This window comes from Heteronotia binoei, chromosome 2, assembly GCF_032191835.1.
Source record: "Heteronotia binoei isolate CCM8104 ecotype False Entrance Well chromosome 2, APGP_CSIRO_Hbin_v1, whole genome shotgun sequence".
Lineage (NCBI taxonomy): Eukaryota > Metazoa > Chordata > Lepidosauria > Squamata > Gekkonidae > Heteronotia > Heteronotia binoei.
In genome coordinates this window covers 145,361,493-145,433,323 of record NC_083224.1, presented here as the reverse complement: position 1 = coordinate 145,433,323, position 71,831 = coordinate 145,361,493, and the positions used below count along the sequence as shown (strand labels likewise).

General features: G+C 46.4%; 1 protein-coding gene across 1 annotated transcript; it reads left to right on the top strand.

Moving 5' to 3' along the window:
* The first annotated feature begins 40,404 nt into the window (after nt 1-40,404).
* Nucleotides 40,405-45,577, top strand: BARHL2 (BarH like homeobox 2). Its single transcript, XM_060233342.1, has 3 exons — nt 40,405-41,044; nt 42,759-42,984; nt 45,246-45,577. Exons 1-3 carry the CDS (start codon nt 40,435-40,437, stop codon nt 45,556-45,558), a joined length of 1,149 nt encoding a protein of 382 aa, XP_060089325.1. The 5' UTR covers nt 40,405-40,434; the 3' UTR covers nt 45,559-45,577.
* Nucleotides 45,578-71,831: the final 26,254 nt, after the last annotated feature.

Below are 71,831 nucleotides of genomic sequence, written 5' to 3'. Positions count from 1 at the left end.
AAGTAGGAATATTTCCCTTCACAACTGATGTTTTTCTTTATGTTCCCTACATTGTAAATCTTTTAAATACCTACACAAGGTGTAGGTCAGCTGAGATTTGGATCTAGAACTTGATGTTTGATCATTTATTTCCTCTCATGTTCATGCTCCCCTTTCTCAGCACTTAATTTGGTTTCCTGGGGACACCTACAGGTAATAGGAGAGTTGGAGAGAGAGAGAGAGAGAGAGAGAGAGAGAGAGAGAGAGAGAGAGAGAGAGAGAGAGAGAGAGAGAGACCATAGCAGGAAACTTGAATGAGGCAATTTTCCTCCTAATATAATCTGTGATGACTCCAGTACCATAATATATTCCAGCCATGCTCAAACACTCCTGCATTGCTCCAGGGAAACAATGCTCAAAGTAACCTCCTACTGTTTCTGTCAGGTGCTAGGAATATGCTTTCCTCCTGTAGTGACAGACTGTAGTTTGACCAGGATCAAACTTTTTGGTGTGTTGTCTTTGTGTTTCTTATAAACATGCTGTTTGAAATTGTCTCTGATTTTTGTATGGGTTTTGTCAGAGCTTTCAAAAGACTTTTTACAATTTAAAACTATCACCCTGTTGCAATATCATTATCCTTAGAAGTTTAATAAGAAAACACAGAGTGTCAAAATCACTGCCCAGTGTATGTATCAGAGCTTGCTGACTGTTTTAGATAGGCATCATTTTTTCATTGAGTGTTACTGGTCCTGACTGGGCCCAGTGGTCTCAGTTACAACTCAAGCAGTCTTCTTGGCCTTGGGGAGGGAATTAACTTTGCTTTCCAAACTACAAGTTATTTCATGAATTTCTGTGTGGGGAGGGTACAACTATTTTGTCTTCAAGGGGATCAGAGGTGGGATGAAGGTGGAATTTTGTTCTCCAAGTTCTTGGAGTTTCCCACTTTTTTGGTCCATTCCATACCAAGTTCATGGGGTTAAATCTCACCCAGTCCATTGTCACCCTGGATAGAAGGTTCCCTGACCATGGAACCCTCTTCCTCCTTGGCCCTTCAGAAGCATTTAAAGAGAGGTGTCTCTACACCCTTCCCTGGGACCTGACTGGGGCCCATTCTGGCTCCTTGTTCCCACCTTTCTTTCTCCCTTGCTGATATCTGCAACTTGTGCACCAGTTATAGGACGAGTGGGACCTTTCCCATAGGCCTCATCCCCTGCTCATCCGTGCTTACCCTACCACAAAGTGCCCACCCAGTCTCTGGGCACTCCTCTCTACCAGGAGCTGTCTCCAGTGCACAGAACCAACATTTTCTCTTCCTTGTTGGTACCCTCTCTTCCCAGCTGCCTTGCCACCTGGCTGCTGGGCTGCTGGCCAGGCTTTTGCTGCGGAAAGGTATGTGTGTTGGGGGGGGGGCTCTTCTCAGGCCTCTCTGATGGCATTTGCCCTTGTGGGGTCCAGCTGCTTAAAGGTTCTTCCTCTGTGGTGGTCAGGTGATTTACCACATATTTTCCTTCCCTGCAGCTTCTGGCCTTTGTGGCTTCTTCAGTGATGAGAGAAGATTGTGGCTGCCTGGGAAGGTCTGGGGCATCAGGCAGCCCAACAGTAGGATAGGTGATTGAAGAGTCATCTTTGAACACCTTGGAAATATCTGCATTGGTGTGATGATGCAGGGCAATGCTGGATGGTGAAGCTAAAAGGGAGAAGAGGTAAATACCATCTTGGAACTTGGGCATTTTGACCTTTCATCCATTGCAGGAGTTGTGATTGGTGACTTAAGTAAAGGAGTTATTGACCAGGTAATGCTGTAAAGCCCCCACTGTCCACTTTACTGCCAAGGTCTCTTTTTCCACTGTGGAGTATTTTATCTCTGCTGACCATAGTTTTTGCCTAATTAAGAGTATTGGGTGTTCCTTGCCATCTGTTTCCTGAGAACACTGCCATGACCCCAGAGTTTGATGCATCAGTGAACGCCTGGTCAAAGTCCAGGGGTCCTGACCAGTGTAGTCTAAAGGCTGATGAATGTGGGCTGGCATCCACTTTATGGTATTGGGTTGTCCCTTGCATGAGCAGGTGGTCAAGGGGCTGGCTCAACTTGCAAAATGAGGAATTAACTTGCTGTAGTATCTTATTGGGCCCAGGAACCATTGCATCAGTTTCTTGGTTTTAGGGGTTGGACATTTTTTAGTAAGGGCTTCAGTTGACTCTGACCAACTAGGAACCACAGGTAGTTCAGCTTTCAAAAGCCTACCTGATTTTTGCAAAGTTAGCTTTCAGCTTGGCCATCTTCAGCACTTATAGCATGGCCCATAGAAGTTGAAGGTGTGCAGGCTTATCAAAACTGAAAGACAATAATGTTATCAATATAAGCTAGAGCAAAGCCCCTGGCACTAGTCCAGGATCTTTCCCCATCCATTAGCCACTGTAAGGTGGCTGTGACCTTGTGGAGCCCTAATAGTATGAGTGGAATTCTAGCAGGAGCTCCATTGCACATTGGGCCACACAACCCTGATGTAGCCAGTCCTCCAAGAGCTTACAAGATGCTTTTTTGTAAGCTCTTGGAGGATTGGCTACATCAGGGGGTGATACCTAATATGCAAAGGAGCTCCTGCTAGAATTCCACCCCTGTCTAACAGTATCACCTTGAATTGGAAGAAGCCCTGGGGACTTGCCAAAGCTGTTTTCTCCCTGTCTTCCAGGTTCATTGGCACACATCAATGCTCTTTATTAAAATCAAGTGTGAACAGGTATTGGGTGGTCCTTAACTGATCAGTAAGCAGGTCAGCCCAATGCACTGAATATGCATAGAACTGGGCCAGCATATTCACTTCCCTGTAATTCACACAGAACTGGATGTTCCTGTCTTGTTTAGGCATCAATACAATTGGGCTGCACCAGGCATCTAGGGGAAGGCTCAGTGATGTCCAGTCGTGGCATCTTTTGAGCCTTTTAAACCACAGACTCCCACTGCTTGTGTGGAACAAGCCTCCAGACCATCTGAGGCACTTTTCCAGGAGGGGTCAGTGTGGTGTGGGACATGGGGTCATCTGGGTGGGCTTCTATGAAAAAGTTTGGGGTAATTCTGCCAACAGGGCTTTTACTTGCTATTGTTGTCCCTGTGTTAAGAAAGACTTGCAGCTTCATCCAACCTTCCCCAGGACAGCCCCACCACCACCATTGAGTTCTAAGGGGTCTTCTGCCAGGTGGCAGCCTTCTCTTTCCTGCTCAAGCCACCTCATGGAGCTGTGCTGAAGTCTTCTCTTCCCCACTGGCACTTGCTGTCCCAGCTGCCCTGGGCAGCTGACTAGGCTTTTGCTGTGGTGGTGGGACTAATTCTTGGCCCCCACAGCAGTGTTTGCTCTTGCAGGGCCCAGCTGATTGGCAGCTCTTCCTGCTTGGTAGTCAGGTGAGTCACCTCTTCTTTTCTTTTACCACAGCTTCTGGCTGTCTCTAAGGCATATTTGGGGGTGAGAGAGGATTGTGGCTTTCTGGGAAGGTCCAGGGGGCTTGCTAGCCCTGGGCAATACTTTCAAAGACATTATTTCTGGATTTAACAGGAACCTCCTAAGCTGCTGTAAGAATCTAGGAAAAAAACATTTCCCATTGATGCAACAGAAGAAAATTAAAACATGTGTACCTTGCAAAACTAGCACAGAGCTGATCTCTGTTTCTGAAAGTGCATCATCTGGACAAGTGGGAGGCCTGCATCTCTGCTGCTTCTCTTCCCACTCCTGATGCAGGCTACCTGGTTTCTTTCTCTCTTGTTTCATCCCATTATTTTGAGATCACAGGTCTTGCACTCATACAGTTGTGCTCTATTTTGCAGAACTATATTCTTTTCAGTTCACTATATATATTTTTAGAAAGAAAGATTCATTATAAGTCCTAAAGGATGAGTAATGCATGTTTTGAAAGCTTCCAGCTAAAATGAGGTGTAACCCTGCATTTATGTAAAGGTTAATTGTGATTCTAATTACCATTATGTAAACTAGCTGGTGTTTGAACTGGGCAATTACAAGGCTCATGCAAAGGTTTATGGCTTGTTCTGAGCTTCTTTATAAATGAGAGCAGGATGTTCATTGGACCTGTGCTAAAATATGTAAGTGATTTGATGCAAACTGTGGCATGCCTCATTTCGGTTTTTGTCAACAGTTTTCACATTATGTATCAAATACACTGTTTTTCAACAAAGTCACTTTGGCACAAAACTGGGAAAGGTGAAAGAGAACATGTAAATATATTGCTAAGACTTGTAACAGTCTTTGACCATATACAATAAATATATACAATAAATATAACCTGTCAACTTACCTACTTTTAAGAGAGATGTCCAGTGACTCCATAAGGAGTAACATTTATTTCAACACTAGGAATAAGGCCTGTTGTGATGGAAAATACAATGGACTTTAGAAAGAGGCTCTGCGAGTGCCCCCCCATTTCTGTCTTTCTACCCACTCACTCAAGTGAAGGCATTTATCCCCCCACCCTTGGTGTCTTCCCACCCACCCAAGGCAGCCATTTTCTGCAGGGGGATTGATCTAACTTCAGCTTTCCATCTCCTCCCCCTCCCAACAGCCTCTACCTAGGAAAAGTACAGTACTTCTCCACAGTGTGGATAAAAACAGCTTACATAATCTCCTCTTTCCTTTTTGATATGCACAACAACCCTGTGAGGCAGGTTGGCTTAAAGTCTGTGATTGATCTGACACCACAGTGTGGACCAAAGCAGGAGGGAAGTGACCTCAGCATGGTATAATGACAGGGTCCACCCTGCAAAGCAGCTATTTTCTCCAGGGGAGTTTATCTCTACCATTTGGAGAGCAGTTTTAATTTTGAGTGAACTCTGTCCTCACTTGGAGATTGGCAGAAATGGTTCCTCAGGAGAAAATGGCTGGTTTGGAGGGTGAAGTCTATGGCATTGTCTGAATTCCCACACCTCCTCAAACCCCACTCTCTCTAGGATCCACCCCTCACATCTCCAGGAATTTCCTAACCTCGAGTTGGCAACCCTGTCTCCTTCCCAGCAGCAGTAGCAAGCAGTCAACTTCCAGGTGGAGCCTGAAGATCTGGGATCACAACTGAGCTCCAGACAACAGATCTCTCTCCCAATCATGGAGAAAATAGCCACTCTGTAACATTATATTCAGCTGAGGCCTCTCCCCTCCCCAAACTCTGGCTTCCATAAACTCCACCACAAAATTGCCAGGAATTTTCCACCAACCTGAAACTGGCAGCCCTAGTCAGGCCCCAATGAGTTCTCCCTCAAAAGCCAAAAGACACAGAGTGTTAGAATGGATGGGCCATGGAGGTGGTAGAACAGCCCCTCATGAGTTAGAGATGCCAAACTTACCAGGAGTCTCCAGCATGCTTTCCTCCACCTGCCTTCCAAGTTTGGCAATGGGGTGTCTGAGTTATAGCGCCCCCCCCCCAAACAGATCCCCCCAGGTAAGCTCAGTTTCATCTCTAGCTTCAGTCTCTGAAACTACAGCAAGGAACACCTTTCCAGCTGGGTGAGGTGTTTAAAAAATTGTCCCACTGTGTGTGGGGGGGAAAGGAATGTCTCAAAGCCTCACCTAACAATTCTTCTTCTGTTCTCATGACAGCTAACTCTTCTCTCTTCATGCCACAAAGTGAAAGCAGCTGAGTCAGGGTGTGGTATTATATCTGCTCTCATAGAGCAGAATGGGAGCTCTGTGGTTGGCTCCCAGAGTTGCCAATCAAACTATGGACAACTGCTTTGCATGTTTCTAGAGCTCTTCACAAGTCCACCCCCAGTGTTGTCTAGGAATTGATTGAATCGATGCCAGGTTGTCTGGAGAATGAACTACAAAAACGAATCACCTGAACTTCCATGGAAAAAAGGGCAGTTTGGTTTTGGATTTGGAAATGACACAATCAAATGAACTGGTTCGAAATAAATCTATGTGTTCTAACCATAGTTTATTTTTCAGATGTCTCCGTCCCTAATTCAGTCCATTTCAAATGTTCAAACAGCTTTGTAGTTCAGAGAGCCTTACAATAATCCCACTGGGCTGGTTGGTGTTACTGTCATTTCCAAATTTCCACTAAGAGCTGAGGCAACAGTTAATGGCCTAATATCACCTAGTATGTTCATGGCTGAGATGTGATTTGAACTGCATACTCCACTGAGCCACACTAGTAGTTTCAAACAGCAGTCTTAAAAAATAAAATTAAATTCATTCCAAGGTCTGCCTCTCTGCAAATGGCCACCAGCCACATGGTTCACTGTAATATTTGTGTAATCCAAGCCTAAAGGAGGGCAAGCTCAAACTGGCTCTTGACATGACTTCGATAACCGAGGAGAGGTTGGTGGATTGCTGTAATTTGGTCACACATTGGCTTATGTGTGAGAAAGCAGGCTACAACTAGCTCTGGCTGCAACCTGAAATCTGCTATGTCGGAGTCTGTATTCAACAGAATGCTATCTAGGGACAGAGGATACTGGTTGCCAGCAGTATCAAATCATACAGCTGCCTTTCATAAACAATGAGATCCATTTTACACTTGCAGGGTTTTTTTACATATGTGATTGTGTATGTGAGAACATGACCATATACAAAGAAATGCTAATGAGAAATGGACAACATTATTCCAGTCACTTTTCTGCAGCTATACATTTCTAGCTATACAAAGAAATCATTGTGGTTGCCTCTGAGTACTTCCAGCTCATGCTCCCATTTCTTCATTCATATATGATAGTGCGGAGAAAACATGAAATTTGGTTGGATGGCATGATCCTTTAAGTGTATCCAGGTGGCAGCCTTCTGGACCTTTCATAAGGTTCTGCCAGTTATTGACCCAAACAACCCATTCTCATTATAAAAGAGTAAAGAGTTTATTGTAATCATATTCAGAGGATTGCCTTGTGCTGTGGACATAATAGAAGAAATGTCAAAGTGAAACTATAAACACTATTCCACCAAAACATTTATTACAAGAAAATAATAGAGCTATGAGAAAAACTGTGGCCTCTACTTCTAAGTAGCCTCTACTTTAAAGCAGTCTATAATGAGAAATATAAGGGTGTGTACAGGTGCTTTAACATTCCAAAGCCTCTACCTTTAAACAGACTGCAATAAAATACACAAGAGTGCACGCAGGCACTTTAACATAACCTCTTTTTCCAAACAGTCTGCACTTAAATGAATCCAAACAATCTGCAGTAGGATAAATCAGAGGGCACACTGGCACTTTTAGTGCATGCAGGCACTTTTTAAAGGTGAAGAGTCTGCATGTGACTCATAAACCAAAACATAACAAAACAGTCTGTAATTAATTCTTTCACCAAGAGTGCACACAGGCACTTTTTAATGGGTTCCACACAATCAAACAAATTATTCCACTTCATAGTCATGCACACTCAGTCCACTATTGTTTTATTGAGGTGTTAGGATAAAGAATAAGTTCATCCTAAAAAAAAAAAAAGCCCAGCAAGAACTTATTTGCATATTACACCCCACTCCCTGCACCAAGCCAGCCAAACTGTGTTCCTGTGCGTTCCTGCTCAAAAAAAGCCCTGCCTAAAACACAATCAGCTACAAGGCATACTTTCTGCCACTCTCCCCTGCACATGTCTTGGACAGATGTGTCTTCAAGCAGTTATAGGAAACAAAAGTTACAGAGTTCAAAGCTCAGAATAAGCAATGTTCATGTCTGTTAGAAAACATATAGAAAGCATGGCAGGTTCATCCTGACACCCTTGGCTGATGCAGCGCAAGATGCAGAAGATCAAAACTGTGGGGAACATCCCAAGGAAAGGCAAGCATCATTTTTCCTGGGATATACCTGGCTATGAATATAAGAGTTGGATCCAGCAATTCATGAGCACAAGGATCATTTCGCCCAGCTCTTTGCAGATCTAATATCTGACACTGCCAACATCCAAGTAGGGCTTGAAGAACTGCTGGAATTTAAACTGATCTCCTGATTACAGAGATCAGTTTCCATGGGGAAAATGGCTGCTTTGGAGGGTGGATTCCATGGCATTATACCCTGCTGAGGTCCCTCCCCTTCCCATAGCCACTTTCCCTAGCTTCTCCCCAAAATCTCCAGGAATTTTTCCGTCAGAGTTGACAACTCTACTCATACATGTTCCAACTTGGACTCTACACTAGCAGTGACAGGGTAAGATGATGCCAGGATTACTTGTTAAGTTGTTTGGGATACTTTCAGTTTATTCAGACCGAGGACGTAGGTTGAGATTCTTGGAGGTTTGAAACCTTTCATCTGCTTGGACGAACCTTGCACTTCCTGGCTACTTAAATCTGACTGGGCAGGCTGGCTGGCTGGCTGGGTCCAAGAGGAAGCTAATTTCTCCTTGAGACAGGGTGGTACCCCAGCCTCAAAACAGGCTGTTGTGTGTCCACTTGTAAAGAAGCCTACACAGAAAATCTCAAAGATCATCAACCAATCTTAAATGCTCTATTCTTGAGCAAGGTGACTGAATGGGCAGTGGCTGGATAACTTGAAGATTTTTTAGATGAGATTAATTCTTTAGATCCTTTCTGATCTGGGTTTAGTCCTGTTTATGGGACTGAAACAGCCTTCATCACCCTGGTGAATTATTTATGCTAGGAGATAGACAGACCATGACTGTTGATTTTCCTGGACCTCTCAGCAGCTTTTGATAACATCAGTCATGGTATCCTTCTGGGCTGGGATTGGGAGGGTGTTGTAGGAACCACATCACTCCAGTCTTTGCCAGTGTTCACTGGCTCCCGATCAGTTTCTGGATAATTCAAGGTGCTGGTGTTAACCTTCAAATCCCTATATAGTTTGGGGCCAAGTTACTTGAAGGATTGACTACTGAACCTACCAGGTCACTCACCATGTTCCTCTTTGGAGGCCCTGCTTTGGATGCTCCAGTCTTCTAAGATTAGGAAACCCAGGAGAGGGCCTCCTCAGTCATGGTGCCAAAACTCTCAAACTCTGTTGCCATCTTCCACCAGTGTGTAAAGGTTTGTTTGTTTGTTTCATTGACCTTCCTTCAGTGATCCCTGCTGCCTATCCTGTGTTTTAGTTGTTATTTTTATGTTTGTGTATTTTATTTCACTGTATGCATATTTTAGATTGGTTATAAGTGTTTTAATTAATTAATTTATTTTTATTTACATCCCACCCTTCCTTGCATGTGGGCTCAGGGCGGGTCACAACATAAATATAACAATAAAACAACATTCCAATATCATAGCTGCAAAAATCCAGATTAGAAACAGATGGCAAGCCAATAATAATCCACTGTGCTGCTTGTATTGAAGGCCAGGCAGGTGGAGGTATAGTAGCAGTCCAGTTACAATTGATAGTGATGACTGCTGTCTACACAATAAGGCGGTTTAAGGGCAGTTTGGGCAGGAGGAGTCAAAATAAATGGATGTCTGCCAGTTAGCCAAAAGCCTCCCATCCAAATTATCTGTTTCCACTCGTATGACTTCTAGACATGCAGTTCAATCCTACCAGCTTTTCCATCAGTACTTTGTGCACCCCAAAGAATCATGAGATATTGCCTATCCTCCCTCTTACAGTATTAGAAAAGCTGGTAGGAGCGTACCCATTATCGATAAAATTCCATGAATATCATTTTCCATATGTGCTGCATAGCATATGCACAACTTTGCCCATGTATATATGTATACATGTTAGCACATGGATGATCATCTGTACATATATACATTTCACATGTGTGCATGTGATGGCTCTTTATGCCTTGGGTTGTTTATGCAAGATATAAAATATTATCTTGTGCCTATCAATTTTTATGAAGATAAACGACAGCATAGTGATGTGCCATAGTGCTCTATTGAAAAGGAAGATAGATGGATGCTAGACATAGTCATGTTTTTACAGCATTACTTTACAGTGCAATGCCAGGGGTGGTGATGAAGCACTGTATCTTTTTACAGAGGCAATAACTAATGGCAAGTTCTAGAATCAGTCAGAACTAGGCTTATGCATTGTTATAAAGACGACTGTGCATGAAGTATCTTTCACTTCCCAAATGAGTAGCTCTTTTTCCCAACATCACAAATATTTTTTTTCTTGTGAATACTGGCAAATGCCTAAGGATCCCTGGCCAGAGAGCAAATTCTAGAAAAGCTCGGCTTAAAAATACTCAGGCAGGAAATTGTGGTTACCATATGTGGTCAGACACACATGTAACATGTTCTCCAGACATGTGCCAAGTGAATATATAGAGCCCATATTCACAAAATAGTCTTGGGAAACTAATAATATAATAATAATAATAATTTTTTATTTCTATCCCGCCCTCCCCGCCGAAGCAGGCTCAGGGCGGCTCACAGCATAAAACACATATTACAACAGTTGCAATTATAAAACACGGTTAAAACAATTACAAAATATTAAAATTCACATAATAATATGGCGTTATAACAGATTTCAATAAATTTCAGCAGTAAAAAACATTTCAAGAGTAAAAGCATTTCTAGCAGCATATCTAGTTTTGTCACAGTTTTCCACTAATTTTCGCTAGTTGAAGGCCATCCTGAAAAGGTGGGTCTTACAGGCCCTACGGAATCCCTCTAAACATCGTATGGCCCTCACCTCCTCAGGAAGGAACTAACATAAGGAAATGTCCTCCTTTCTACAGGCTCTCATTGTTTTAATTGTAGAGTAACTGGATCAGAACTTAACACTGGTTTGTTTGAATCCAGACCTCCTAGGATATGATACACTTCTTTAATGCTTCCCAAGAACTGATGGTTCCATAAATATTGGTTCCATAAATATCAGCTCAGAGCAAAAATTAATGTTAGAGGATCAAGGGTTCTTGGACAGGGTGATGAGCTGCTACTGCAAGCAGGGCTGGTGCTATGGTTTCTGGTGCCCTAGGCCCTGCCCCCACCCCATGTCAAGCAGACCTAAGAAGGCGAGAGCCAATTTGGTGTAGTGGTTAAGTGCGCTGACTCTTATCTGGGAGAATCAGGTTTGATTCCCCACTCCTCCACTTGCAGCTGCTAGAATGGCCTTGAGTCAGCCATAACTCTCGCATAAGTTGTCCTTGAAAGGGCAGCTTCTGTGAGAGCTCTCTCAGCCCCACCCACCTCACAGGGTGTTTGTTGTGGGGAAGGAAGATAAAGAAGATTGTGAGCTGCTCTGAGACTCTGAGATTCAGAGTGGAGGGTGAAATATAAATCCACTTGAGGGGGCACTAGGATAGCCCAGCTTTACTTGAAATTGCAGTAGTTTAAAGTCCATCATTACCTTAGAACTCCTGGTTGGGACTTCTCTCCATTGTCTCTTTCAGGCAGCCTTAGTGCCCTCCAAAGGGCTGTCCCCAAACAGAAGCTTCTTCCTCATGTCCTGAGAATTTATAATCTACCTTTGGGAAATTAATCCTATCTAAGGGTTGTTTTGATCTTCCATTCCTAATATGAAGTATCAGAAAAAGAGAGTGAAACACTTGTGCCGTTAGCCACTGTATGTTCACGGAAGAACTTCATTGCATACATGGAGCTTCTGTCCTTTTAATGGCTACTTCTTTAATGGACACAGATCCACATGTGGTACAAATCTGTTCCTTCTCCTGAAATGAATGCAGGGGTTTCAGGCACATTTCATATCACATCTAGAGCTATCCATAAAAATAAATGCCTAGAGAATTTATGTTTTGTTCCAGCCATTTGACACACCAGTCAATGGGTTAGATATGATCTGGGCCACAGAGTCATGCATACCTGCCCTGCCACAATGTGTAGGAAGTCACAGAAGACAGAGGCATGTATGATGTACACAGGATTCAACCAATGTACATAAGACTCACACAATCTCTCCCCCCCCCCCCCCCCGTAACATCAGTAGAAGGAAAATAGAGACCAGGTACATAATTTCTGTCTCCAGATATGCATATGCCCAGGGCAAACATGACTTCCTGTGCATATGGGCAGCCATGTGTGATCTTGAAACTGGGACCCCCAGGCCATCACTTAGTTGCCAAGGATCAGAACCAGTTCTATGAAAATAATTGCATTGGTTGAAACCACACACACAAGTGTGGTTTATTTGTGATTTCTGTTAGGGATATTTGATAGGTTTCTCTGGTAAAAATAACCTAACACAAAGTGAATGTTTATATTAAGATTCTGGCACCAAGTCAAGTCTATGTGTGTATTAACAGAGGCATTTGGACTCCAGTTTCATTTAACATCTAAGTTGTTCACATTAAAAGATGCCCTTGGCCTGACAAGGCATTATTAACTTGCATTTTAATAAAAATAAAACAATGTGCACGAGGGTTTTTTCCCCCCTCTCTAAATTGAAAGCTGACAAATTTGATTTAAATGGATACTGAACTCCAGGCAAAAGTGTTGTTTGAACTCTGCCAGCCGCACTTGAGCTGACAGGAGACATTAAAATAATACTGAGTGGTCAATATGTGATTAAATATCACATGTCAAGTTTAGCACGCTTGTGCCTTCCAAAGAAAATTATATTGTTAAAAATAAGTGACAAATCCTGAGCAGTCCCTCCAAATCCATAAAGGGATGTGAAAGGATGGAAGCCTGCTTGTAATAAAACAGGGTATGTGCAAGACAGGAGGATATAGTGCCTCGTCTGCAGTCATATGCATGGCACCTGCAAGTAATTGAATAGGAAAAATGGCATGACTTTTAAAACAATGAATCTCCTTTGAGTCTCCCATAAGGACACAAAGAAAGGCAACAAAAACCTTCCACACCTTGTTTGCATCCATGAGCTTTTGCTTGACTTTTGGATCAAAGTCCATTTGTGCATGCACAGGTAGTTAATTCCAGAACAAAACAATTAGGATCTCCATTGTGAAGACTTTATTTAGATCCATAGTACTTAAGTGCTAGTGGTTAAATCATTTACACCCAGTGAGGTGTAATGGGTAGAGTCTCAGACTGGGATCTGGGGGACACAGCATCTTGATCCCTACTCTGCTGTGAAAGCCTACTGGGTGATCTTAGGCCAGCCACTCTTTCAGCCTAACATGACTTACTGACTGCCGTTGTGAGGATAAAATGGAGCAGGGGAGAATAGTGTTGTAATCAACTCTGGGGTCTCCAATGGGGGGAAAAGGGTGTGTAGAAATGTCTAAATACGTAAATTTGCAGTGCCACCCTAAGTACAGCTACACCAAGTCCATTGTTGAATTTGCTGCCCTGCACAATTCAGCCAGGGCCATAGCCAAGATTTTACAAGTCAGGGTTTTTTTAAGAAAAAAAAGTCAGGGGGCACCCTTTCCCATCCACCGAGGGGCTTGCCACTTCTCAGAAACTTTCAGAAGAGTCAGTTTGGTGTGAGAGCCAGTTTGGTGTAGTAGTTAAGTGTGCGGACTTTTATCTGGGAGAGCCGGGTTTGATTCCCCACTCCTCCACTTGCACCTGCTGGCATGGCCTTGGGTCAGCCATAGCTCTGGCAGAGGTTGTCCTTGAAAGGGCAGCTGCTGTGAGAGCCCTCTCAGCCCCACCCACTTCACAGGAGTCTGTTGTGGGGGAAGAAGATACAGGAGATTGTAAACTGCTCTGAGTCTCTGATTCAGGGAGAAGGGCAGGGTATAAATCTGCAATTCTTCTTCTTTCTGAGATAGTGGCAAAAGCTGGAGGCTCGGCCAAATTGAGGCAGACAACCCTAAAGCTTTGGAGTGAAGAAGGGACTGCACATTGCATGCTAGCAGGGGGATTTCCTTCCACCTCCCTCTCCCGCACCCAGGCACTTTGCAGCCAGGAACTCCATCCATCCTCCCTCCCAAAATGAAAAAAGCAGACTGTGCGCCAGAGGCCCCCTGGAAGTCAGCGGGCAGTCCCCCCACAGGCACCCCCATGGCTACAGGCCTGAATCCAGCATAGTGTAGTAGTTAAGAGTGCTAGATTAGAATCTGCGAAATCCAGGTTCAAATCCCCATTTGTGCCATGGAAGCTTGCTGGATGACCTTGGGCTAGTCACATGTTCTCAATCTAACCTACCTTGCAGGGTTGTTGTGAGGATAAAATAGAGGATTATGTAAGTGTCACAACTCTACATGAATACAGACAAATGTCAAATGTGGTGCTGGTTGTATAGAATATGGTTCTGGTTGTAGGATTTAAGTTTCTTTCAGCTTCTATTTAAAGATAAGTTTCTAGCCTTCATGCCCATGAAGACAGATCTTTCACATTGATATCTCCAAAGCCAGAGAAGCTCGTTGATAAGATTTATGGTCACTGGGGTGGGATTTCAGTAGTCTGCACAAGTCCTTGCTGATTTCTATAAGCACCAACTTACTTTGCATAAATAGCAACATCATATTAAATTATCCATAATAACAGAAGTTATCCAAAAAAGGCATTATTTATATAATCCATACTTCAGCTTTTTGGGGAACAGAATTTGGGATGCCTAGATGCAGCATGTAATTAAAAATAATTGATATAGTGTTATTTTACATAGTAACTGACTTTGTACTCTGATAAATGAGAACAACCTTTTTTTCCACCAGTAGGCTGATAAAGTGAAAAGAGGTATACTTCTCTCTCTTTTGGGGGGAGGAGTGGGGGGGGGGTCCAGATTCACCAGTTAGTATTGACTGTCACCATACCAAATGAACATACTTCTTCAACAAAAATAAATGCTAACTGATCTGGAAGATCCAAGTTTGAATCCCACTATACCATGAAATGTACTGGATGGCCATGAATGAATCACTTACCATGAAATGTACTGGATGGCCATGAATGAATCACTTTCCCCTAGTCTAATCTACCTCACAAGATGCTGTTGTTACAATGGAGAAGAATTACATAGCCCGCCCCAAGCTCCTTGAAGGAAGAGTGGGATAAAAATGCTTCAAATTAATAAACTTCTGTAGCCATTGGTAAAACTCGTATGTTAGCACTTTTATTTATAACTAGAAGTTTGTTATACTATGTGTTCTTGATTTTAAAAACAGACAAATTGATGATACAATTGTCCATAAAAACTGTATCCATCAATGATTAAAACAGCAATGAACACAACAACACAGGTTTACTTCTGCATTATAGCATACCTTGAATGATTTCTGTGCTTCTGCTGGAGTGCACTAACATAATACAGCAACAGCAACCTGAAATCTAAAACAGAGATAGAAAAATAATAATAATAATAATAATAATAATAATAATAATAATAATAATAATAATAATAATAATAATTCCTGAGATACATTTACCACATTCTGTTACCTGTGAAGAATATACTTTTAGAATGCAAATCACAAAACAAAACCCATTCCTTGATAAAAGCCAATTTTAACTGAGGCTGGGGAACCATACTGCTTCTGCTGTTGAAATAATTCTATTGCATTCAAGTTTCTTTCCCAGTTGTTCCCTCAATGACATCAACCTGCCTGGGCCTCATGAATTCCCCAACAGTTTGAAATGAATACTGGGGAAAGATAGCCAATCATCAGGGATCCTGAGCTTGTGTCAACTGCAAGTATGTAGGAGAAAATTGTTGCATGCTTTATATATTTATCAGAGATGCCAACAAATAGGGCTGCGGTCTAGAGGGCAAACCAACTCATTCTAGGCTATACTACACCACACTGGTCTTCTAAAGTGACACTCGTGTCCTGTAAAATCAGTTTTGAAATTAGCACTGCCAGAACAGCTTAACATGTATCTTGATAACTTATAATGCATCTCTCTTGCCTTGCAACAATGGTGGGCTCCAAGGAATATCATCCCAAATTCATTGTGATAGTGGGAGTCAGGTGTGCAAGTCTAGCACAATGGGATCATGGTTAATTTCCTCCAAAGCAGACTTTCCATATTGCTACTTGTAAGTCTAGTTTAGTTACAGCTACTATAAAGGAAGAAAAAGGATTTCTTCTCCATACAGTTACCCAAAGAAGCAGTCTCCAATTTAATTGGGGGAATCTTAACTTTAAAAGAAAGTGAGAGGGGGTAACTGGGATTCTCCACTTATACATTCAGGGATCTTTCCCTTAGAGAACTCTCGAAACAAACCATTCAGATGTTCAGATATGATGGATTTTATTGAAATATGAATAAAAAGGGCAAAAATACACACATAAAACACATGGAAGAAACACAAGCTAGCTAAGAGAAAATCAGGGAAGAGATGGGAGAAAGTAGTTCGGGGAAGTGCTACATTTACCAGTCTCGAATAACAAGGTCCATAGAGAAAGCAGTGAAATCACCAGCATTTCATGGAGAAGAGGAGAAGGTCCACATGTTACTGGGATTGTGAAGTATGGAACTGAGAACAGACAGACACACACTGCCATAGTGCAGCATGCTACAATTACAGGGGGAAATGCTCCCTGGGGCACTGGCATGTTTGCCCCCCAAACACTAACATGATTGGTTTTTCAACAAAGGTGAACAATGATTTTGGGGGAAGCTTGATGAGTTTACCTGAGGTGAACTATAGGTGTTAATGGTGCTTGATGATCCTCTAAGTACCCGTCAGGAAAATTACCAGGTTTTTTTTAGTAGTGTTAAGTGTTGCATAATTAAGATAAATGGGTGATGGATGGAAAGGGAGGCTGGGTGTGGATGAGGTTAGTCCAGGGTGAGGAGTTCTATCTTGGGAGACCCATTGTCTTAAATTATGCATCTCTTTAGGGTGAGGAAGAGGTCGTTAGTCAACCAGCTGCTCCTTCCCACACTTCCAAACTATACAAGACTTGTCCTGGGCTGGCATCCATTTTGTGTCATTTTAGGCCTGACAGTCCATTGCAGCTTATGATATTTTAGTTGCTATATATATATATATATATATATATATATATATATATATATATATATATTAGGTAGGGTGTTTATGGGTTTTCTGTGTATAAACTGCTCCTCAGCAAGAGGAAGGTTCTGACTGCAAACAATACCTGTAGCCTGAGAGGATGCACTCCTAAAAGCATTGAGAGAGCCCTGTGACAATAAAACAAGCCATTTAGTCTAGCATCCTGTTTCCAACGGTGACTAGCCAGATGCCTCCAGCAAGCCCATAAGCAAGACATGAAAGCCATAGACCTCCCCCATTATTAGACCTTAGCAGCTGATGTTCAGGAATATAACGCTTCTGAACACATAATAGCATATATGTACCTGAAGAGGTATTCTGTCTCTCCTGACCATCTGTGTGGTCAAAGAATCTCCCCAATAACCAGATCCTCTGGATAAAGTGGGCCATATTTTCACCAAGCAAATTGCTAAGCCTGTGAGCAGAAAGATTGCAAAATGTCTGCTGGTTTCTTGCCTTATTATTTTTGGCAGGGTTGCATATGTTCTCTGTGCTCATTCCATGAATCCAGCTGATTATTATTCCAATCACCAGAGGAAGAGAGAGAGAGAGAGAGAGAGAGAGAGAGAGAGAGAGTCACATTAATTTGTAGTAATTAATAGCACTGATGCATTTGACAGCGCATGTTAACAAGCCTCTTTGATTGTTTGGATCTCTAACTGCGGCCCTTCTTGTTTGCATCACCTCCAAGGAATTCATAATATCAAAGCTTAACGGTATCTGATACTTGTCAAAATGCAATTTATAAAAGTTTAATTCTTTTATTGATTTAGTTTGGTTTTGATGCCTGCAGAGTCAGCTCCCTTGACAGAACTTAGCGGATTCAAATGCTTGTCACCAGCTCGGCCTCCTTTTTGCAGGGAACAATTGCCATAGGCCAAGCCAACAGGCATGGTTTAATTGCCATTAATTAAAAGCATAAATCTCTTTTTTCTTCAGTGGCTCTGCTCTTAAAGGAGGCTGCTTCTCCCTTGCTTTTCCTGTGTTTGTCAGAACACCTTCTGGCAAGCCAAGTTAACCCATTCCATCTTCCTGGAAAAAAAAAATCTGGAAGAGTCTTTTGAAGCATTGCTCCTATGATCTGATGTGAAATGCATGCAGTTTGGTGATATTTAACAAACTGGATTTCTTCTTTATTGCAGTATAATGAGGTCAAATGAATCCCTCCATGGGTTGTATACATGCTTAAATGGTTTCTGCATCAAATCCTTTTTGACAGCAGATAAAACAGCAGCCAAACAAAACATCAGTTATTTAAAACTGGCCAGAATGGTTTGGGAAAAAAAAAAATCAGAAACAGTGTGTGATTTTTGTTAAGAGGGGAGGAAAAAGAAAACCCACATGAGTTCTGACTGGGAGAGCTGCTAAGCAAATAGCTTTGCATGACCATTTTCATTAAAAAGATGAGCAATTAGCAAGGGATCCTTATGGAGCAGGAAGAAGCAGGGCGCCATTTAGGAGTCTGCAAGAGAGGTTTGCCTCATTACTCTGTTCTCAGCAGAGGATTCCTTGCCCGGCTGCGCTTACGAGGGGGTCCCAGGCATGTGGTCAGACACACCCTGAGGGCTGCTCACCACTGGGTGGCTGTAACATCAAGGAATGAATGAGCCTCCATCACAGATCTGTCACAATGCGTTCAGTGGATCCAGTCCACATATCCAGCAGCCAGGCATCAAATGTTAAGAAATCAGGCATCAAATGTTAAGAAATCATACCTGCATTACTGCATATGTGAACTGACTCTAAATTCTCAGTTTAAGACCAAATGGGATCTTGCCCATCAGGATTAGATATGTCATTTGAAAGCAAATTCAGCATGATCACGAGTTAGAGATAGCAATTTTTTTTTAAGACCAGGGTAAACACATTGCTCAGCTTTTGGGGATGGGGAAAGGGTATGTGTTAATGCTCCCCTTCGGTGTACAATCACTTTTCCAAATGAGTAACAATTAGTAATCCATATCATTTTGTTCCACAGTAATGGGGAGAGCACAATTCAGGTTTCAAATTTCTCTCCTTGTCCAAACCCCTCTTAATGCTCCACTCTTGCTTCTATTAGAAGAAGATGATGATATTGGATTTATATACCTTCACTCTGAATCTCAGAGTGGCTCACAATCTCCTTTACTTTCTTCCCCCACAACAAACACCATGTGAGGTAGGTGGGACTCAGAGAGCTCTCACAGAAGCTGCCTTTCAAGGACAGCTCCGCCATAAGCTATGGCTGACCTTGGGGAATCAAATCCAGTTCTCCCAGATAAGAATCTGTGTACTTAACCACTACACCAAACTGGCTCTCACCAGGGGTTGAGTATTGTTTTCAAACATTTAAACACAAATATTTATTTACTTAGTTTTGCTTTTCCATTTGGCTCAGACAAATAATGTCATATACCTAAGTAATGTCATTACTTGACCTTCTGGCCTACTTTCACAGTAATTTTTCTCTCCTTTCCACTACCATTTTGTTTTGTACCCATGTAAAAATAGCTTGCTCTTGCATTTGACCAAGTGAGTTCTGGCTCATGATAATTTAAAACCATAATGTATTGGTTAAACTTTAAGGTGCCACAAGACTGTTTGTTGTTGTTGTCATTATAACAAACTAACTGCCTTGGAGTATAACCACACAAGAGACCCTAGGCACCAGTGCATCACCTTGTTTCAATGAAGAGATGGCAGAGAAGATGGGGAGATGATAGAGAAGCTCAGTGATTTTTTTTTTTTGCTTTTGTGTTCACTGTGGAAAGGGTGGGGCACGTACCGATGCCCCAGCCCCTACTTTCAGGAAGGAAGTCTGAAGAACTGAGCCAAAGTGATGAAAGATAAAATTCTAGACCACATAAGGAAACTTAAAACCTGTAAGTTTCCTAGCAAGTGAACCTGAAATTAATAATAATAATAATAATAATTTTTATTTGTATCCCGCCCTCCCCGCCGGAGCAGGCTCAGGGCGGCTAACAGGACATGGTATACCATGATCAATTATACAATTCATAAAAGATACAGTTAAAATACAGATTAAAGTTACATAAAAATTATAAAACCATAATAAATTAAAGGTGCTATATTCAGTGGGATGGCTATCCAGATGGCTAGTTGTCACATTCAGAGTTCCCTATAAGCTTGTTGGAAGAGGGTAGTTTTGCAGGCCTTGCGGAATTGGTTAACGTCCCACAGGGCTCGCACTTCCTCCGGTAGCTGATTCCACCAGTGGGGAGCCATTACTGAGAAGGCCTGCTCCCTCGTTACTTTCAGTGTGGTCCAGGGATTTTTAGAAGACTTTGGGAGCTGGATCTCAGTGCTCTCTGGGGAACATATGGAGAGAGGCGGTCCCTAAGGTAGGCAGGTCCTCGGCCATATAGGGCTTTAAAGGTAATAACCAGCACCTTGTAGCGGACTCGGAATACAATTGGCAGCCAGTGCAGTTCCCTCAGCCCAGGCCGCGCGTGTTCCCACCGGAACTGTACTATGTACTTTAAATTGTACTATGTTAAATTGTACTATGTACTTTAAACTGTATGAACTGTTGAAATGTTCTAATGATTTTATTGTACCATGATTTTAATATTATGCTCTTGTAACTGTTGTTAGCCCCCCTGAGCCCATTAGGGGAGGGCGAGATGTAATAAATAAGTATGTAAGTAAGTCTCCAGGTCCTGATGGCATACACCCAAGAATTCTTAAGGAAATCCAATGTGAGATTGATGATCTACTAACTAAACCATACAAGTAACCTACCACTAAATTCAGCTGCTGTACCAGAAGACTGGAGAGTACCAAATGTGACACCAATTTTAGAAAGGAATCCAGAGGGTAACCAGAAAATTACAGGCCAGTCAGCCTGTAATTTCAGAAAATGAAATCAAAAAGATTGTTAGGCACACAGAGAGACAAGGCCTGAGGAAAAATTAGCATGGCTTTTGCAAAGAAAAATCCTGCCTCACCAACCTTTTGGAGCTCTTTGAGAAAGTGAGCAAGGATGTAGACAACAGTAGACACATTATATACCTGGACTTTCAAAAGGCTTTTGATAAGGTACCTCACCAAAGACTCCTGAGTGAACAGCCATGGGATAAGAGGATGGGTTCTCTTCTGGATTAAAAACTGGTTAAATAACAAGAAGCAAAGAGCAGGAATCAATGGACAGTTCTCACAATGGAGGGAAGTAAGCAGTGGGGTTATTAATGGTCTGGAACCAGGGGTGAGTAGTGTAGTGGCCAATTTTGCAGATGACACGGAATTATTCAGGATGGTGAAAACCAAGGCTGACTGTGAAAAGCTCCAAGAAGGCCTCCACAAACTGGGTGAATGGGCGACAATGTGGCAAATGAAGTTCAGTGTTGATGAGTGTAAGGTGATGCACACTGGGACAAAAAATCCCAGCTTCAAGTATAGGCTAATGGGGTATGAACTTGCTGAGACTGAGAAAGGAAAAGATCTTGGAGTGCTAGTGGACAGCTCAATGAAAGAGTCAACACTGTGTGCTGCAGCAGTGCAAAACGAAACTCTGTGTTAGGGATTATGAGGAAAGGGATTGAGAATAAAACAGTTAATATTATAATGCCCCTGTATAAATCTATGGTGCAGCCTCATTTGGAATTCGTTGTACAGTTCTGGTCACCATATCTCCAAAAGGACATTCCAGAGCTGGAAAAAGCACAGAGGAGGGCAACCAAGATGATTAGGGTGTTTTTCCTTATGAGGGAAGGCAGAAAAGTCTGGGACTTTTCAGATTAGAAAAGATATTACTAAGGGGGACATGATAGTAATGTATAAAATTATCCATGAGTGGAGAGAGTTGACAAAAATAACTTTTTCTCCCCCTCCCAAAATACTACAAATCAAGGCATTCGATTAAACTGGTGGGCAGTAGATTCAGGAAGGACAGAAGGAAATATAACTCTACACAGACTGTGATTAAAATGTGGAATTTGCTGCCAGAGGATGTAGTGATGGCCATAGGCAGAAACAGCTTTCCAAAGGGATTAGATAGATTCAGAGTTATTAAGCCAATGAACCACAGAGCCAGGAGGCAATATCAAGGGAAGGCCTCAGCCTCTATGCCCTGTTGTTGGCTGTGCAAAGGACCTGACTGGCCACTGTGTGAGACAGGATGGACTATTGGTCTGGTCCAGCAGGCTTCTTCTTATGTTAACCAGGTGCTTAAATCAGAGAGATGTTAAACTGGTAGGCTGAACAATACTTATTTAATGGAACTAAATCTGCAGAGAAATCTTTCACAACACCTACTTCCAGATTCATTCAGCAGAAAATGCTAGAGATCGAACCTGGGACCTTTGTGTGTACAAAGCAGATGCTTGGCCATTGAGCACAAACCTCAGAGTCCCAGTGCTGGCCTCACTGATGTCTTAGGGAACCACTGGTTCGTGTAGTTCAGCATCCTGTTTCACAGATGCTACCCTTAGAGAGCCAGTTTGATGCAGTGGTGAAGTTTGCTGACTCTTATCTGGGAGAACCAGGTTTGATTCCCCACTCTTCCAGTTACAGCTGTTGGAATGACCTTTCTTCGCCATAGCTATCGTGGGAGTTGTCCTTGAAAGGGTAGCTGCTGTGAGAGCCCTCTCAGCCCCACCCACCTCACAGGGTGTCTGTTGTGGGGGGAGAAGATACAGGAGATTGTAAGCGGCTCTGAGTCTCTGATTCAGAGAGAAGGGTGGGGTGTAAATCTACAGTCTTCTTCTTCTTCTTCTATAGAAGGCCTGCAGTCAGGCCACAGAGGCCAAGCCTCCCCTCTTCTTATCTGCCAGCAACTGGTATTAAGGGTATTCTTTCTCTTAATATGGAGGTTCTATTTAGTTATCATGGCTAATAGCCATTGAAGGACCTTTATGAATGCCATTGTTCTCTCTGAACTGAGTTAGTGTGAGCTAGCTCACAGTTTTTTAGCCTCCACCCCATACATTTTTGTCTTAGCTCAGGAAAAATGGCCCCGGAACAAACTAATTTATGCAGTAGCTCACGAAGCAGAATTTGTGTTCACAAGACTCCACAGCTTAGAGGGAGCATTCCACCCCATTTTAAATTTAGCAGGCTAGAGGCCATCCCCACATTCTGCAAGAGTTGCTTCTAAGGAAATAGGCAAGAGATCAGGCTGGAAGCATGTGTAGGCGCCTAATATTGCTTTCTCCTCCTTAAAAACAATTATTTTCGGCTCCCATCCTTAGACCCATGTAGTATTTCCTTTTGGACTACTGCATTGTCCCTCTGAAGGAAAGAAAAAAGGTGGGGAGAAACAAGGGGGGGCCCAGTCTTGTGTGTTTTCAATCAGTTGCTGACAAAGAAGGGGGTGGCTCCAATTAAAAGCTCACCATACACACACACCCCAAACTAGAGAGAGAGAGAGCGGGAGGGAGGGGCAGAGAGAGAGAGGGCGCTTTAATGGTCTTTTAAATTGACAAGTGAACAATGATTTTCGTATTGGTATCTGTCAAAGGTCCTAGAAAATCCTCGGTTGATAAGGCCCAACGCTTCCAATTAGAAGGCGAGCGGCTCTGCAGCTCGTAATGATTTCTGGGCCCCCACAGAAACGCTGCAGACACTTACGGCAAATTACTGACAAAGAGCTCCGCCTTATTGATGAGCGGAAGTACAGCGAGCTCGCCGTGTCCCCGTCAGGTAGAGCTCATAATGAAAGCGAGGGAGAGAAGAGCCGGCGCTTCCCGGGCGCAGCTCGCCTTCCTTCTTCCCCCTTCTCTCTCTCTCTCTCGTTCCCTTCTTCCCCTTCCTTCCATCCTTCCTCTTCCATCCTTCAGCCGCTGCCCGGAGTCTCTCTCTCTCCCGCCCCCCCCCCCCACCAGCTCCAGGCGTGTTAGACACCTTCTCTCCAGATTTGGTACATGAAGGCCACTAATTTGATGTCAGACTCAGGCGCGGCTCTCATCAATATCCCCTACCAGGCGAGGCTCCGCGAAGAGGCAGCAGCAACAGCCGCCTCTTCTCGCACCCCCCCCCCCACCCCCCTCCCCGGGTTTAGGAATCCAAACAAGGCCGTTTGGGGGCTTCTGATTTCGTGCTTAAAAAGCCAAAGGTGTGAAAGAACCATTAAGCCGCTGAAGAAGGGCGGCTGGCGAAAGGCGAGGCTGAGCTTTTGCCGGGCAGTGCGCCAGGCGGAGCCCAAGGAACACAATGCTAACTCCGGGGTAATGAATCCGGAGTAACTCCCAACCTTGAGTTTGTACTGGCACTGGCCTGGGAACGCCAGAGCGCTCAGGGGAGGAAATGACTGGAGTGGGGGTGGAATCCAGTCCTCACTGTAGGATCTTCTTGATTTCAAATCTGTCATCCATTGGCCACTTTGGATGGAGTCAGGCTGCAGTGAAACTTCTGGGATGGCTACTCTTGAGGCTGCGTCTGCCATTAGGAACTCCCCTAGCGACCTTAGTCATCCACGTTCAGTGTGAGTTTACTTCGGAGTAGTTCCCTGGCCTTCAATGCGACCACTCCGGACCTAGAGGTTTTGAGAATGAACACCCGAGTTTCCTGAACGGAAATTCGGTACTGACCTCAAGATCAGTGGATCTGCAGTCCTGAAACCATTTAATAAAGCACTATCATTGGCATCGGTGGGCCTTTTCTTACGGCAATAATGGAGATGTGGCTCTAGCGATCTTGAGCGGATCGTCCATTCGCTGGAACGGGACCGGAACTTCAGCTTCGTATTTGGCCAGAAAGCGCCCCAACTGTCCTGCCGCGCTTCCTCCAGGGGAGTCCCATCGATTTTCACGGAAGGGCAGACGACGAATGGCAAATAAACTGGTGTTGACACCACCTTCCCGGGCTCCCATTCTGGAGCGTCATTCATTCACAATCCTGTCCTGGTAACCTCTTGGCCTCTGGCGTGGGATCCGCTGGGGGGCGCCTCCGCTGCCGCTCGCTTTTCTCTGCCCGGCACCTGCCCACAGAGGGGCGGCCGGCCCATTCCCCACTTGCCCACCGCATCCCGCAGGCTCGAGCCGGGTGACAACAACCGATCATAAGTCCAGAGGTGGTTTCTCTCGCGTTTAAGATGGAGAGGAGGAAGTTCAGAAGATACGTAGAAAAAGAGTGGAAAATAAAAGGACATTGGACAATTTTTGATAGTGACTAAGTATAAGAGGGAGGAGGATATGAATTTTGGTTCTTATTAATTAAGGGTACCTTTAATAATAATGTTTTAAGTATAGTACACCGGCGGGGGTCAAGTAACGGGGGAGGGGTAGGTAGAAAGTTAATATATGGGATAGAGGAAAAAAGTAGTTATTACTGATGTAAGAAATGGAGTATATAACCATATGTTACTAATAAAATTGTTTGAAACACAGAGGTGGTTTCTCTCTTCCTGGGGCTGGTCAGATCGGGTATGACCTGGCAGTATGGACTAGAGAGAGACTTGGCACCACCCAAGTAAGAGCAGAAGCGCTTCGTTTTGACGGGTTGCCCTGCTTGTCAGCCGCAGTTCCACCACCAGCAGCAGTCCTGGGGAGCGGCTTCTACAGAGAAGGGTGTGCAAGGGGGGGGGGGGGGGCTGGAAGCAAATGCAGCACGTTGACCTCTGTGGATTGAGGCACTCTGTCGGGAAGTTCCTTCATCTCTCCCCCCCCTTGGCTGAGTTCCTTTCTCTCTTCCTCTCCCCCCCCCATCATGTCCTCTCTTTATCTTCTCCTCGGCTCACAGACACCCCCCCCCACCTCCCCACCCCCAGCACAGAGACAGAACTTCCTTCCGGATGCCTGCCTTTGGCTCCCCCTCGCCGTGGCATCTGTGGCAGGCAGGCAGGCAGGCAGGGAGGGAGGGAGGGACAGAAGCCTTGCCTTCCCTGCGTGGCATCATCACCTTGCTGCAGTGCGGCCGCCTCCCCGTGGCTTCTGCGGCGCCCCCGACCTCGCTCCTCTCCCTGCCCCCGCCAGCCCGCCCCCTCCCTCCCTCCCTCCGCTTCCCTTCCCTTCCTCTTCCCCTTTCAAAAGGGCAAAAGTCCTGGTCGCGAGCATTTTGCCCTGGAGTCCCCGCCACGGGCGATGCTAGCCTCAGCTGCTCCATCAAAGCCACTGTACTAACGGCTCCTGACTGCACTTAGCTTTGTTTCCCTGAGATGGTCATATCACATCAAGCGGGGCACATGTGACATTACAGCCCTAACTTGAAGCATTTTGTTGCTATCTGCAGTTTGGAAGCCACGTTGCGGACCGGGGAAGGGGCGGCGGGGAAGGGGGGGGGCGTGGAGAGGGGGGGGAGAGAGACTATATATATTTTGGCAGCCCCTCGCACATTGATGTCAGATAATGGCCTATTATTGATATGGCCAGTTTTCGCGAGAAAGCAGGAAGCTCTCCCCCTCTCCCCCAATCCTTCGCTCCCCCTCTCTTCCCTTTCCCTCCTCCCTCCTTGCATTTGAATTTCCAGATAATAGGCTTTGACTTCTGGCTGCACGTTTATGGGTCTTTTCATGTTATCAACTTAGCTCATAGCGTGGAACTAAAGAACACAGACTGTAAGTGACAGGCCAGCCAGTCAGCAAGGCAGGGCTGTCAGTATCTCTCATCCGCTAATGATTTCCCTTTAGTCTATTTTCTGTCTCATTGGCCGTTTCCTTCAAAAACAAAATTGCTCATTTAAATTCTCCTGCCTGGGGCATTTTGGTCTTCAAATATTGTTGGAAAGTGAAAGGATTAGGCAAAATATGCTTTTTTAAAATGTTAATATATTTTCTGGTTCACTTTCTCCTCTGAGGCCAATTAGGAAATTTCTGCTGGCTGCATTAATGTCAAACTGACAACCTCGACTATAATTACACTGTGCTTGAAACCTAACTTTCACTTGTGGGGGGAGATGGCTGCGTCTGGCAGTGACATTGAATTCACTCTGCCAGCTTTTGATCATTTAATCATCGCTCGCTTTCTTTTCCTCTTTGCTAGCTGATTATTTCACCTTTTATTCCGGCGCTTGCAAACGGCAGTGTTGTCTTTCGTGATTCACAGTTGCATTTGGCAAGGCTCATTAGTGCCATTGTTTCTTCCATTTGCTGTGCAGGGGAACGGATGGTTCCTCCAAGTGCAGCAACCAGATGTAAGTTGTTTACCTACTTGATTCGCCACATACATTGTACTTATTTGACTTAAAAAATGCAGCACGCGCTTTGAAAGCAACCAGGGGTTCTTGGTCTCTCTCTCCGCCCCCCCCCCCTTGCCTTCCCAAGGCAAAAGCAGAAGAAATGCAAGAGCGTCGTGTGGGTTTTCCGCCTTACCCGGAAACCCGCCAGTGGTCGGTTGGGGAAACCCTCCTGGAAGATCAGGAGAAAAAACTCCCAACTCAACCGACGGTACATTTCCACACCCCAAATACAGTCTTTGCTTCATATATGGTCTGCTGCTGGATATTCGTGGGTGTTTTAACCGGGATGGGGGGGGGGGGGGGGTCAGATATTTCTGGAAACTCTACCTAATGATCTCAGCTGTGTGCGCGACCGTGGGCACCCAAGTGGGATGGGGGAGAGGCGCTCTGCACAGGCTCCGAAGCCCTCAAGTCCGCGGTTGCAAGGCTGAGGCTTGGCACAGGGAGAGACTCTGATCCCTAGAAGTCCTGGCGCGAAGCTCCTCGGAAATCAGTAGGCCCTCACCCTCGGGGCGGACGGGCAAAGCACATTCCGGTTCCTTCTGCTTTAGGCCAGCATCCAGTCCCAGCTCACCACCCTCCCTAAGGTTCAGGAAAGGCATTTGGGCTTCCATTGACTCTGCAAACGGGCCGCCTCTATTCCCAGAGGCCCTCCGGAAGAGTGAGGCGGGAGAGGCAAGCCCCTGCAAACGGGTGAACCTAACCCAGGGGGCCCCAGAAGAGCGGTCGAGATGCTCACCCTGCAGGCCGCCATAGAAAAAGGGACGAGATTGGTTTACAGGTCATCTGAGCTGAGCTGTGGCTTCTGGGAACCAGGTGCAGAAGACAGATCTCGGCAGAGCAAGAGCCCAAACTCATGCAACGGATTTAAACCCCACCACAGACCTTCGTCCGCTTTAACCGCGCAATCCAGTTTTTCGCACCCAGGGAATCCGTGCCATTGGAGAGGTGTCTGCCGGGTTCCCTAACTCAGTGTTTAGGAGCCGGCTGTAAACCAGTCCGGCTTCGACTAGCTGGGCTTCTTTGGCTTCTGGGTGATCGGTCGGTCGTCTGAAAGATCTGCTTCTTCCGGAAGTGCCTTCTGGATCCCCTTAAAGGCAGGACTGGCCCAGCCCAAGCGGCGGCTGCGCAGGGCGGCCAAATTCCCGGGGAACCCGAATCGTCACCTAGAGCAGGGGTGGCCAACGGCAGCTCTCCAGATGTTTTTTGCCTACAACTCCCATCAGCCCCAGCCATTGGCCCTGCTGGCTGGGGCTGATGGGAGTTGTAGGCAAAACATCTGGAGCGCTACCGTAGCCGCCACCCCTGACCTAGAGGAACCATATCCGACCTCCTTGGACCCGGTCTCTGCTGGGCCACCCGCGACTGCCGTCTCTTTTCCCATCATCCCTAACAGATGAATGCAGCGAAAATCCCTTCCTTTGATCCCGCGGGATGGATCTGGAAAAGGGGGCAGCAGGCTGTGGACGCCTCTTACACACCACAAACACCCCCCATCCACCCACCGGGTACATTGGGGAGGGTCAACATCACTTCCCCACAGAACAGCCCCAAATCTGGAGTGGGTCAGAAACTCTCTTTCTTCCCCTCCAGGTCGAAGCCTAGAAAGGCCGATGTGGGGTTTGGGCGGGGCGGCTAGCTCCTTCCAGGCCTTTCCTCAAATATCCGAGAACCTCTGGATGCCCTTTCCTGCAGATGTGAGAGCTGAAGGGCCTGACTTCATCCCTGGGAAGAGCGCAGGAGGCCCCTGCTTCTCTGGGAAACTAATTTCTAAGAAGAGGGAAAACGCCGCATTCCAGACATGCTTCGGAGTGCGCCATCAGAATCCCTGGCCTGCGATTGAGCGAGTGCAACTGAATCCGTGGGATTCGAACCTCGGCTTGCCTTTTTGAAAGACCGGAGCCCGCTGACACGGGTGCGCCAAGATCGACTGAAACCTTGCCCTTTGGGCTAAGTCGCCACTCTGATCCCAGACGGGCATCGCTCCGATCCTAAAAGCGATTCCTTGGAAATAAACCCCCTCCGTGTTGACTCCGTAGAAACATGCCCAGGATTTTAGGGTAACGTGGGATTACAGTTTTGAGAAAGCTGAGTTTAAAGGCGGCCTGTAAACAAGGAGGTTGTAAGTCTTCCGGGTGAAGCTGGCAACTGACACCAAGTTAATAGTATAACTTGAACACAGCCCCCCGCCAAATCCAGTGAGAGACTCCTTTCTAAAGAAACGCGACTATCAGGCTGTGCTTTACCCGAAAGTAAATCTTCCGAATAAGCCTGTTAAATGCGGGCTGGGACGCCGGCAGTTCCTGGGGAGTAGGATCAGTTCACACACAGGAAGGAGCAGAGCTGTCATTTCGGGCTCTTGCAGCTTCTGCCTGTTCTTGCTTTGATTTTCTGCGCGCTTCTTTTAATGCGGAAAGCGTGGAGGCCTTTATGAATTCATGATGCTGAGCAGAAAGCGCGCGGGGAGGGGGGGAGACTGTGCTTCTGTTAGACGGGATCACATCCTGCCTTTGATGCGAAGTAACTACATCCTTTCAGCTCTCTAATTCTACTAGCCCCAATTTAGTGTCCCTTTCACTGAAAGGGGTGGGGAATTCCACCTTTCTGGTTCTCGGGATGGGGCTACCTCAGGGCAGAAAAAGAGGGTTAATGGTCCGAGGTAAGTGATCTTGAGCATTCCTCCACCGACTAAACATAGGCAGCAACAAGCCCTTTGCCGGCGATTAGAGGCGATTTCACACACACAAAATAATGCACTTTCAATCCACTTTCAATGCACTTCGCAAGCGGATTTTACTGTGTGAAATGGCAAAACTCACTTGCAAAGGGTCACTGAAGTGGACTGAAACTGCATTATTTAGCATGTATGAAAGCACCCTAATGACTGGTGTTGAGCTGTAGAGGAGGCGCAAGGTGATAGGCCCAAAGCACCGGGCTGCGTTTGGGATCGGTTGTTCCGGAATATTTCACCCCCGTGGGCCTGCTTCAGAGTCAGTGGGCTTCAGGGTCTCACCTTTGCAGGGCAATCCTGATCCGGCATGGGAACAGGCCATCGATGTCAGGAAGTCTACCAGATCGGACAGTTTGACCCCGTTGGCTTCACCGGGGCTTTCCCTCCCTGCCGAGAGAGCTGCGGGCTCAAGCCAGAAGTGGACTCCGCCGGTCTGCTGGGGGACTTGTTTCTAAATCAAGGGGTCGGGGGGAGGGCGGCTGGCTAGGGAACTCTCAGGAGGGTCCTCTGGGGGTGAGTGGAAGTCTGGGAAGGGAGAGAGCAGCGACAGGCGAGTGGGCGGGATCGGGGCGCCTGGGAGAAAGGGCGAGGAAGGCGCGTCGGTCTGGGGACGACGGTGACAGTGTGACCCCCCCTCCCCCAACGCCCGCCCTGTCCCTTCCTTCTCGGCCTCATGATATTTACTTAACTGCAGCTGACAGCGCTTTAGAACGCGGCTCCCGTCCGCTGTAAAACCGGATCTCTTCTCCTCTCGCCTGTCAGCTCCGAAGCCAATCGCTGTAATAACCGCTGGATCATTTGAAATGTGGCTGGAGCTACCTTGGACAAAATCAATCTGCCATTTGTTGGCTCGGAAGGAAATCACTTGGAGCGTTTGACGAATGGCTTGCAGTACCCTTCAGCAATCCTTAATCGCATCTCTCTCTCTTTCCCCCATTGCCCATTTCTGCTTTTATTTTTCCCTCCCTCACACAAATTCCCTCCCCTCTCTCTCTTACACACGCACCCATACATACATACATATTCTCTCCCCCTCCTTCGTTTGGACTTCAGGTAATCTGAAATGGCATTGACCCTTCTCATCCTTCCGATTACCTTTCTGAAGCATGAACTTGGGATGAAATCACACATCAGAAAATTCACTCTAATTATTTTGCAATGCCATCAGCACAGATCAATCAAGGAGGGGAAGGCACTAGTGGAATGTTCCTCGCAGCCATGGAGGCGGCCAGCAGCGGCCCGCCTGACTGACAGTTTTGGTAATTAAGTGATTGTATAGACCTCTCCAACTGTTCTAACAACCTTGTCAGGGCCTGTCTGCGGACGGAACAAGCTGAAATCAATGTGCTTTCTGCTCTCTGAGCATTTCTGATCATGTACTCCGGACTTGCATTTGCAAACAGAAAAGAGAGAGAGAGATTAAATTAATAACAATAAAAAAAGATCAAGAAGAAAAGAATAACAGTTAAATGCTGGGTTCAGTGAGGGTGGGAAGGGTAAGCGAAAAAGTAAACTTTGGAAGAAAGGAAGGGGTTTTTTTGTTTTGTTTTTTAAAAACAACCATGGTCTGTCCGTTGCTAGTTTACAGAAGGTGGCGAAAGGAAAGATTAAGAACATTTAGGAAGCGGTTCAGGCAAAGTTAATTGGAGTCGAGGGGCACCCAACGGTATTTTACTCGAGAGTAAGCTTTCCTTGAGTAAAGCCCACATCTTCAGGTGCAGGGAATGTAGACCACTTTTAAGTCCCATTGGTTTAAGTGGAGAAAAGTAAGCCCTTAAAAAAACTCCACTGAAGCCCATGGGACCTCGTGATGACCGAAGAATGATATTTGCGAGTGATTCAGGCTGCCTGACGCGGGGGGGGGGGGGGCGAACGGACTAGGTTTCATATCTCGTCTGGCGACCTGGGGTTTCGGTAGTGTTGGGTAATCCTGGCTTTTCAGCTCTGCGTCCCTCCCCCCCTTCAAGGTAGCCCTTTCTCGGTCCATCCTGCCCTTCTTCCTGTCCTCCGCCCCCTCCCCCGGCGGGCCCACTCGTTTGCTCCAAGTCAGGGAAACATTTCTGTATCTCCTTTTCGAAACGCTGCAATTACTCGGAGGTGCGGTCTATTTTCGGCCGGATTACCGGCAAGAGGCTGTTGGCACAGTGTAAATGTCAAGCAGCAGCTTTTAATAAAGGGGATGTTCATTCAGACTGTTACATTTCACGGCCCGCCAAGAGCGCTTTCCCCCTCCGCCGCCTGGCTTGCCTTTCCCCCAGGTTACTCGCTCCAAGCGCAGCCGCGCCAAGTCGATCGCCAAATCTCCTTGGAAGGCAGCGACCTCCCTGGCAGCGGCGGCAGCAGCAGGAGGAGGCGGCGGCGGCGGCGGCCGAGACAAGGCGAGCGGGCCTGATCCAGGGCGGCTGGGCTTCCTGGGGGAGGGAAACGAACGAGGCTCGCAGATTTTGGCCCCCTGAAAGGCGGCGCAGTCACCGAGCGCAGCGCCCAAACCTTCCGGAGGACTCTGGTAACCGTAGCGGTGGGATGCAAACACGCCATGCAAAAGTTAGCCCCGGTTCTGGGAAGCTTCGGTGGTCGTCTTTAAAGCACCTTAATATAAGGCACAATGGTGCCGGGAGTTTTTTTGTTTTGCTTGGGGTTTCTTGTTCTGAGCTCATCAGTTAGTTTGGTGCAGTGGTTAAATGCGCCGATTCGTATCTGGGAGAAGCGGGGTGGATTCCACACTCCTCCACGTGCACCTGCTGATGTGACCTTGGGTCAGCCGCAAGTTCTTGGTAGGCTGTTCTGCTCAAGAGCAGTTCTGGAAGAGCCCCTTCAGCCCCACCCACCTCACATGGTGTCTGTTGTGGGGAGGAGAAGGGAAAGGAAATTTGTAAGCTGCTCGGAGGCTTCCTTTGGCTAGCGAAGGGTGGGGTATAAATCCAATCCAATCTCTTCCTCTCCCTCTCGCCTTCATCAGCATCCCTTCCCACTTGTCTAGCCGTAGCCCTCTCCTGGGACGTTTTCTGCACAGGGACGCAATGCTGGGATAGACCACTATGGCTCCAGTCTACACAGTCTGGGCCTTTAAGGAAGGCAGCCCTATGGACCGGGTAGGCCTCTCTATGGTTTTAAAGCGCTTGAAGGTGGCTCCATAGGAGACCAAAGCGCCGCACGCTCTTACCTCGGAAAAAACTCCCACTAAACTGGTTAGGGCATTTCTGTATCAAACATGCCCAGGGTCGGACCACCTGCACCTCTGCAAAGCAAAATAAACGTGACCCTGACCCCCCCCCCCCAAAAAAAATTATTCCAGCCAGAACACTTCGGAAAAGTTCTCCTTCACTTCTGCCCGTAGCTCCTCCCACTCCTTTCCAGTGGATCTTCTGTTCCGTTAGGAGAACCAAAGGAAAACCAGAGAGGAACCGCTACGCTTTGGAGGGGTGGATGTGGGGGACCTTTCTGTCTTCACTAAATCCCGGCAGCAACATGGATGAGAACTAATCTATTTGACGGTGGATTTTTGATTCCGTCGGTTTCCTTCTTTATTTTGATTCCCAAGGATCAGGATAGCGCTTCTGCACGGTGCCATTTAAAATCAATGACAAATCCCTGCTTTAGTGCGGTCGATCAGGAACTTCCCCAATGGTTTAGCGTCGGATTATTTGTCCTTCCGAGTCCTGATCTCGTTGGAAGCAGTGCCCAGCCCTCCCCTTTTCTGACGTAGCTACTATTGGAAGACTCTACCTTAGTTCGAGATTCTGGTTTGCAAGTTGGGCAGACGTCTCGCTCTCTCGGAGTAAGGTGGGGCGAAGGGATTGGGGAAGAGATCCCGCCCGCCTCTGCGCCGCCGGCTGACCCAGGTCAGCACCAATCGGCCGAGGATCGATTGGCTCAATCCTTCCATTCCTCATCCCTCCATCGATCCCTCGCAGCTCGATAGCATGATACTTTAACTGGTAGCATTCAATTTGTTCCAGTTACTACTCCCGGCTTAATAAAGCGATTGATTAGCGCTCAGAGTGCCGTTTTAATTAGTTGCTTGTTAATTAACGTTAAGGGACGAGTCCTCCCTCCTCTTTTCTCCCCTCCACCCCTTCCTTTATTTTTGAGTGGAATCACTACTGATAACTTTGATTTCCATCGTTCCTCCTCCCCCAAGCCTTCGAGCCAATCATCCAGTCTGAAAAGGGGAGTTTCAGCAAAACATTAGGGGGGGCGGGATTCGTCACTGAAGTTAAAGTTCCGGTGAAAGTTTATAGTTTTAGACAAACATGTGAATCCACTTTTATTTTTTTGGATGAAAATCCAGGGAAATTCTTCCCAAAATAAGTGCTAGAATCCAGAAGCTTCCTATTTAGTTCCTCTGTCCCGCCTCTGAGGGCAACATGTCAATTTCACTCTGCTCTTCTCAAGGCCAGCGAAAACAGACCGCCCTAATGCCCTTTCTCAAAGGTCAGATTGAAATTGACATATCTGCCTTGGAAAGTTCTACTTAAGCCCAGGTGTAGGCACTGACACTTGAAATTGACACGACTCCCGCCTTAACGCACCCACTTGATTCAGACGGAAGTTCTACAATTCGGGTGTATAGGATTGCGAGCTAAGATCTTAGCTTGTGTAGTGCCTCCCACCCTACATTCTTTTAAGAGGGACCTTGGAAAACAACAGAAGCTTATTCTGTGTGGAGGGAAATAAAATAGGAAAGTTGGTAAGAGGCGGTCTCTTTGGCACCACCGAGGTGGAGCTTGGCTATTTCTTTTCATTTTTTAAAAGAGGAAAGTTAAGGGGAAAAAAACGGGAATTAAACATATATCAAACACTGTTGATATCCGGAGCTAAGGGAAACCCTATACACAGTCGGCAATGGGATACCTACTATAAAGCGCCTAATGCCCAAGAAGATATAGTATGGGATTTATAAACAACGAAGGGGGAAAGAGAGAGGAAAGTTTGCTTTTTTCCTAAATCTGCCACATGGGAACAAAGAGAAAGCTGAAAAGCGTTTTAAATATCAGAGAAGATAGGAGACATAACCTGTCTGCTTGTATTCTTCTTAGGTAGGAGATCTGCAGCCCCTGTCTAGCTTCTAACTATAGCACTCCCTGCAAAACCGACTTCAGACAGCTTGAGCTGCAGTTTAAAACCGGGAACCCCTAAGCATTTGTGTTCAGTCTTGTACATTTGTTTTCCCCTTAAGGATCGATTATTTTTATTGTTAAGAAAAAATCAGAGAGTCCAAGCTAAGTAACGATCCGGACAGTTCAACAAGTTTGAAACACAAGGGGAAACTTTTTTAAAAAAAATTTGTTCACTCGCATTCGCAATTAATAGATAATAGGGTTATTAGTTAGCTTACAGTTAATAAAGTGTCCGTGGTGCTTTCGGAGGAGAGATGTGTCTTTAGAATAACTGGAAGGGGGAGCGAAAAACTATCCATCACACTGAAACCACCCACTCCCTCTCCCTCAAACTACACAAACCAGATCACAATGCGCCACAGGAGGCGGGCGCTCAGTCACTAACTCTGGGAAATTGCGAACTTGCGAAGGATTCAAACCAGTCACCAGTACCAGACCCTCCTTCCACTGGATGGGCGCTCACCTGCTCTCTCACTCGCGGTTCAAACTAGGAGAAAAATCCTTTCTGCACATCAAAGAGAATGACGCTGCGTCTCACTGACAGTAAGCCCCAGATCCCTAGTGCAGAAGCCTGTCCAGTATAATAGGTTCCTTTAAGAATACAATCACTTCGATTGAACTAGGTATTTGTAAAAAACTTATTGTGATCAGTTTGTCAGAATAATTAAGATGTATTTATTGTAATTGTAAAACTTACATTAAAGTCAATTAGTCTTTCGGCCTTTGGACACAATCCGCCTGGGATTTCTCTTGGTCAAGATTCAGTGAAATGAACTGGGGGAACGCAAAAGCGTTCGTTTCAATGGAGCTTGCTCACAAGAATTTCCCGCTGGACTGTGTCCTTAGACTTTCCGGTTAATTAGGAGGTGTTCCTCTGCCTCTCTCCCTTGGGAATTTCGCCTCCAAAAACCACAGCGATTGACAATTTCTGAAAAAGAAATAATACCACATTGGAATCTCCTCGCTAGCACGATGCCAACGATTAGCATGAGAAAATCAGAAGTACCTCTTCTATAGCTCTGTGTAACAGCGACTTAAGTGTAACTAAGATCTTTGTGGAGACAATAGAGATCGTTCTTGTTGCCGCCTAGTGGAAAAACAGGTCATTGCAACTTTATATGAACGGTTGGGATACAGTGATTTCCAAAACTTCTAAACATACTCGTTCGGTCACTATCTGAAATTTCCAGTCCCCCGGATTAGAAATCCCCTTAATTTTTAACTATTGTCTGTTACTTGCAAGGAGGACCATCTGTGAATTATTATTTTAGAATAAAAGCTAAGCACGGGGGAAAATACGTGAAAAATAACACTTTGACGGGACAGAAAATCGGACTTGTGGTTTCGCTATGGTGACTCAATGGCGGTAGCAGGCTAGCTAGAAGTCCGCCATAGAAATCTATTTAAATGCTCGCAGATTCTAAAACCGCAAACCCTCTTTTAGAGAGATGTAGGGGTTTTCACCAACTGAAAAAGAAAGTCAGTTGCCTTAAACAAGCACACACACGAAATAAATGTTTAATTATAATGTTTTTCATATTTTCCAGCTACAGTTAACCTGTATGTGTGTTTGTGTGTGGGAAGAGAGGGAAGTTCAATTGTTTTCCAGCCACAGTTGTTGCTTTAGTGGTCACACTTCTTTTGTGATGTCGAACCGGACCAGCTGTCCAAGGAACTCTCCTAAGAGAAAAAGAGAGAGAGAAATAATTTAAATATATATATATATTTAAAGACCAGAAGACATACATTAAAACCATATTTTAAACCGAAGGAGCAAAAAGAAGGAGCCCGTCAATCATCTGTGTAGGAAATCATAGGCAAGACGTCCTGATATGAAAGAGTTTGAAAGAGTTCTTCCACGGCGCTTGATTTCCCAAAACTCAGCGCACAATCACTTTAAGTTGTTAAAAGGCAGATTTTTGGATGGTCCGTGTGAATCCCGCCTAGAAGGAATAAATTCATCTTCCACGTTTGTCCCAAATCACCCTCCCAACCCCCCCCCCCATCTGCCGTTGTTTCATTGGGCGGTTTAGGTTCCTCAGGGAAAGGACCCGTCTTTAAAATCTAATCGGCAAAGAAACGTGGACTTCCCCACTGCCGCGTACATAATTCAGACCCATGAACTTTCCTCAGTTACCCCACAAGAGAACAGAAGGGCCTTCAGATTTTAGCTTTTCTTCCTGGAAAATCAGTACCCTTCACAGCAGCCCAATATCTTGCTTCCCAGCTGCCCGGCGCCAGACTCTGCCGGAAACTGCAGGGATATATACCGAGCAGGTAACAGTGATCTCCTCCATACCTCGTGGGCTAGAGACCAGCCACGAGACCGCACATCTCTATTAGCAGCAGCATCTCCTTCCCTTATTACTCGGTGTTCTTCCCTGCTGCGGGAGACAAGAGGGCTTCTCCCTTTGCCAGAGGAGGAAAAGACACTGAACAGTCTTTCTAACCACAGAACACAGAAACTACGCTGGGGGGCACATCCCAAGCCCCCCCCCCCGTCCTCTTCCACAACCAACCCGAAAGAATCTGAATTATTTAGAGAGGAAATCTGGAAGAAATCGATCAAGGAGCGAGACCGTGTTGTTCCTCTTTCGGAGTTTTCTAGTGGAGGCTGCTGCAAGCCCTCGAAAACAGCGCACGGCCGCTTCCCCCCCGTCCATGTCCATGTCCTTTGTGGCCTGGTCCGTGGATGTCAAAGGGCTGCCGGGATCCCAGGGGTCTGAGTTCCTCTGAAACGAACTGGGCTTGCTTGGCAAGAAGGAGGCCGATACCCGATGCTGATCTTTGCGAAGGTAACCCGATTGTGCCAGGCTTATTGCAAGGGAGGTTTGGGCGCGCTGGATGAGTGTGATCTAAGCGGCATTCAGGTCAGCAGTTGAAATCCCCCCCCCCCCCACACACACACGATATTCCCTGTTATTACAGACCGAAAACTGACTCTCTCTCGCCCTCCTCTCCTTCCCCATCACCTTTCCTCCGGCGCGTTTTGAATACCGATCTCCTTAGTCTGACGCAGGGTTTTCCTTGGGTAAGGAAAATATCACCAAAGGGAACCTCCAGGCCGACCTTCCGGGCTGCCTTCTGCCTTGCCCAGCGATCCATCAACAACTACAAGCGAGTCTCAACGTGGCCTGTGATAGGAGATTGTGGTTGGGGGGAGCGCGGCGCGGGGGGGGGGCTCGAAGCAATAGGGACACCCAAAACAGACGGAGGGGGCTTTCAGCTAGCTGTTAAAAGTCGCTCCAAGCATCTTTCCTTGGCACCAGGAAGGAACCCAGCCAGCCCTCGCAGAAACCAGTCCCGACGCATGCGAGAGAAGAGGAGACCTGGCTCAGGTATCTGCTTCCCCTTCTTGGGGGTGGGGGGTGGGTGGGTCGCACTCGTGGGCTACTCACTCGGGACGGAATAGAGCCCTGCTGGCAACTGGCCTGCTGCCCTTGGAAGCTCATCCATCTCTTCTCCTCTCCAGCACTCTCCCGCGCCTCTTCTGCTCTCCCTTCTCAAAGCCACCCCTGAAAGATCCAGAGGCCAGGACTGCCTCCCCCGCTCTCAGAACCCTCCCCGTATAGAACATTCCCCTTCTTTCGAGAAGAGGGAAGAATATTTCATGAATGCATTCCCTACTCTTCTTCTTTTTTAAAAATGTCCATCCATTATGTAATCCCATTTTGCTTCCTTCTAAAAAAGACCCCAGCGCTTTGGATTTCTGGTGTGTGTGTGTGTGTGTGTGTGTGTGAGGGGGGGGGGTCTCTTCCTTGCCCCAGCTGTAGGTTTACCTAGAGTCATGGTGGGTCCTTAAAACGGCAATTCGGAGTAAAACACAACTTGCCGAACTTTGAATCATTCATTAGCACCTTATAATTACTTTGCTAATTAGGTTGACACGGCACTTAATCAGGAGTAATACGTCCTCTTGTCACTGGCACTTCCCATTACTCTGACATTCAACAAGAGACAGGTTGGAGTCGTGTCGTCGGAGAGAAATTAACACAAGTTGATACCCTCCAAACAGCCCCCGCGCTTATCTCCTCGGCCCCCCTCCCCATGTACTCCCAAGCGGACCGTAACAACTGCTCCGATTCTATTCGGGAGGCGCCGGAACCAGGGGAGAGAGCGAGTGGGGTGGGTAGTGGACCCCACAGGCCGATGGAGGCCAGCTCCAGGAGCTGGAGCCCCCCCCCCCACGCCGCAGCGTTTGCCCTCCCTGCACCAGTTAGGTCCCATTCCAGATTAACAGGCGTTTAGGCTTTAACTGGAGATATCCGTTTGTTTCCCTTTCCTGCCCCTGGAGAGTTGGGCAGAAACCATCCGCTGTACCACTTCAGCGGCGATCCGAAATGTCAGCCTCACACACCTTTTCCCAGCCAATACAGGCAGATCGGTTTCTGCTATCCAAGAATGTGGTGCGGGTGCACAGACAATCCTCCCTGGCCAAAGCCAATACAAGGAAAGGAGGACTGTGCGCGATCCTCGGAGAATGAGTGGGTTTCTTGTCTGGAAACTTGTTTCCCTTTTATAGTGTATTCTTTTCATTTAAATATCTGGGACACCTGCAATCTTACTGGGATTGTAAAATATCTATAAATGCAACTGTTCTCTCTCACCTCCTAAAAGGAAAGTCTTTCTTTCTTTCTTTCTTTCTTTCTTTCTTTCTTTCTTTCTTTCTTTCTTTCTTTCTTTCTTTCTTTCTTTCTCCACTTAAAAAAAAACCTACCTGTTTCTCTTTACTGACGTGCCGGTGGTGCTAAGGGTTCACAATTTTTATTCTGATATACGATTGAAGGCGAGAGGGAGAAATCCTGAAGGTTCTTAAAAAGAACAACCCCCAGTTCTGAAATTGACAAGGTCCTCCCGCCCCGCACCTTCTCTAGTCTTCCTCCTCTCCTATTGGCTGCCAACTGCCGAGCGTCGGGTTCGGCTCTTGTGTCCACCAATGGGGGGGCTTTCCCTCCACGGTGGCCCGAAAAGAGAGCGAGAGACCCGGACCCGAAAGAGGGCTTATAACGGAGGGGAGCGGGCGGCTGGCAATGGCCGTGACGTCACGGGCGGAGCCTGGGAGCCCGAGAGGAGCCGGCTGGCGCGAGGAAGAGGCAGGCAGTGGCCGCGGCTCGGCGTCTCCTCCTCCTTCGGCACCACGCCTCAACTTTCCAAGAAAGTTCAATAACTCCTGGGCGAGAGAGAGAGGCACAGCCAGCCAGCCGGGCTTGCGATCGGGGGACCATCTTCAGGCAGCAGCGCCAGCCCCGCAGCAGCAGCAGCAGCCTCGCCTGCCCGTGCACCTGGTGCTTCCCAGAGCCAGCGCCGGGCCATGCAGCCTAGCCCTCCCGGCCAGGGGCGGCCACGCTCCCCGAGCGCCCCCTGAACAAGACGCCCAGCAGCACGTGCGCCTGCCCCCCCCCCCACTGCTTCTCCTGCATTTGGACGTGTCCATTTTCTCCCGGCTGTTCCTGCCCTGGCTCTGCCCGCCTCCCGTCGCCCTTTACCGCCTCCCGCTCCCCCTTTAGCCATTTCCCTCTAAGATACCACCGCCTGGCGGGGCTCAGTCCAATCCGCCCTTCGTCTGGTCGGTTTGGAAACCGGCGTTTCGCCCCCAACTTCTAGGCCGCCCTTCCTTCCCTTCCCTTCCCTTCCCTCCCCACCCCTCCCCCAGCGCCAGTACCGTGTCCGAAGCCGGGGCCGTGGGGGATGAAGGCGCTGCTTTGAACCGCCACCATGGAAGGATCTAGTGGCTCCAGTTTTGGAATAGACACGATTTTGTCTAACCCCAGGTCCGGCAGCCCGGGCATCATGAACGGAGACTTTCGGGCGGCCCATGGCGAGGCCCGGACCGCGGCGACGGCGGCGGACTTTCGCACCCAGGCCACCCCGTCGCCCTGCTCGGAAATCGACACGGTGGGCACGGCGCCTTCCTCGCCCATCTCGGTCACCGCGGAGCACCCCGAGCAGCCGCCTCCGCAGCATCTGGCGCCAGACGCGCTCCCGCCGCAGCATCTCCACCTCCATCACCCGCCGCAGCCGCCGCCAAGTTTGCAGCCCTCGCCCCAGCAGCAACAGCAGCCGCCGCCGCCGCAGCAGGCGTTGGGCTCGGGCGGCTCTGCCCCCCGGACTTCCACCTCTTCTTTCCTCATTAAGGACATTTTGGGAGACAGCAAACCGCTGGCGGCCTGTGCCCCCTACAGCACCAGCGTGGCTTCCCCGCATCACACCCCCAAGGCCGAGAGCAACGCCGCCAACGAAAGCTTCCGGCCCAAGCTCGAGCAGGAGGACGCCAAAGCCAAACTCGACAAGCGCGACGACTCCCAGCACGAACTCAAATGCCACGGTGAGTAGCCGGGCGGCGGCCACTGGCGCGGGCGCGGGAGGGGAGCGCTGCTGCGCGCGGGCAGGAGGGGGGAGAACTGGCTTCCAACGGGCCATTGTTATGTCGCCAACCCCCCCCCCCCCCGAGCCAATCGCGCCCTCGCCTTCCGCGCTAAGGAACCCCCAGCCCAGCCACGACCACCGTCCAGATTGCGCTGGTCAACTTGGCTTGCCTGGGGTTTGGGACAAGAGGGTTGCGAAGAACACAGATAAAGCGAGACAAGCCCAAAGAGAAAGGCAGAATGCGAAATGCCCCCCAAACTCTGCCTTAAAAATAAATAATAATAAATAATCTGGAATGCATTTGCCCGGAGCGAATTTTGTGCTGCTGTTTCTTCTTCCTTAAAAAAGTAGTTGTTGGTCTAAGAAAAGGAGTAGGAAGGGGTGCTCTTCAACAGCAACAAAAGGCCGGCCGCAGCCTGTATTTAATATCGGGAAATGCAAATGCCTCTTTTAAAATGCCACATGTCTGCGTGTTTTCTAAACGCCGCTGGCAGGGGTTTAGCGGCACTTAATTAATAAGACAAGGTTACGGGGAGAGTTAAAAGAAAGCGAAGGTTTTTTGTTTTAATCTGGCTGTTTAGATCAGCGGTTCCATTTCTTTCTTCAAAATCGAAGCCCTTTGAAACTGTTTCACGGGATTAGAGAATTTTAAAATGTGTCTTGTGGTGGTTGCAATAAAAGTACACTTTTTACGAGTGTGCGCCGGTGATATTCTATGGATGGTTTTTAAATTATATATATATATATTAAAAAGACCCAATGACAAGTGAGTTCTTCTAATGGGTGAAGGCGCCTTTGAAAAGCGGAGGTAAGAGCCCACGCATTTTGCTAATTTTGCAGCCTTCAGATATTTTGCAGTGGCTCATAGAAGGGCGCTCCAGTAGGCTCTTCATTTTGTCATTTTGGCATTAGCATAAGAGTGTCCAAAAACAGATGTACAGCCTCGTCTAGCGATTTTTTTTGGTTGGTTACTTGGTGCACCAACCTCCCCAGTGGGTCAATTAGAGAGATTATTGTTCTTCCTGCCGGGAAGATCAAGGAGCGCAGAGAGAGAGAGAGAGAGACAGAGCGAGGGAGCCCAAGTGTGTGTGTGTGTGTGTGGAGGGGGGGGGCAGTACAAACACAGATGGATTGACATATCGATTTCCTAACATTTCGGCACAAAAAAGAAAAACAAAGAAACCTAACCCCCCCCCAAATGGACTAATCGAATCTCGAAAGCGCGCTGTCACCTGTGAGCCTTGGCCGAATTGGGTCCAAACTGACACCTCTGTGACCCAGCCCTGGCAAATCTGTATGCGAAACTTGGATTCCTGATGCACGTGGAAAAGGGAAAGGACCTGGGGGGAAATTTCCTCCTCCAGAAAGAAGGATATTTGGGTTACAGAAATGGCCACAGCGCACCAAGACGGCATATACATTTCACAGCCTAATAAAAAAAGGGGGGGATTTTTCAAATAATTTGAACAGTTGTGGACTGCCGGTTTATGGGGGGGGGGGGCACAGCCAATTTTAAGCGCCCCGTTGAGCAGTCGGTCGAATGCAGCCGCTTCCCACTTTAGGTTTCAAGGCTCTTGCACATGTTGTGTCTTGCATTAGCCGCCCCAGTCTCCTGCCTTCGTGGTTTCCCTCCCTTCCTGACCTCTAAACCTGAGCTTTTGACTTGCTCGTAGGGACAAAAGAAGAAGGCGATCGTGAAATTACCAGTAGCCGGGATAGTCCCCCGGTGAGAGCGAAGAAGCCCCGCAAAGCGCGGACGGCCTTCTCGGACCATCAGCTCAACCAGCTGGAGCGGAGCTTCGAGCGGCAGAAGTACCTGAGCGTGCAAGACCGCATGGACTTGGCGGCCGCCCTCAACCTGACCGACACCCAGGTCAAAACCTGGTACCAAAACCGGAGGTAGGGGAGGCCAGCCCGGGGCGAGGTGGGGGATGCTTTCGGGTCTCCTCCACAGTCCCCCCAGCTCCTCGTTCAATGGGTCTGCAGGAAAATATTGGCGGGTGGGGGGTGGGGGGAGCGGAAGCCCAGCCAGGATGCGAACTAGCAGCCCCAAGCTCGCCAGGGCTCTGACCGAGGGCGCGCTGAGTCTTTCAGGCACTGCGCTTCGCTGAGCCTGGGAGGGGGATCTGGTGAACCGGAGCCCGAGACTGCAGAAAGTGAAGCCCGCAGGGACCGAGGTCTCCGTCCCCCAGCCCCTACTCCAGGCCTCCTCTTATTCCCTGGCCGGCCCCAGACCTCTCTTCCACCTTGTAAATGAAATCACCTTCACCGGTAGGTAGGACCGGATGAATTCTGCCCCCTCGGCAGTGGCTGGAGAAGAAGAGGGGGTGGGGGGGGGGAGCTTTCTCAGAGCAAGGGCTGACTGGGAAGGCCCAAGTGGGCGAAGGAGTAAGGCAGGCGGCTCCTTGGGGTCGGATCCACCTCCGGGTGACCTGCGAGGCTCCGACCCCCTCGGCCCCAGATTTGCAGCCCCCCCCCTCCTGCCCCGACCTTCCCTCACCTCATCCCGGCCTGCTTTTGAAGGGGAGGCTCACCCGGCCCTTCTTTCCTGGCGATTGCAGTTCGCCAAGCGTGTTGACTGGGGAGGGGGGGAGGGGAATCCGGCGTCACCGTTTGTATATTTTTAAGCCACAAAAAAGTCAACAGCAACAAAGGCGCCGCGAGAGCGGGAAGCAGGGGGCGACTGCTAGTTTATCGCAGACGACGGCGGCGACGGGGGTTGGGAAACCGCGTCCAGTTGTCATCTTTGCCATAATTTTCTGTCTCATTACATACGGTTGCAACCACCCTAATTCTGTCGGAAAACATTAGCGTCATTTGTCGCCAATCTAAACAGGAGCGCCATGTTTATTAATTGGGCCGCAATCGCGGAGCTGTGTGTGCGGGGATGTGCCAGTGTGTGCATGGATCCACCAGCTCGCTCTGGGCGGGGGGAGGCCCTCCAAAGAGGAACGGGGTCCCAAAGGAATGGAAACGGGGAATGGGGCGCCACATCGACCCTGGCTGGCACCCTAGAATCGTTTGCTTGTTAAACAGAGGACAGCCTACTTAGATTATTTATAACTGCACTGGTAAAAAGAACAAATAAATAAAGGGAGGGGGAATCTGGGTCTGCTGAAATTGTTTCCATTCTTTGATCCCCCCCCCCAGGTTTCCCTGTTTTTCGTGCTTAAATTTTAGAATGATAGAATAAGTGGCCCAGCGTTCTAAATTCTGCCTGTAGAATTGTGGATTCTGCTTCTAGAACGCAGAATCCCTTCGATTGCAGTTTCATTTGGGTGGGAGGACAGAGTAAACACCCAGCCTGACCTCTCCCCGCCAGCACCGCTTAGCTGAGGTGTAAATAATACGCTTTTTTTAGCCGAGAAAGTGTGTGGGGGGGAGATTTGCTCGGAAGGGAAATAGTTATGAAGCTTGTAAAGAGAGAAGGGGCTTCTTACGCTGTTCCCCTTAGCTGGGTTGTCGGGATATTAGACGGGATATTAGACTCCTCATTGTTAAAGTCGTGAATAATATTTTTTCAAATGTACCGGCCTAAACAGTTGGAGAGGGGAAGGGGGGGGAGAAGAGAAGGAGAAGGCAAGCGAGACCAGGTGCGTTCACACTGCACTAAAGAATGCATTTCGAAATTGGATTTTTACTGTTTAAAAATAGCAAGAATCCAGTTGCGAAAAGCCTTCTTTAGAATAGTGTAAACGCACCGCATGGCTGATATTGCAGTTGTACCGTTCAACTGGGATTCTTCCTATGTAGATTCCTCCCCCCACAGAGTTCTCGCCTGCCCTCTACCCTAGGAGATGGTTAGGAAGGCAGATCTATGTTAAACCTGGTGCCTGTGGAAGGGAATAGATCATAGGTTCTGTTTCCAAGAGACGGCGGGCTATTCATAATTGTGCATCCCTTTCCTTGTGCCCTGCTGCCCTACAAGCCGAATCTGGATTCTGCTTTGAGAGTTCGCCTAACCCTTGGAGAGAGTTGGGTTTTTCGTAATGCAACGAGACGAGTGCCGGCTGAGGTCAAGTCCAAGCGGTCCTTCGATTCTGCTCCTCGGAGAAAAGGGTCATTTTTTTTGCGGGGGGTTTTCCCTTTCTGACCTCCCCCCCCCCCGCGGCTTTTTGCGTTCCTTGCCTAGCGGCTCTCCTCTGCTCCCTTTCTTGCAGGACCAAGTGGAAGCGGCAAACGGCCGTGGGGCTGGAGCTGCTGGCCGAAGCCGGGAATTATTCGGCTCTGCAGAGGATGTTCCCGTCGCCCTATTTCTACCACCCCAGCTTGCTGGGCAGCATGGACAGCACCACGGCCGCCGCGGCCGCCGCCGCCATGTACAGCAGCATGTACCGGACTCCGCCCGCGCCTCACCCCCAGCTCCAGCGCCCCCTCGTCCCCCGCGTGCTCATCCACGGCCTGGGCCCCGGCGGGCAGCCCGCCCTCAACCCCCTGGCCAACCCCATCCCCGGGACCCCGCACCCGCGGTGAAAGAAAGGCCCCCCCGCCCCCTCCCACGGCCCCCGCCCTCCAAACCCCAGAAGGAGCCCGGGGGGGGAGTGGGGGGCCCGGGCGGGAAGACACGTCTGGAGCTTCTTCGGGCAGCCCCAAGAGCCGGGCCGCTTAGAGCGCAGAGACTCGGGAAGCAGTAAGTGAAGTTCGCCTTCAGACCCACTGGCGGGGGTGGGGGGAGGAGAGACCCCGCCAGACACGGCAAAGACTCTGGAGGGACACAAAGGAGAGAGAGAGAGAGAGAAGACGCCCCCTCCCCCACCCCAGATCTCAGAAGACCAAGAGGGGGCTGGGCTGGGCCGGGCTGCGAGGGGAACGGAGAAGTTTGCACTGAATTCTCATGACCTTTTTTCTTACTGAAAAGCGGCATGCTCCGTGTTCTATAAATATATATATATATATATATAATATAAATATATATATAGATATAAATAATGTACATTTTGAACAGGCTGGAGTGCGAAGTGATATATCATATTTATTATATGTTGTCCCCCCAAACAAAAGCCACTTATATGCATTAGTTAAAAACAACAACAAAGAAAAAACACAAAAAAGATTTTTTTTCCTCCTCTCCTCTCTCCTTTTTCATTTTTTTTGATTCAGTAAAAACAAATGCTTAGATGACAAAAAAGTATAGATTTTTTGATGACTGAAAATGGCAAAAGTGAAGGGAAAAAAGAAATAAACTTTATCTTTTTTTAAACAAATGCGCAGCTCTAAGCAAGCTAATTTCCCCGGCAATACACCGAGGTGTTTGTGTGGGGAGTTATTCTGTAAACTGGGGAGGGCGTTTTATGTGGGCTGCTGGGACCAAGAAGGAACAAATCAACACCTGCTATTTGAAGTTTGACTCGTGAAAGTTTAAAAGTTTAGACAAGGAGTGGGCGATTTTTATTTGAAGGCTGTAGAAACCCCCCTTAGAAAGTTGGCAAAGAGTTTCACTTTGGGAAGCAACCGTATAGCAGAAAACGGGAAAGCAATTTTTTCCGGGAAGGGGGCGGGATTTGCATTCTTGCAGAGCTTGTGGTGGAAACACGGCGGAGCCGAGAGAGTGGCGTCGTCGGGGAGGGGGGGGGGATCAGGCGCGCCGCCAATCCCGGCTGGGCTGCCCCTCTGCTGCATATGCAAAGGGGTTGGGGGGCTGCTGGGAGCCGGGCCTTGAATGGCGCAAGGCTGGCCGGCTGGCGGGGCGGGGCGGTCAGGCAGCCTGGCAGCTGTTCCGGGGCCGCAGCAGGAGAGTTCGGGGAGAGACAGACAGGAAGCGGGAGAGGCTCGCGGGTGGCCCCGAGGGGCGCGAACCTGGGCAAGAGAGGACCAAATCCGATCCGATCCACAGCCGGGGGGGCCTGCGGGAGGCGGGACCGGGAGAGCTTTGGTCTTCCCCCTGGCCGGCCCTTCGCCCTCGGCCTCCCCCCTTTCACCAGATCCCAAGACTGCTTCGGGGGCTTATTTTATTTTATTAAATGTTCCCTCCATCCCTTCTCGGTGGCCCTTCGGGAGCCTGGAGACCTTTGGATGGCTAGTGCAGAAGGGAAAGGACGGAGTACAAGGGAGAGCCCCGAAACTGCAGCCCACCTTCCGACGGGGCGGGTGTAGAGAAGGGGAAAAACAATGGCTGAAAATGGTGCCGGGGAGCGACGAGGGGGGCAGCTCGCTTGCCTCTCCTCCCCCCTTTCTTGGCCTGCTATGATGACTGGGCTTGGGGCTGCCTCCCCGCCCCCCGCCAGTCAATCCGCATCAGCCCGCCGAGCCGTCAAAACCCAAGCTCGGAAGAAGAAGAAGGAACTCCTCCGTCTCTCTCCCTCCCCCCCCCTCCTTAAATTCGGAAAGATATACAGCAATTACCTATAAAACATTCATCACGCCAGTCCAATATGATCACCTCCTCTGAGGCTTGTGGTTGGCTCGCTTGGCTTGTGGGGGTTGACTCTCGGGGGTGGGGGGATGAGTGTGAGGGGGTTGTGAGTGGGATGGCGGGGGGGGGGGGAGAGAAAACAGCCAGAAAGCCTGCGGGCACGTTTTATTTGGCCTTCGCTAATTAGAGAGCGGCTTGCTGATTTCTCCCCCCCCCCTTAATAAATTCGCCTTAAAAACCATCTTGACCTTGGCCGCTTGCTCTCCGAAGGGAGCGGGAGGAGGGTCCGGAAACGCCCATCTCATTTGCCGCTCTTGTCACCGCCGACTCCGCCGGAGCTGCGGGCGAGGAAATGACCCCCAGAGCCGGCCCCCGCCCCCCCCCCCCCAGCCCCGCTGGCCAAGCTAATTAGGGCCTCGCAATAAATCAGGGCACTCATCCCAAGCCCAAGGAACCCCCGCCTGGCGAAACGAGGCCGGCTCTGCCTATGGCCGGTGGCCTGCAGAAACCCGCCCCCTCCCAAGAAGAGCCCCAGCAGCAGCCCTGGAGAAGGAAATCTACGCAAGAGAAACTGGCGAGGCATCCCGGGGAAAGGGCACGATCCGGCCGACGTGGAGCCGGCCGACGGTCCCCAACGATTTCCGCGGGAGAGACACAGGAGCCTGCGTTTCTGCCTCCCAGTGCAAGGGCCGGGTTTCCAAATATTTACTTCTGGCAGGATCGGGCCCATAGAGATGTTGTGTACGTTTGGACGCCTTGATTTTAAATAAAACAAATCGAAGAGCATTAGTAGCAGAAAACGAGAGAAGTTTTAATCGGTATCACGATGCTGAATACCAAATGGGTATGATTTAAAACCATTTCAAGTTTTGTTTTTGTTTTGTTTTTTTAAATTTGAGCTCCGACAGATTAGTTTTGATTGAGCTGATTGAAAACTTTATAAGAAATCTGGATTTTTGCTGAGTTCGAACTGCCTATCAGAAGGAAAAAGACAAGCTGCTTTAACAACAACCAATTAATATGAATATAATATAAATTAAAGAGAATAAAAATATTTTGAGGCAGGTTTCCTGAAAAGCTGGTCAAAGTAATTTGAAAATGTTGCTGCGTCTTTTTATAAAAGTGTTCGGTGGCTGAAAAATGAGAATGTAAAACCTCACTTTAGAAGGTATTCTTCCACCAGATTTCTCCTTTGAGACAAAACACGGTGGCAACATATTTTGGAACCAAGTCAAATGGGGAGGTGGGCTAAGGTGAGCGACGGAAGGTCAAGCCCGATTTTTTTCAATATAAAGGAAATGTGTCTGATCCACTGTTGGCATCGCGGGGAGGGGAGATGCTGAAAATGTTGAAGGACTTCCTAACTGTGTGTGTTCAACCCCCACCTTTTAAAAAAAGCTTTTTGAACTGCACAGAAGCTTTCCTCGAAAACCAACATTGTTTTCTCTCTCTTTGGCTCATTCTTGCTCTGCGGTGAAATCTGAACTTTTCACTTTGCTGATAAACAATTTTGATTGCTTCTCACTTAAATTATGAACAAGCTAAGTAAACCTACTTCATTAGACGCCTTTGCTGGCTTCTAAAGCTAATTAAAAGAGGCTTTCCCTAGAAGAAAGGAGCTCGGCTCAGTGTTTAAAAAGCTACAGATGCGCGCTCATTTGCATGCACTCAAGTGGGACAAAAAAAAAAATCCTGCAAGTTTGTTCTTTCTTTTCTTCTTCTCCCCCTCCCCCCTTTCCTAGTTAACAAGCTCTCTCGGAGTTAAATAATTACCAAAAGAAGTAGCAAAGGAACTGAGGACGGTCTGCGTTAAAGGATTCTACTTCCCCTACCATAACCCTTACTTTGGTCCGGAAGCAAAACATTTTTGGTTCCACTTTCAAGATGAAGATTTAAAAAACGTGACCCCAATACTTAGTATCTCTGTATTTCCTGCAGGACTCAAGACTGCTGATTCCGTGCCCAGCAAAGCAGCGCCCTAGGTGTCTCCCTAAGTCAGCGACTGAAACTCTTCCTTTACTTCCCGATTCGAGACCCCTCTTCCAGTTGACTTGAAGGTCCTCCCTGGCTTTTTCATGATCACGGTTAGAGATTCAGAGGGACTCTTTTAGCTCCCTTAGTGTCAAAGAAATCACTTAAGTTGTTGTTTCATCAGCAATTGCTTTGTTCTAAAATCGGTTGGGTTTATAGGTGGAGCTGCTCCAGTCTCCTTTTAGAGACTCCCAGAAGGAGGAAGGCTGAGTTAGCAAATCCGGAAGGAGGAAGTTGCAGCGGAGTGATGGTCTCTGTCCCGTCTTGCAGACGCCGGGCTGAACTTCTCCTTGGTTCCTGAGCCTGCCTCCTTTCCTGCCTTTGAAAGATCTAGTCTGCTGCTTGCCTGTCGCACATCAGTCAGATACTTGGTGGGTAAGGCAAAAGTATGAGAGCCGTCGTCCAAAGAGTACAAGATTCCGCCTAAGGGACTGGTCAAGTGTGAGCCAGGACCCCCGTGGCTGGGCTCTGCAGCTATCGGTCAGCAACACTTCTGATCTAGTGGGAAGTCGTTTAGAGACTAGATTTCCTATCCCACCCTGCATTCTTTCTGCCGAGAGATCTCCTGGTAACCGGAGATCTCCAGGGTCAGTGGGACCATAGCCACGTGTGTGTGCGTGAGAGAGAGGGAAAAGTGGGGGAGGGGGAAACAATCCTAGACAATTCCAGGCAAATGCTTTCCTGGAAGTAAATCTCATGGATTTAAATGGGGCTTTCTTCCAAGTCAACGTGCACAGGCTCTGACGGTAGGGGAGCAGACACACTAAGGCAACTGGATGCCCATTAGTGACTAACTCTGGAACCAGGCTCGCACAATGACTGGCAAGGACCGGCCTGGGGGAAGGGGGTGGAGGAGTGCCGCCCAGGTACTCTGGTTTTTTGACAAGCCTATAATATGCACAGCGGACCAGGGGGTCTGCATTAATGTCAGAAAGTGACCCTTTACTCCAAGGATGCTGTCTTGGCGCGGTTGGAGGACCCCGATGTGAAAGACAACTGAGTTCCTTCGTGGCTCAGCAAGACACCCCCACCCCGCCCCCCGAACTCCAGGCACCTCGCCTCTGGAAGGCGTCAACGTTTCCAGGCGGCTGGAGAGGCAGTGTTGGAGTCGGGATCCCCGGCCTTCCCTGTCCCCTCCTTCTTTGCTACAGATCTCGTCGCTGGGTTTTCATCTGAGGGCTGTGGCAGGGAACCCTTTGCAGCACCACAGACAGCTCCCGGGCCTGGGCGCTCAGCAGCGGCGACGGAAGCCGGTTCTTCTGGTTAGTTGGAAGTCTTCTTTCTGCCCTCCGGCCGCCTGTGCTCAGGCTTGGAAGGAGCGCAGCAAAGTGCTGTTTCAGAGCACAGGCTGAAGAGTAGTTAAGTCCCAAAAAGGATCAATACGGTCCTTCGGGAACGTTAAGAAAAGAGAGCGAGAGCGAGCAAAAAGCTGCGAGACAAGATCTCTGAGCGAGTCGTTCTCAGCCATGAAACAAGCTAACCGACGCTCTTTAATGTTCATAGATTCCGCCGACTTTCGTGGCAAACGATTATGAAGAGACGAGAATAAGGCTCGGAGGGGAGAAAAGATTTCGGGCGAGCGCTTTAATTCGCCTTCCCATCAAACGTGAGATTCCTTGATGCATTAGCCAAGCCAGCGTTTGTGGCTGACAACAGTCGCACACTCACAAACCCTAAAGGAACGCGAAAGGGTGCCAGGTAGCTCTTTATAAAGAGAGGTCTTGGTTTTTAAGCCAAACCAATAAAAGGACATGTCCTTTCCTGTTTCGTTTATCAGTCTGCTTTGTCTTTAAATTGAACCTCCATGTTCTGTGGCGGTATACCTCTTAAGGTATACAGGGGACAAAGGATGGGGGAAGACTGTTACCTAAATGCCCTTCTTGTGGGCTCCTCGGAGGCACCTGATTGACCACTCTTGGAAACAAGATGCTGGACTAGATGGACCTTTTTGGTCTAATCCAGCAGGGCTCATCTTAGATTTGTCAGTTTCACTATGTTTGCACTGCAGTCCTTAGGGTGAACAAGGCATTAAGACAGACCCATCCATCAAAGAAGGACCTATCAAGGGATTGCTTCTGCTAAGCATAAGATGATTCCATCCACTTTTTATTACTTAGGACAGAGATGTTAAGAGCTCAGTAGCTCTGTCAAAAGCACTAAGCCCATTCCCTCCATTGCTAGCGGAGTCACTCCTGTTTTACATAGTTGAGCCTAAAGAGGGATGCATGTAAAAAGACAGCAGATGTGAAGTTCTGCTTGAGATCGCCTTGCATTGTCTTATTTCATGCCTGCTTTCTTCAAGCAAGCGACCCCTTGGTGCAGAGTGGTAAAGCAGCAGTACTGCAGTACTGTGATCTGAACTCTCTGTTCATGACCCGAGTTCGATTCCAGCAGAAGCTGGGTTCAGGTAGCTGGCCCAAGGTTGACTCAGCCTTCCATCCTTCCGAGCTCGGTAAAATGAGTACCCAGCTTGCTGGGGGGGGGGGGGGAAGTGTAAATGACTGGGGAAGGCAATGGCAAACCACCCCGTAAAAAGTCTGCCGTGAAAACGTTGTAAAAGCAACATCACCCCTGAGTTGGAAATGACTGGTGCTTGCACAGGGAACCTTTCATTTCCTTCTTCAGGCACCTGGGTTTGATTTCCTTGTTTTGTTTGAAAAACACATTGTTCTTAATCCAAACACACCAAAATCATTTATTCTTCCCTCTCAGGATGTCTTTTCTCTTTCTCTTCTTATGGCCCCTTCTACTTAGATTTTTGCTCCAAATATACTTGATGATACTGGTCACTAACTAAACTGGACAGCACACTAACTTGCTGAGACAAAACCCCACAGGTTAAGAGTCAATAAGAATGCAGAATGAGGCCTGAAACCACTGTTATTTAAGGAGGGCCATTTTTAGGATATTCTGGCATCTCCATTCAGAAGGACTGTGGCACTTTGGGACTATGGATAAAAAGGGAAATGTATAAGTATGTGTTGAGAATGTCAGAGTAGCAGCGTAATAGGATACACATGCTGTGTGGTGAACAAAGGCAACTTCAGTTCCACATACTGCATGTAGAAGCTTCTATAAATGATTGGTGTTTTCAGACACTAGTGGTTTCTACACACACACATACACACAAACAGAACCAGCGAAAATGACGAAAAGCTGGTTGACTTTGGACAATTATCTAACCATTCAGAAGGTACAATGAAAGGGGCAGCTGTCACCTGACTTAAAATACAATGGCTGAAGCAACTAGATCATGTTGCGCTAAATAGCTTCGCAGAAATATTTTACAAATCCCACTTGTTGCTTGGGGTTTTTAAGATCTAATGGAGGAAACTTCTTTCATGCTTTCACAACATGGAAGAGTCTGGGATGATGAGGCCGCTGGAGCAGTTATTATCATATGACATGGACTGAATGATTCAGACTAGGCTTGGTGGATATTCCAAAATCTGAAAACTAGTTCCTAGTGAGACGATAAATCTGTGCCTGGGCTATGCTAATTCTGACTGTAGCTTGGATTCCATTGATTGAACTCTCTTTTGCAAAAGCATTCTCTGCACACTGAAATATGGCAGGTGTATTTATCTGCTTAGATTTACATATTTTGAGTTTTTTTCTCCAATAGGGACCCAAATTTATCTGCTTAGATTTTCATATTTTGAGTTTTTTTCTCCAATAGGGACCCAATGCAGCTTACCACATCACTTTCTCTTTCTTCATTTTATCCTCACAATAGGAACCCTCTGAGGTAGGTGGGTCTGAGGGAGAGTGATTAGTCCAAGATCACCCGGTGAGCTTCCGTGGTACAGTGGAGATCTGAGTCTTCCAGCTTCTAGTCTTCCACTATAACCACTACACATGCTGTCTTCTATCATATTAGAGAATTTAGGCCTGAGCTGTTTTCTCTGCCATTCTAGTTTGCTCTGCTGAAAAGCATGTATGGGGAAGCATTCAACCTTGTGAGATGTGTACAGCTTAGACACAGGTTTACCACACCAGGAACAGCAAGGTCCTAATCAGAAACTAGCTTTTCCAGAGAGCCATTTAGATAAGGACATATGTAGGTGGGTGAGTCAAGGGCTCAGAGCAGTTTGCTAGCACATCCCATTGCTACACGTGTAATTCCTTCTACTATTCTTTTAAACTACTAATTCAGCATTTGGAGAGTTTTAGAGAGTCAATTTATTGCCCATAATAGGGCTTGTTTTTGTATTCTAAACCTTATTCTGTTTTTCTTGCAGCAATAGCTAAGCTGCTAAACATCTGACAAACTCTTGCCTTTGTTTGGGCTGCATTTCCTCACGACTGAGCCCATAAAAAGCTGTGGATCCCTTTCTCAGCTGCAAAGCTCCCACTGATTTCAGTAATGTTTGGTTGTTTTCAGCTGTGAGTCTTAAAACAAGCTATTTATTGCATTACTCTTTTAAATGCATATGTAAAATCTATTTAGGCTAGAAAGTATCTGTAATGTTTGCAGCTCCCTTCTGCACAGAATTGATAACTGTTCACACCAGCTAGCAGGAGTGTGACTCAAAGGTACTATAAGCAATGCCTAAAAACACTGCCAAGGTTGCACAGGATAGTGACATGCAATCAGGTTGCAAATGGCTCCTTCCTGCTTTCTAAAGCCACATCAGCTATAAACACACATGTGTACAAACAGTGCCAGAAATGGTCAAAGGTGCTTTTAGTGTTGCTGAAAATGCTTGGGACATTTTTGCACATGACCTCGAAGTACTTTGCATTATCAATTTTTAAATGGCTCCCTTCCACATTAAAAACACATAGGCTTTGCATGTGTGAGTGACATTGAAAAAAATGTTCTCGGTTTTACCCTGGCACTTTTTATACACGATCTTGTGAAATTCAGAACTACAAGACAATGATGATGGTTTCTAGCTTTGATGGCTACTCACCATGATAGCTAAATGTATCTTCCGGAAACATTTTCAATAGACCTCAGAATACCAGATGATGGAAACAAGCCGGGGAAAGCCATCATTTTAAATGTCTGCTTGCAAAAGTATCTGGCTGGTAGGCACTGAAAACAAGAGATGGACCTTTTTCTGATCCAGCAAAACATTTCTGTTATTCTCAAGCATTTTGGGACAGGATCACTAGACTACTTCTAGCTTTAAAGATGGGCTTTTAATTATTAGCTTTAGTAAGAATAATTTGGGGTTCTTGTTTGTCCATGAGGTAGACAGATCAAAAGGATAAAGTTAACTAAGTCAGATTATTGGTCTATCCATTTCATCTACTTTGACTTAACAGTGACTCTCTTTCATATCTGCTGCTACCTGATCTTTTAAATGGGGACACCAGGGATTGAACCCGAGGCCTTCTGTATGCTGATGCTCTACCTCTGAGCCCTCCTCTAAACTTTGTCTTTGAATAAGGAGAAACAACTTTGACTGAACTGAGGTGACCAAGGTTTCTCCAGAAATCTTCCTTTCTCCGTGTGCAGAAGATTAGCAAGTGTTTTAAAACTCAGGCCCTATTTATATCATGGAACTAGGCATGATAAGGTTATATATTAAGAAGGCATCCTTTGATGTTGAATGGTCTTTATCTTTCAGATCCAAGTCTGCTATTGAACTCTGAACTTTGATCTGAAGTATTAGGCTTCTTCCTGGACAGCTTGGCCTGTTAAAATTTAAGCTGAGCTACCAGGTAGGCTCCAGTTCCCAGCTGACAACTGCACATACCATCACCCTTGATATTAATTTTAAGATGTTTCAACAAAGCTCTCCTTTAATGGGAAATTACCAGCATATTCCCCTCCTACACCATAATGGCTTAGGTAGTAGTTGCATCCTTTTATATTGCAGGCATGATTACGAGCAGAATGAACAAAGGCCAGGAGAAACGCTAGTGGTGCGTTGTGAAAGTAAACAACTATTACTATATGAAAAACCTCTAAACATTTCACATGCAGCTTTGTCATGGGACATGAAACATGGTGTAAAATGAACACTAATAACTTTAATATCTTGTATTTTTATTATTTTAATATGGATTTATTAATGTTCCTTTTATACCATGTTTCAGATCCCCTGACAAAGCTTTGCATAAAATGTGTGGAGTTTTTTTTCCCAGCAGCCATACAGTAAAGTTTCAGTTTTCCATTGTACCATTGGCATTTGGCCTTGCCTTCTTTTATCTGGATGACTGGTGTAGCCCTCCTGCTTTCTTGTGCATCATTATGAACAGGCCTGTTAGTAAAGAGCATCTGAGTTTAAGCTATAATCAATATCCACCTGAAATATCTCTTCTTTTTCACTTTGGGGCTCATGTTCCTGGGTTTTTAAATTGTTTTTAAATTGTTGTCAAAGAAGAACATCCAAAAAGTGAAAACTATTTCTGGATGGGTGTTGCTATGACACTTGCTGTAATACCCAGAGCTCAAAAGTAATCATGTTGCTGGTTCTCTTGTGGAATTCTTCCATTTATAGCATTTTTTTTTAAAAACAACTAATGTCAGATGGAAAGGTAGACTTGTAGGCTATTCAATTAAAACAAAAGCGAGTCTAATATTTCAAATGACTTGGCTTTATTGGTCCATTCTGCATACACAGTTTACTTCTGATTTTCACTGGAGTCAAGTTGGTTGGGGTTTACTTTGAATGCTGTGCCTGTATTCTGCATCTTTCTCTTTGATTTCCATTGAGAATTGTGGTGTATATCTTCTACATACCAATGAGAAAACCTGGGTATTTATCAGTAGTCAAGGTGTTTGCTGAAGAAAAATCCCCCCACTGTCAGGCAGTGCTTTAAAAATTTAGTGAGAGTCAATGCTGATCCCTTGGCTGGGGAGGGGGGAGGTGAAGATGTCAGTGCTTTGCAGCCTGAGTCCCCACCCCCATTGTTATTTAGAAATGACAAAAGTGGAAGACGATGGACCATATTTTTTTTTAAAAGGCTGCTGCTGCCACAAAGTAGGTTCCACAGCATTATTTTCATGTCTGAAATGTTTGTGGTCAGAGTCAATTTAAATCTTTTTTTCCAGATACAAAATAACCCAGCATCTTATCCAACCAAGCTAACTTACTTTCCTTTTCTCCTAGTTCAAAAGACATGCATAGTGTGAAACAGACCAAGAAGAACAGACCAATTAGCCTGCCAGGGAAGGGGAGGGGGAAAGTCCAAGGAAATGTTTCTGCTTTTAAAAGTTTGAAAGCGAATTAAAAGGAGGAGGGGGAAATATTGCTCTGAAAAACCACTCTTAGAAATGACAGAGAAGTGACAGCAGAATGCTGGGAAAAAGATATGGAAGGAATTAAAAAATCCAATGGGAGAGTGAGGTGAGTGTGCAAGTGAATATGGAAGCAGGTCTTTAAAGCAATGGATGTGGGAGATGAGAGCCATAGTAAACACAAAAGCAGAAAGGGCCATTGAAATACATTATAGCACAAAAAATTGCCATGAAAATGTGCAATGGATTTTTAAGTAAGGTCTCTGGACCTAGACAGACCACTCTGGGACTGGAATGAAAGGCCCCAGAATGAAATGATGGTCCCTAGAAGTAGAATTGGTGCTCTGGGACTGGAATGACAGCCCTCCCAGTGGAATGATGGGCTCCTGGGAGTAACAGAAGTGTTCTGGGACTGGAATGGTAGGTTTTAGAATGGAACAACAGTCCCAGAGAGTAGAAGTATTCTGGGGCTACAAGGACAGCCCCAACAGTAGAATGATGGTCCCTAGAAACAGAATCAGCATTCTGGGACTGGAATGTCAGCCCATCCAGTGTAATTATGGCCTGTGGAAGTAGCAGAAGCATTCTGGGACCGGAATGACAGGTTGCAGTGTGGAATGAGGGGCCCTGGCAGTAGTAGAAGTGTATTGGGATTGTAACGACAGCTGCCAGTGGGATGACAGCCCCTGGAAGTAGTGGGAATGTTCTGGGACTAGAATGACAGGTCTCAGAGTAGAATTGTGGCCAATGGGAGAGGGTGAAGTATTTTGGGACTGACAGCCACCAAGTGGACTGACTGCTCCTAGGAGTAGCAGAAGTATTTTTGAACTGGAATGACAGGTTACAGAGTGGAGGTACAGTCCCTGGCAGTAGTAGAAGTGTTCTGGAACTGGAATGATAGCCCCCTCAGTGGAATGACAGCCCCTGGGAGTAGCAGGAGTGTTATGGGGGTGAAATGACAGGATTGACTTTCCCTAGGAATAGAGTAATTTCTTTGCTACTGGAATGACAGGTTATAAAGTGGAAGGACAGCCCCTGGGAGTAGCAGATGTGTTCTGGGACTGAAATGAAAGCCCCAGGATGGAATGACATCTCGGGGAGTAGGAGATGTATTCTGGGATTGGAATGACAGCCCCTTTCCAGTGGAATGTTGGCCCCTTGGAGTAGTGGAAGTGTACTGGGACTAGAATGACCAATCGCAGAGTGGAATTACAGCCTCTGGGAATAGTAAAAGTGTTCAGGGGCTGGAATGACAGCCCACCCAGAGGAAGAAGACCGCTGGGAGGAACAGAAGTTTTCTGGGGCTTGAATGAATGATAACTCCTCCAAGGGGAATGTCAGGCTCTGGGACTAGCAAAAGTGTTCTGGGCCTGGAATGACAGGCCCCCAGTTCCAGAACACTTCTTCTACTTCCAGAAGCCATCATTCCACTCTGTGACCTGTCCTTCCCATCCCAGAACACTTACGCCATTTCATTGAGTTTGTGTGTATGTGCTGTCATTCCAGTCTCAGAACAACTCTGCTACTCCTAAGGGTCACATCTCACTCTGTAAACTGTCATTCCAGTCCCAGAACAATTCTGCTACTCCCAGGGGCCTTCATTCCACTCATGGGGATATTCTAATACTCACAAAAGCCATCGTTCCAATCTGAAACCTGTCCTTCCAGGCCCCAAAACCTTCTAAACAACTAACCAAACATAAAACCAAACAAACAATTGACTAATTAAAATTCGGGGGGGGGGGGGGAGGGGTAGTCCCAAAAGCTGTCATTCCACTCTGCGACCTGGTCATTCCAGTCCCAGAATACTTTTACTACTCCCAGGGACATATATTCCACTCTGCGACCTTTCATTCCAGCCCCAGAAAACTTCTGCTACTCTCAGGGGTTCTCATTAAGAACATAAGAAGAGGCCTGCTGCATCAGACCAATGGTCCATCTATAATAATAATAATAATAATAATAATAATAATAATAATAATAATAATAATAATAATAATAATAATAATAATAATAATAATAATAATAATAATAATAATAATAATAATAATAATATTTTATTTATATCCCGCCCTCCCCGCCTAGGCAGGCTCAGGGCGGCTAACAACATTTATAAACATACAGAACAATAAATATAGGGCTTTAAAATTAACATTATTAAAAACCAGTCAATATACAATTAAAATTTAACTTAATCTGACAGTGGTGATGGTATTTCCGGCGCTAATTTCTGTCAGTTTACATAGTTTACATAATAACATAGGTCCTTAAACAGAACCCTATTGGCGGCTCCCTTTATAAACAACCACAATTCAGCAGTCCGTGTACGCTAGCTTGAAGAGGGTGGTCTTGCAGGCCCTGCGGAACTGATCGAGGCTCTGCAGGGCCCGCATTTCCTTCAGGAGCTGATTCCATAGGGACGGGGCCGCGATTGAAAAGGCCCGTGCACGAGTGTTCTGAAGTTTAGCTTCTTTCAGCCCAGGGGTAGTCAGTTTATTTTTCCCGGCTGACCTCAGTGCTCTCTGGGACTCATATGGGGAAAGACGGTCCCTCAGGTAGGCCGGTCCTCGGCCATATAGGGCTTTAAAGGTAATGACCAGCCAGTGCAGTTCACGTAGCCCCGGCTGTATATGCTCCCACCTCGGGAGTCCTAGCAACAGCCTGGCCGCCGTGTTCTGCACTAGCTGCAGCCTCCGGGTCCGGCACAAAGGCAGCCCCAAGTAGAGGGCATTACAGTAGTCCAATCTTGAGGTGACCGTCGCATGGATCACTGTTGCAAGGTCCTGGCACTCTAGGAAAGGGGCCAACTGCCTCGTCCGCCTCAGGTGGAAGAATGCTGACTTGGCAGTGGCTGCTATCTGGGCCTCCATTGATAATGAAGGCTCCAGTAAAACACCCAAGCTCTTTACCTGGCGCGCTGCTTTCAATGGCGCTCCATCAAAGGCCGGGAGAGATATTTCCTTCCCCAGAATGCCGCGACCCACACAAAGGACCTCTGTCTTCGTCGGGTTCAGCTTCAGCCCACTCAGCCTAAGCCACATTGCAACAGCCTGCAAAGCCTGATCCAGATTCCCTGGGGCGGAGTCGGGCCGTCCGTCCATTAGTAGATAGAGCTGGGTGTCATCTGCATATTGATGGCAACCCAGCCCAAACCTCCGGGAAATCTGGGCAAGGGGGCGCATATAGATGTTAAACAACATCGGGGAGAGAACTGCTCCCTGAGGCACCCCACAATCTAGTGTGCGCCTCTGGGACCGCTCGCCCCCAATCACCACCCTTTGTCTCCGGCCCAAGAGGAAGGAGGAAAACCATTGTAAGGCCAACCCCCTAACCCCTATGTTGGCGAGGCGGCGGGTCAGCAGCTGATGGTCGACTGTATCAAATGCTGCCGACAGGTCTAACAGCATCAGTACCGTGGCACCACCTCAATCCAGTTGCCGCTGGAGGTCATCCATCAAGGCGACCAGCACCGTCTCCGTCCCATGGCCCGGCCGGAAACCAGACTGGCATGGGTCCAGGATGGAAGCATCATCCAGAAACCTCTGTAGCTGCAACGCCACTGGCCTCTCAATAATTTTACCTAAAAACGGTAAATTAGACACCGGATGGTAATTTGCCAATTCGGCCGGGTCTGCTGTACATTGTTTCAAGAGGGGGCGGACCAAGGCCTCTTTCAGAGGTGTTGGAAAACACCCCTCTACGAGGGATCTATTTATAATGTCCCGTAAAGGACATCTAAGCTCCCTCTGGCAGGATTTGATCAGCCAAGAGGGGCAAGGGTCCAAATCGCATGTTGTTGGGCGAGCAGCAGAGAGGATTCTGTCGATTTCCTCCAGGCTGAGTGGGTCGAAGTGATCCAGCACTAAGCCCGAAGACAGGCACGGAGCCTCAATTTCACTTACTGTATCCAATGTGGTAGGCAGGTCTTGGCGGAGCGTCGAGATTTTATCTGCAAAATGTTTCGCAAATGCCTCACAGCCAACCTCTAATTCTCTAACATTTGGTTTGCCTTGTGGCAGTGTTATAAGGTCTCCAATTATTCTAAACAATTGTGCTGGGCGCAAATTTGCAGATGCAATCTTGGTTGCAAAGTAGTCTTTCTTTGCAGCCTTGACTGCCATCTTATAAGACTTCATAAATGTTCTATAGGATGTTCTCTTCGCTTCGTCCCGAGTATGCCTCCATTGCCTCTCTAGTCGTCTGAGCCCTTGTTTCAGCTGGCGCAGCTCCAAGGTATACCATGGGGCCAGCCTCACATGAGGGCGCAGAGGGTGCCGAGGTGCAATTTCATTGATAGCCCTGGATAGCCGGCCTTGCAAGGCTTCCACCAGGTCATCGAGGGAATTGCCAGTGGGCCAGGGATCCCTCAGGGCCGTTTGGAACCGTTCCGGGTCCATCAGGCCCCGAGGGTGAGCCAAAATAGGCTCTCCACCCATACATGGTTGGGGCAGTGTCTCCACATGGGCCTTAAGGGCTAGGTGATCCGACCATGGAACCGCTTCTACAGCGATATCGTTCACCAAAATCCCAGACGCAAAGATGAGGTCTAATGTGTGCCCGGCCTGATGCGTGGGAGTCGTAACAAATTGAGAGAGTCCCAGTGTCACCATGGAAGACACTAGGTCCATCGCCTGAGTGGAGGCCGTGTCATCAGCATGGACGTTGAAGTCACCCAGGACCATAAGCCCTGGGTACTCCAACGCCCAGCCCGCCATGGGGCCAGCCTCACATGAGGGCGCAGAGGGTGCCGAGGTGCAATTTCATTGATAGCCCTGGATAGCCGGCCTTGCAAGGCTTCCACCAGGTCATCGAGGGAATTGCTAGTGGGCCAGGGATCCCTCAGGGCCGTTTGGAACCGTTCCGGGTCCATCAGGCCCCGAGGGTGAGCCAAAATAGGCTCTCCACCCATACAGGGTTGGGGCAGTGTCTCCACACGGGCCTTAAGGGCTAGGTGATCTGACCATGGAACCGCTTCTACAGCGATATCGTTCACCAAAATCCCAGATGCAAAGATGAGGTCTAATGTGTGCCCGGCCTGATGCGTGGGAGTCGTAACAAATTGAGAGAGTCCCAGTGTCACCATGGAAGACACTAGGTCCATCGCCTGAGTGGAGGCCGTGTCATCAGCATGGACGTTGAAGTCACCCAGGACCATAAGCCCTGGGTACTCCAACGCCCAGCCCGCCACTGCCTCCAATAGTGATGGTAAGGCGCTAGCTGGTGCGTTAGGCGGACGGTACACCAGCCAGACTGCCAACCCCTCTCCAACATCCCATGCCAGACCAGCACATTCGATACCATCCATCTTTGGGGCCGGGAGAGCCCGAAAGGAGTAACCCTCCCGTATGAACAACGCCACCCCTCCCCCCCGCCCGCTAATCCGTGATTGGTGAAAGACCGAGTACCCCGGGGGGGGGGGACATCTGAGAGAGAGCTACTGTCTCCCCGTCCCGCACCCAGGTCTCGGTCACGCAAGCCAGGTCCACGACCTGCCGAAGCAGGAACTCCCTAAGGGTCGAGGTCTTATTGTTTATGGACCTGGCATTGCATAACACCAATGACGGAGGCGAGCATCTCCTCTTGGCCCCACTACCTGCCACCGTTGGGATGGGAAGTAGACTGGAAGGTGGCCGAGCACCATTTTGTCTCTGTCTCCTTCCCTTATATTTCTGTCTATTCCCACTGTCATATCTTCCCCTCCCCAGGAGCACTGGGATCCCTTGGCTGAGCATCTGCACCTGCCCGGAATAGAACTCACCGGTATCACCTCCCAGTTTGTCTCCACCTGCCGTTCCGGTTTACCCCCCACCAACCCCTCCGATTCCTAACTGCTAGATTCACTACTTGTATCTTAAGTTAATTAATTTAATCACCCATCCCAATCTACTTTCCAATTAATTAGTTAAAAAAATTAATAAGTTCATTCGTTCCCAGTGTTATTAATAAATAATCCCTCCCACCCTTTCCTAATTAATAAGCTAAAAAATTATAGATATAAATATATATAGTCTAATATATAAGTATATTATAATAAATCAGTCACTAATCAATCAATCACTAATAAATCAAGTCACTAATCTAGTCCAGCATCTTGTCTTACATAGTGGGACCAGTTCCTCTGAATGGCCAACAACAGAGCATATAGGCCAAGCCCTTCCCCTGATGTTGCCACTTGGTACTGGGATTCAGAGGATTAACACCTCTTAATGTGGTGGTTCCCCAACAGTAGCCATTGATAAACTCATTCCACTCTGGGGGCTTTCATTTTGGGCTCAAAGTACTTCTACTCCCAGGGAATGTGATTCCACTCTGTGACCTGTTCATTCCAGTCCCAGAACACTTCTCCTACTCCCAAGGGTCATCATTGTGACCTATTATTCTGGCTCCAGAAGATTTCTGGCACTCCTATTCCAGCAGCTATCATTCTATTCTGCAACCTGTCATGCCAGTCCCAGAATACTTCTCTCTCATTCCACTCTGTGACCTCTAATTCTAGTTCTATTCTATTGGGACTGATTCTATTCCTAGGGATCATCATTCCATTCTGGGATATTTCATTCCAGTCCCAGAGCAGTATATTTGGGCCCAGAGACCTTAATTGAAAATCCATTTTACATTTTCATGTCAATCTTTTTTGGTGCTGTAATGTATTTCACCAGAGTCCATGCAAGTCAATTGGCATTTCTAGCTCCCATTGTGTCCAATGAGCTTTCAAGTCTCTCTCATTGTTTCCAGTGGGCAATCCTGTCATTCCTTTTAGTACATCCCCAGTAGAGGGTTGGTTTGGTGATGTGTTTAGCAGTTCTTTGTGTCTATGAATATAAACGTTACAAGCTGTTAGGAAACAGTAGGTTTCATTAGCATCTTTTATGATAAATATTACAAAAGATGGCCAATTCATTTCTTAATACAAGTTCAAAGGATGACATTAAAATTGCAGTGAACAGGGATGAGATTTGATTGATTTATTGATTGATTTATTTAGATACTGGCCCATAGAGAACCATGAAGTGGGTTTTTCAGTGTGTAAAGGTGTAGATCCTTCTAAAACACAACCATCTGAGGTGCTGAGATTTTGGCAATTGCTTTTATATCCATAGGATGGTTCTTCGTATTCTGAGGTACCTGTTCCTTTTGCAAATGTAAATCATTACTGACACTGAATATTGGATTGCTTTCTTTTCTTTTAACATAGTTATTTACTTGATATCACTAAAAGAAGCATGGTAAACAATATGTTTATTACACTGAATTCCATGAACAATGAGAATTTTCAAAGGGTTCTTGATTCTTGCCAGTGATAGGGTAACCTGATTCATGTAGAAGAACTGAACAACTGGTCTGGGTTGTGATGAATTACATATGGAATGCATTCAAGACATTATGTTAGATTTCTATATCAGCAAGCCAAGAATGTCTAAATAAGAGATGAACAATGTTCCTTGGTAACAGATAAGATGCTCTCCATCCAGATAGTTCCAGAAAACAATGGATTTTCTCTACAGTTTTGATAAGAATCATTTGGAGGCCCAGTATATATCTCTTCATCTCAGCTATCTAAATGTGGGGGTTAGTTATCTATTGTATTTAAAGTTATTCTGGGCTAACTCTCAGGCGTAGTTGGGATATTTAACAACTATTCATTGTCAGGGCTTTTTTTTTTTGTAGCAGGAACTCTTTTGCATCTTAAGCCACACACCCCTGATGTAGCCAATCCTCCATGAGCTTACAGGGGTCTTAGTATAGGTTCTACTGTAAGCTCTTAGAGGATTGGCTGCATCAGGGGTGTGTGGCCTAATATGCAAAGGAGTTCATGCTACAAAAAAACCTCCTGTTCATAGTGTTTCTGATTAGGCGCTTGCATTATTCCTGCTCACAGTATGTTTACATCTGTCCAATTGTTACCTTTTGTTATGCAGAAACCAGCGGCATAGACTCCAACCAATGGCTCATCTCTAGTAGTCCTGACATGTGCAAAGTGGGTCATCAGACTGTTCATCTAGGTCATGCGTAACATCTACATACTAGTTCCATACTTACATTTCAATGTGATAAATTTAGGCTGCAGTCCTAAGAATACTTTCCTGGTAGTAAGCTTAATTGAATAAAATGGAATTGAATTGTAAGTAGTCCTATCTAGGATTGCATCCTTAATGTATAAACTACTGAAATCAATGGTAAATCTGATACCTAACTTTACACCAATTTGAAATTCAAATCTGACATTCGTGCAAGTTGTACATTTTCAGCTGTTGCTTTTGAAACTCAGTATTGCAAGAAACTATTAAACTAATAATGAAGGCAAGAATCAACCTGCCAGATTCATAAATACATTTTATTTAGTTTTTGAGAACATTGAAAATGCTTGAGAATTCCCTCTCATCCTCATTCCTTTCAACTGCAATTATGTCCTCTCATTTCCAGGAGAACTTGGTGCACAAATCTATCTTACTGAGCTTACATTTTCAAGGTAATCAGAGCATTCATACAATGGCTTGAATCAGTGATGCACAAGCAGAAACGTAAAGAGACTTATTGCAGGCCTACCTACGCAAGATCTTGAACAATACCTAATGCTTTCCACCTTATGTCTTAATAACACGCAGAAATTGCTTGCACAACATCTTGCCAAAGCAGAGAAGCAGAATACATTATGTGCAGGGTGCTTACATGAGATTCCCCACCCGCGCCCCCACAGTTCCACTTGTTCAAGGCCCCTAGCACATGTAGAAATCTTCTGAGGAAACAAATCAAGAGATTCACTTTGCCAAAACCCTTCTGAAAAAAGCAATTTGCAATCACTTTAACACATACTTAATCACATGGAAGGGTTACTTGTTCAGATATTTGTATATAAAAACCATGGTTAAAGTCCAGTTTTGCTATGCATGGCATTTCACAATGCTGTGCTCTGTTCTTACAGTAGCTGTTCTCTACGCAGCTGGGAGTCACAACCGTTGGCTTAGCTGCTCTGATGTCATAGAGGTAGTTTTAGCCAGGAAGCTCTGTGATGGCAGGTGGTGGGAGTGAGGAGGAGGAGAGGAGATAGTATTTGAATTCTGTGATCTATTACCAACTTTTTATTAATTAAGCCTTACAGTTATTGCCTTTGTCCATAAGCTTTCCAAATGACATTTTTACTAATGCAAATGGAGCAGTTTTTGGGCCTTTTTCTGAAGTCAGACAGTTGTCACTAGCTATTTATGTATGTAGCATGAGTGAAAGAAAGATTTACACTTCCAGGGTTGGTTTCCTCTGCTGTGTGTGTATGCAGAGATGGAGAGGGAAAGAGGCATTTTGCAAGCAATCTCCTGCCTTTTCATTTACATGACACACATTAACCGCAACACAGGAGTTCCAAGAGAATTGTCTTGTTCCCTTGTCTCCAGGAGCCCATGTAAGGCTCTTTAATTGCCACATTTTCAAACCGATGTAATGGTAGGGATGTCTTAGTAATTACCTTAATGAGATAACACCTTTCCTTCCCTCAACCTACTCATTATCACGCTCCTTGTTCAAATTCCAGCTACAAAGAGCTCCACTTGTAAGGAAAAGGGGTTGTGGTAGTATTTTTTTAAACTTGGTTTTGGTCTCATCCACTCCCTCCTTTAATCTAATTGTACACGTATTTCCATTCTGAAGAGATGGAGAAAAAAGACCCCATCAAGTCCAAGAGATGTTTTAAAGGAGTAAACCTAAACATCTGGGTGCCCTTAATTATTCGTGGTTGGCTTCCTTAGCTTGACCTGTAGTGATGCTAAGGTGCCAAAGTGATGAATTTTAAGGTGTTGGGCTGTGAAGACGTGCAGCTGCACCACTGATGGATTTAGGAAGGGATGGTAACAAGGTTAGCTGCATGTGAAGTGTGAATTAAGATTTTTGCAAAGAGACTGTGATTGCAGATGGGCATAATGTTGTACCCTTGCATGAAATCTTGCTATTATTGTAGAATGGTCAGACAGGGTGTGAAATGACTTATTACTTTACTTTTATTCTTTAATGAAGTTGGCTGCTGTTGAAGAGGAGCTGCAGGTGAGTCGATAGTGCACACGCTCAGAAACAAAATGGTTAGTGATCATAGATTAAATGTTTATTTAGCCTTTAATTTTCACCCCTAATTAGCTCCAAGTTTGCCTCCAGACTTAGATATGAAGACATTTTGTAGACCTCTTTCTTTCTCTTTCTTTCTTTCTTTCTTTCTTTCTTTCTTTCTTTCTTTCTTTCTTTCTTTCTTTCTTTCTTTCTTTCTTTCTTTCTTTCTTTCTTTCTTTCTTTCTTTCTTTCTGTCGTAACATTTCTGACATTCCTTCCCCTCACTTTCCCTCTTAGAATTAAAATCGGTAGCACATTTTCTTTTATTACCCTCCATTTTATTTTCAGAGTAAGGATTATTTGCCCTCAGCAGAGACTGTGTGGAAGGAGACAATCCTGGACCAGTAAATCACTCAGACAGACTCAGCATGCAACCTACTTTGAGGTTAGATTGTTCTGTGAATCACTCCACCAGCAACTAATGAATGAACTAATCACATCCACTGCAGAGTCATGGCTGAATTATCTGCTTGCAGAAGAAGCTCTGGCAAGGACAGAAAACCAGGACAGTGATTCATCCAGAGATACAGAAGGTAGCCTGTTCTGTGAGTTGATCCTCTAGGCTCACCAAAGACAGTAGCTTCTGTCCTACCACGTCACTCAGCAAAATTTGAAGCCTTCCTTCAGCCTTAGGAGATTTCTTTCTTTCTTTCTTTCTTTCTTTCTTTCTTTCTTTCTTTCTTTCTTTCTTTCTTTCTTTCTTTCTTTCTTTCTTTCTTTCTTTCTTTCTTTCTTTCTGAGGGATGGTGGCTCAGTGGTAGAGCATCTGCTTGGTAAGCAGAAGGACCCAGGTTCAATCCCTGGCATCTCCCAAAAAAGGGTCTAGGCAAATAGGAATGAAAAACCTCAGCTTGAGACCCTGGAGAGCCGCTGCCAGTCTGAGTAGACAATACTGACTTTGATGAACCCAGGGTCTGATTCAGTATAAGGCAGCTTCATATGTCGATATGTCCAATTTAAATGGCCCTCCAGTGAAAAAGCTACTTGTTGGAGGAAGGCTTTGCTGACCGGAGTTCTAAGATACATGCTGAATGCATTTATTTCTTACAGCACTTAGTGTGTTCCTGCACACAGCTTGATCTATAACTTTTTTTGTTGTTTCTGCTCCTCTGTCTGTGCCCTGTCTACATCTATATCAGCAAACGATTGTGATCTGCATCCATTTACCCAGTAGGATATTCAGCGTATTCTTGACTAAATAGTATGAACTTCTTTCATTTATTGCACTTCTTTATGCGTAAACTTTGATTGGTTATATTATTCCATAGAGTGTTATAGTTCATTGATATTCATAGTATCTTCAGACCATCATGTGTCTGTATGTACATCATCACACAAACTGTGATCTGGGGCAGGATAGCTGCTTAGCATACGTTTATCACTTGTTTTCCAGGCGGGCATGTGGAAATGATACTGATCACCATTTACGATATGATGAGATAACCTACCTTCATTTTAATGAATATTCACAGCAAGGCAAAAGGAAATGGGATGACTCCCTCAGGATCCCATCATGAACAAGAAGGGTCCCCAGTCAACCAATCTCAGGATGCTGCTTGCTCAGAAGTTAGAGCTGCATAAAAATCTGTTTCCTGCCTTGCAAGTTTGTGCAGTTTACAAGAGTCTTTCATGGGAGGACGACCCTTCTTTATGGAATATAATATGCTTAATATATTATAGATGATGTGCTTAAGCAATGGAAAGCACACACATTCAAATTTGTTTTAAAAATCACACACACACTGAAATCAGCAGACTTTTTCATGGAAGTTTGTTTTGCTTTTTTTTCAAAAGGATTAGTGGGTTATTTCATATACTTTTGTTTCATTATTGTTTCTTTCATTACAGTTGTTTTATTTTCATAATTCTGATTCATAATTATTTTCCATTAGTTTCAGTGGAAGTCTCTTTCCTTTTCTGGGTCTGTACCATCATGGTTTTCCATATGAATTGGACAAAACTCAGGGAAAATGCACTATTCCACTAGGACTTCTGAATTCCAAAAAAATCCAAACAGATAGAATATAGAGGTCCACCTTTTGGGGGCAATGCTAGTTATCCAAGTTTAATATTAAAGACTATGGAAAATTGATAGGAAATGTTCCAAATCTTTGGTTAACACAGACAACAGTGTGTTGTGAACGAATCTGGCACTGTAGCCACATAGCTCAAAGAACGGTAGTACAATGAATAGGCAGGCTGACAAGGCAAGGGCATTTGGTGGAGCAGGGAGGGCAAGGCATCTGGGCAGGCAGGCAGAAAGCAAGAGAACCTTGAGGTAGATTTGTTTGGATGAGGGGTAAGTTTTGGGAAGCAGTGGGCAAGCAGTAGAGTACATATTGTAAGGGGGGATTTGGCAGGGCTGAACAGGCATTGGGTGGAGGAAGAGAAAAGCAAAAGTCCTGCCTCATATCCTCCAGGACTGGAATATCTCACAGATGCAGGGCTTTTTTTGAGCAGGAACGCACAGGAATGCAATTCCAGCTGGCTCAGTGTCAGGGGTGTGACCTAATATGCAAAAGAGTTCCTGCTGGGCTTTTTCTATAAAAAAGACCTGCACACATGTATCTGCGCCTAAAACAAGAACTTGAAGTCAATTTTTTTTTAAACAAATCTCAGAGCCCCCCCCCTCCCACTTAAGAACAGGAGCTGTCTTTATGCCTTTATTAAGGAAATGTTGGCTGCTTTGTAAAAGTGGAACTAGTAGAGTCAGAGTGAGGCAAGACTGCAATCACAAAAGGAACAGGGGGAAGAAAAGAAAAGAAAATTATAGTTTTCTTAAAATAGGCTATTAGGTGGGCAATTTGTTTCCTTTTGGTATTATAATTATGAAACACCTCATTTTCATAATTATCTTAACTCACGATGTCTAGAAATCAGGGCAATATTTCTGCAAAGCAGCTCTTGCTGAGATTGTGCATACAATTGCAGTGAGTGTGCATGTGCGAGGAAAGTAGGAAGAGAGAGCCAGAGGGCCATTACAATGTAATAGCCTCCATTAGCTACTCAGAATAGCAGTGTGTGATTTAGAGATAAGAATCCCCCTATATTCACAGGCTCCGCATTGCTGTCAGATGGCCATCTAGCCTCTGTTTAAAAACCTCCAAGGAAGGAGAGCCCACCACCTCCTAAGGAAAGTTCTTCACCTCAATGGTATCAAGTTCTTTGAGATGATTGCTAATGACCTATTAAATGGGTCTATGTACTAGGTACTGTCCGTGTATTAGGTATGCATGAAAAGGCTCACATTCCTTACTTTAAAATAGGGGTGATCTATACGAACCTATGCTACAAGGAATAGCATAAGTAACCCCAGCTATCTTCTTAAAAACACTGTTTTGCTATTCAATTTTGAACCCATCTGAGAGTAAGTTCTTAAAATGTTGCTGAACATTTTCCCCTCCTTCTTCTAATTTTCATTTTTTCTCCTCACTGACGCCTTTGCCTGCATAGATTTCCTGCCCATCCATATTGCCAAAGCGGAGAACTGCAGGCTGGAAAGAGAGATGTTTGTGTTCCTGCTCAACTGTGCCTTTCTTTTCTTGGTGAAGCTGCACACTATTTCTTTGTGGTGGGGTCAGCACTAATGATCACAAAACCTGATGATAATTATAGCTGAACAGATTAACAGGTGTAGAAAGGCTTTGTTTCCCCCACCACCACCAAATCCAGGAGGAAACAAGGCAGTGGGATACTTTAAAGAAGCTGTTACTGAGACAGGATTCTGTGCATTTTAGTAGATATTCAGCCAGAAGGAGCTTATCCTATTGACTTCAGAGCGCATTGTTGTTAGGGGATGATTCACATTTGATCCACAATTGCTTTTGCATGATGACTCACCTAATGATGTGATCACAGAGAGAAGCTGCAATATGCACATGTCTCAAGGCAAAGGACCAACCATCAGACTTTTAAAGCCACTAATTTTGATTAGGGCTTAAAAGGTCTTTCTGTATCTTGCAAAATAAATTGGTACCCATGAGCCTCATAGGCCTGTCATTATTTATCCATGGAGTCTCTACAGGGAAGATCTTGCTGCATCCAGTTGTACCCCATTAACACTAGGTTCAATCCATACATTTGGATGATGCTGTTTTTATCAAGTGATGAGCTTCTCTGTTGATAATTTCCCTTCCATTACTAGATGGACAGCTGATTACATGAGTTCCAGGAATTTTATCAGGAATGCAGTTCCAGCTGGCTTGGTGTCAGGGGGTATGGCATAATATGCAAATGAGTTCCTGCTGGGCTTTTCCTAAAAAAAAAGCCCTGATGAGTTCTATTTATAGGGTAATATACACAGCAAAAACAAACACACTGTTCTTCAGGAGCTATGATGGTAGAAAGGAACATATGCATAATCTTTTCAATCTAGTGGACTATAAAACCAATCAATGCCCTTAATAATCTGGTTTTCTAGTATCTTTTGCATTGTGAAGGATTTAGCAGATTAGCTCCAGAAACTCTCCTGGAGATTATTTACCATGAAATAATTTGACCTCCAGTCAAATACTTTGACCTCCAGGAGAAGAAGTTTAGGACTTTGGAGGCATAGGGTGCATTCAAACTTCACTAAATAATGTGTTTTGTAACTAGATTTTTCCTATTCTTACACAGTAAAAATCCAGTTGCAAAACACATTATTTAGTCTAGTATGACAGACAAGGGTGGAATTCTAGCAGGAGCTCCTTTGCATATTAGGCCACACACCCCTGGTGTAGCCAATCCTCCAAGAGCTCACAAGGTACTTTTTTGTAAGCTCTTGGAGGATTGGCTACATCAAAGGGCTATGACCTAATATACAAATGAAATCCTGATAGAATTTCACCCCCGGTGATAGATAAGAATCCTTACTCAACCATGAATTTAACTGGTTGACCCTGTATCCATTCATTCCCCACTTTTTTCATAATGGGGATTTAAAGTGACTAACAACATTTCCCCCCCTCCTCCAAATTATTGTCACAACAACTCTGTGAAGAAGTCTAAACTGAGAGAGAGAAAGTGGCCCAAGATCACTTAGTAAGCTTCCACAGCATGGGTGGGGATTTGAATTTGGTCTCCCAGATCCCAGTC

Coding starts and splice junctions, on each gene's coding strand:
- BARHL2 (XM_060233342.1), top strand. CDS start 40,435: ATGGAAGGATCTAGTGGCTCCAGTTTTGGAATAGACACGATTTTGTCT. Junction 41,045..42,758: donor GCACGAACTCAAATGCCACG/GTGAGTAGCCGG, acceptor ACTTGCTCGTAG/GGACAAAAGAAGAAGGCGAT. Junction 42,985..45,245: donor ACCTGGTACCAAAACCGGAG/GTAGGGGAGGCC, acceptor CCTTTCTTGCAG/GACCAAGTGGAAGCGGCAAA.